General features: G+C 42.8%; 1 protein-coding gene across 1 annotated transcript; it reads right to left on the reverse strand.

Moving 5' to 3' along the window:
• Positions 1–31,623: 31,623 nt before the first annotated feature.
• Positions 31,624–37,320, reverse strand: emx2 (empty spiracles homeobox 2). The gene is made up of 3 exons (XM_078566032.1): positions 36,618–37,320; positions 35,091–35,275; positions 31,624–32,828 (listed from the first exon to the last, which is right to left on the reverse strand). The coding sequence occupies exons 1-3, from the start codon at positions 37,003–37,005 to the stop codon at positions 32,661–32,663; spliced, it is 741 nt and encodes a 246-aa protein (XP_078422158.1). The 5' UTR covers positions 37,006–37,320; the 3' UTR covers positions 31,624–32,660.
• Between the last annotated feature and the right edge of the window lie 34,769 nt (positions 37,321–72,089).

Genomic DNA, 72,089 nt, shown 5'->3' on the forward strand with positions numbered 1-72,089 from the left:
AGAGATCAGGTGAGTCAGGAAGAAAGAGCGTTGGGATTTGCTGAGATTTCCGGATTACCACAGGTGCAGGGTGCCATCGACTGCACCCACTTGACTCTAACATCTCCCTGGCAACAAGCAGTCCAGTATATGAACCGCAAAGGCCTCCACTCTCTCAATGTTCAGTTGGTCTGTGACCATAACAAATGGCTCATGCAGGTTTGTGCAAGATACCCCAGAAGCATCCACGATCCATACATCCTCAGCAGGTCTCAGATCCCTGACAACTTCCAGGGACAACACAGGGTGCAGGGTTGGCTCCTCGGGGACAAGGGCTACCTCCGCCATGGATGTTGGGGGAGCACCAAGATGTAGCGTTAGGGTTAGAAAGGTCAAGAAAATGTAGCTGCACAACATGGGCACAGGTGTTAATCACTTGTGCGTAATGTAAGTGTAATGACCATTGTAAGTACACTCTCAGCAGCTTAGAGGCTGGGTTCCGTGGCTTGCAGAGCTGGAGCAGCTGAGGTTACAGGAAGAGGGGATTCAGATGGACCAGATACACCTGGAGTCACCTGGGTGGATGGCACCAGGGTGTGCACTCGCTGATCCTCCTCCCTATGGGTGCCCAAGGGCCCCTGGCTGACTCCTTGAGAGGAATGGGCAGCTGTAGTGAGCTCGAGATTCCCCACCCCCCTCTCACATTGGCACTGATGGATGCCTGCAAGTGCCTCAGCAATGTTCTGGACCAAGATCTCAATGGCAGCTGCCATCCTACCAGTGTTGACATCGATGTGTTGGCATGCTGGCGCTATCACCTCAGCCTGAAGACGGACAGATTCCTCCATCGTGCCTTGCAATCTGAGGAGTGCAGCGGACATCCCTTCCTGGTGTTCCCGAGCTTGCCTTTGCAGCTCCAGCAACTGAGTTATGACCGAGTCCAGAGGCTTGTCATCTGACTCGGACTCAGCAACGTTCTGGCCTACAGCAGTCCTCCGAGTGCCGACAACCTGGGAAGTCCTGCTTCCACCTGCTGTGGATCAGACAGTGCAATGTGCTCACCAGATTGTGACCCTGCGGATCCTCTAGAACTAGGTCCCACCGAGGTGTGTGTCTCTGCGCTGGCGGAGGGTGCGGGTGAGCGCTGTGACGGGACTTCAATGAGGGTGTCATCAGCTTCCTCTTCTGAGGTGTCTTCGGGGCTTGAGTTGAGAACATGGCTCGAGGACTTCCCACATTCGCTTCCCAGGTGTGCCTGTGAAAGCAAGGAGAAATAATTAGTGCATGGCGGGGGCTGCAGAACAGGGGAACTGACTCACAGCCTGGTTGTCTGATGGATGTTGCTCTGCTGGATCCTGAATTGGTTGAGTGCTGCCGACCTCACCATCAGCACAGGAATGGTCCAGCTCATCGCCGGCCAGCTGGATGTCTCTATTTTCAAAGTCTGTGAGGAGTTAGATGTCAGGCATTCCTTCACCAGTCTGTGACCTCTCCTTCTTGTTATGTGCCAGCTTGTCCTGCATGAATAGAGATGGAGAAAGTGTAAGCAGGACGCCTGCCAGGCCAGATGATAAGTATGCCTGGCATGTGTGAGTGCTGAGTGATGCCATGGATGCAGGGCAGATGAAGGTGTGTGTGTGAGAGTGAATGGTGATGTCCCTTGAACTGACAGTGAGTGAGGGCCCTGTGGATGTGTGATGGGTTTGTGAGTGTGTGAGCTGAGAGTAATGAGAAGAGTGACTTACCCTGGCAGAACGGAGGAAGTCATTCATCCTCTTTTGGCACTGGGTGGCTGTCCTCTTTTGCAGGGTGTTGAAACAACCAGTGCTGCCTCCGCCTCCCATGCTGGATTGGTAACCTTGCATGCTGGTCTTCGCCCAGAGCAGGGGGTAGTGGACTTCACAGCGGGCATCCAGTAGGCGCTTGAGGGAGGCATCGCTAAATTTGTGCGCAGCATGTTTCCTCTCTTTGGCAGCCATGACTTTCCAGCAGTTTTCGATCCCTGAGAGAGTGCCAGCTCTAAGCATGGGCGCCTAGATTACTGAAGGCCTGAGGTGATGGTGGGGTGGGCAGATCAGAGGCCGCTCCACCAGCGATCCAACATGAATCCTGTGCCTCTGCATTTTGAAACAAAACGCTGCATGACATGGCAAAAAAAGCCGCATTTGCTGTTGGTGGGTCAAACACTGCTTTCCTCGCCTGACATCAGACTTTGCCGATTTCTGGGTTGACTCCATCCTTTGTGTTTACCCAAGTTTCACAAATTTTCACCATACTTTTAAGTCTTTAGTCATAACCCTCAGGTGATGAGAGAGAAACATACATTTGTTTAAAATACTCTCAAACCAGTTATCATACATCCAATTCGTTCTCTATTCACAAGATTTTATATCCAATTGGAAGAATCTTATTCTCAAGGTACAACTGAATTTAGAGTGATTTACAGATTTCAATGGTAGTGAATCCAAGAATGGCCTTTATACTGGAAGATAATACAGTTCACTCATACATTTAATGTTGTCCCAAGGCAGGAATAGATGGAAATTTTTTTTTGTAGTCCTTTCTGGTTTTTTTTAATTCCCTCTTACTGACACAATGCCCTCAGGAAATGTATGGACACAAAAAAACATGGCATTGGCTCTTGCCGAGACTTTTGTAAATCACTAGTCACTGTAACGTTGAGCACAGGGAGTCAAGACCAAATGTGGACTCAGGTGAAATGGACAGACCACACAGAAAGGACCAGGTCACATAAAGGTGATGCAATCCCCATTGTGCTCTTATTTTATATTTCTATTATTCATTGCTCTGCTTGCATTTATAATTTAACTGCTTATGTAAAGTTGTCACACCGGAATTACATTCTTCCACGAGTGATGATGCTGTTGATCTCTACTGGATGGAGAGCGTAATTACAGTGTGACAAGTTTACATAGGCAGTTATAAATGCAGAAATAACAATTGAAACAGAAAAGTTCACAGGAAATTTGTGCCCACCACCAATTTCTCATCTGAAAAATGGGTGTGAATCCAGAGGGCGGCAATTTGGACATTCAGTTGCTGTCCCAGGACTACCAAAATGTAATTTGTCAGATGGGCCTGTAAACTGGCAAGAAGCCCCGTGGTCAGTTTCCAGCAGGAAATGGTTCAGACCCTTTGCCATTGTTTTTGGGGGGACAAAGGCCTCTGAAAAGCTTAGGGATCACTTCACCAGCACAGGCAAATTCAAAATCAGCTTGAGCTCCAAGGGGAAACCCTGTATCAACTCCTGACAATGGGATCATTTGCATTACCAGCATTGGCTTATTGCACCTGCAAGGGCACTTCAATAACATCCATCCTAATGGACCACCCTGTTGAAGTGTAGTGGAATGATTCTGCTTTCAGAATAAAGTAATCAATCCCCTCTGGACAAAGTTTCGGACCTGTGGTAATCTGAGGTGCAATACACCTTTAAGATAATGTGAGCAGATTGACCACATTATGACCCAATTGCTGTATAGTGCAGGCTACAATGTTTAGAGTAGGGTCTCGTTGGAGAAGCACACATCATGTTGGTGCTCTGTCATCTGTGTAAATAAACAGCATGTGCTTCATCTTATATTGGTCTGCAGTATATTGTTGCCAACTCCCCAGCCATTAGATAGGCGTGCAACCACATTTGCGAGCAAAGCAACCCAACTATAGAACATAACAGGGCCTTTGTTAGGTTCATAATGGAGCTTAAAGCTGCTCTTAGGGAAAGCATGGAAGCTCCCTCCAACACATCACATTGATGTAGAGGGTGTAGATGGAAGATGTGCCCGTGGTCACACCTTTCAGAGTTTGAAAGGTTACAGCAAATGGGATGACATTCAGGTTGTTCGCCAAATCCCTGCTGTCCCCTCCCCATCAAGGCAGGAATTATGCTTTCTACCCTCCCTAACCCCAGAAAATTCAGAGCTATGATTTGTGATATATTCCTAATTGATATCCTGTTGGGATGCACATGATGAAGTCCCCAGGTGAAGCAGAATTAAAGGATGAAGATATTTGGATTAAGAAGTGCAGATATAATTTGCTTCCCATTTTCTGTTCTTATTGTTGCATTTCCATTATAAGCTTCTATGTCCCATCCATAATGGAAACTGCTTATGTGAAATTCCACGCTGTAATTATACACTTCCACCAGCGGTGGTGAGCAGAAAGACAAGTTTACGTAAACGTTTTCCATTATAACTGTGATAGAGAAAGTTATGATGAAAAAGGTTGACAAGAACTGCATATACAAAGGGCAGAATTTTCTGTTTGACGTGCGGGGGGTAGGCAGCCCGACATCACCAGGCACCATCACCATATTTCGCTGGGCGGGCGCGCAATGAAATTTGACGCATGCCCGCAATTAACTAACGGGCTAGTTAAGGCCCTTAATTCGTCAATCGACAGCAATTTTCAGGCACCCGTGCGATCTTCGGGTCGGCGCATGGGCGCAATGGGCAGGCGGGTAAGAGACTTTTTAATGGACTTCATCCACAGGCAGGATAAGAGGGCTCAGTGGGGTCGTCAATCTGGTCGGTGAAGTATTTATTGGAGAAAGATTTTTAAACTTGCCTGTGTGATCTGCAGCAGTTCAGAACGACTTCCAGCAGCTTTCTGTGTATTTTGATCCTTCAGATCAGCACTCTGCAGTCAGTAATCTTTATCGGGCCTGCAGCTTTCCGGAGGCCTCCCCTTAGCCTGGGTATGGGGTCTGGCATCTCCACTGGAGGCAGCTCCTCTGAGGAGGAAGGGAGGGCTAGAGTAAGGAGGAGGAGACCAGGAGCGCACATTCAGCCTCCAGGGGAGCCACCTTTGGGAGGCCAGGCGCAGGCACAAGGGGTGCAGGGCCAAGAGGTAGTCTAAGGTGGAAGGGGTCGCAGAAGACGCCACTATCCTGCTGCCAGGGTATACAGTCGGCGAAGCAGCTACCTCAATATGACTGAGGTACAGGGCTGAAGGAGGTTCCGAGTGTCAAGGGAGACAGTCAACTATATCTGTCAGATGATTGGCCCTGAGATCTCCCCTCACTGTGTGGGTGGACACCACATGCCAGTGGCTCTGAAGGTCACAACTTCTATGCCTCTGACTCCTTCCAGGGCTCGGTGGGGTGATCTTTGCGGTGTCTCCCAATCAGCTGTCCACACTTGTGTCAAGCAGGTCACAGACGCTCTGTTCAGGCATGCATTGACCTTCATCCACTACCGTTGGGACCAGGCAAGCCAGATACAGCGAGCCAGAGGCTTTGTGGCCATTGCTGGCTTCCCCCGCATCCAGGGTGCAATAGACTATACCCATGTGGCCATCAAGGCGCCAGCAGGTGAGCCCGGTGCCTTCGTCAACAGGAAGGGCTTCCACTCCATGAACGCGCAGATAGTGTGTGACCACAGGATGCAGATCCTACAAGTCTGTGCAAGGTACCCAGGCAGCTCCCACGACGCCTACATCCTCAGACACTCCCAGATGCTGAGGCTCTTCAGTGCTCTGGCTTGGCTGGATGGATGGCTGCTGGGTGACAAGGGCTATCCCCTCAGAAGGTGGCTCATGGCGCCTCTCCGCCATCCAAGAACAGAAGCTGAGCAGCGGTAAAATAGGAGCCACACCTCCACAAGGGCTGTGGTGGAGAGAGCCATTGGTCTTCTCAAGATGCACTTCCGATGCCTGGACCGCTCAGGAGGCGCATTCCAGTACCCCCCAGAGCGTGTCTCGGTGATAGTGGCTGCATGCTGCGCTCTCCACAATCTTGCGCTGGAAAGGAGGGACGTAGTGGACGGTGAAGATGACGCAGTGGATGCGGCTGCACATGATGAGTCCAGCACTGATTCTGAGGATGAGGAAGCACAGGGGAATGCTGAGGGGCTAAATGCTGACCCGGGACTACACCAAGGAGGCAGGGACACCCAGGAGACTTTAATCCAATGAACCTTAAGCTAGCTCAACACAAATGGATCAGCAGGACCAGCCTGGCCTGGCGCTGCCATACTTGGCACCTAAGTGCTAAATCTGCCAGGTCATCAGCAGGAACTAAGGGCTTTGGACATAAAATTGAATGTCCAAATAAACACTCATGACATTTATCTTAAACATACAAATGCAGAACAAAGGAGCCACCCTCAGCCATGGTAACACATCTGGTTTTTATTTTAACCATCAGAAGTTCTCACAAATCCAAAACAAAATGTTAAGCAAGCAGAAAAAAATTATAAGTACCTAATCCTGGGCCAACACAAAAGCACCAGTGAGAAACCCGTGGTGTGCCTAAGCTGCCTTATGCTTTTGTTTACGGGTGCCTACATCTTGGTGCTGCCCCATCGCTCGGAGTGGCACCTGAGCCAGCCTGCTGACTCTGCTGTCCTGTTGGCCTCGATGACCTTGGCGGTTGTCCTCTGGCCTGTGGAGCCTGTGCTGGCCCCGCCTGGGAGTTCCACAGCTGGCATCTCCCCAGTCGTCACAGCCTCACCCGATGAAGTGGTCACTGGGAGAGGGGTGGAGCAGCTGGTGCCCTCATCCGGAGCACCGTGAGAGGAATCCGCAGATACGACAGGCAGCTGTACCGCCGACGTGAGGTCGCCTCGGACCTCCCTGCTCACCGTGGATGGATGGGCAACGAGCTGGGAAGCTTGAAGCCCACACCATCTCCCACATTGGCACTGACCAGCTGTGGCCACTGGCACTGTGAGGACTTGCAGGTCCGAGCGTAACCCCAGGAAGACCTGGTTGTTCTCCTGGAGGAGCCTCTCTACGAGAGTCGCCACTCTCTCCATGGAGGAAGCATGACACTCTGACATGAGGCTCATTGCATCAGTGATGCTCTGCGTGAACTCCTCCACCACGGACACCAAGCAAAGCATAGTCTCATGCAACACTTTCAGATGCTCCTGCACACCCGGCTGCATTTCCTGCAGCTGCTGCATCGTGGACGACTCCAGAGGCACATCATCACGCCCCGACTCAGCATGTGCCTGGTCCCCTACAGTCCTCCAACCGCTGGCGCCATCAGCACTCTCTGTCTCTGCCAGCTTCTCCAGCGATTGTGAAGTGCCCTCTCCACTGTGCCCTGGGACACAAGCCGACGTTGCAATGCCCACCGCTGTGCTAATATCTGCGCTAGTGCCTGCCTTCCAGAAATGGTGTGACGCAGGTGACACTTGAGGGCCCTCAGGTGTGAGAAGGGGCATCTGCAGCTCCTCCTGCCGGCCATGCTCTGATGATGCTAAAATGAACAACAAGGGCAGTGGATCAGTTAGCGTGCACGCAGTGACACACCACCCCTCTCCCTCTGGCTCATTATGCGCTTAACCTTTCAGAACCAATGGACATGAACATTGGTGGGGTGGCAAATAGTGAGGAGGATAGCCTTACATTACAGGCTGATATAGATGGGCTGGTGAGATGGGCTGATGGGTGCCAAATGGAATGTTATGTGGATAAATGTGAGGTGATGCACTTGGGCAGGACAAACAAGGCACGGGAATACACAATGAATGGTAGGACCATGGAAAGTAAGGAGGATCAAAGGGACCTTGTGTGCACGTCGACAGGTCCCTTAAGGTAGCGGGACAGGAACATAAGGTGTTTAAGAAGGTAAATGCCATACTTGCCTTTATTAGCCAAGGCATAGAATAAAGGAGCAGGGAAGTAATGTTCCAAGTGCAGAAAACGCTGACTAGGCCACAGCTATAGTTCTGCATGCAGTTCTGAAATGCGCTTCACCGGAGAGATCTGATTGGAGTGGAGAGAGTGCAAAGATCGTTGACCAGGATGCTGACTGGGCTGAAGAGTTTGACTTATGAGGAGACATAGCGTGGCTGGGGTTATTTCCCCTGGAGCAGGGGAGATTGAGGGGTGACATTATTGAGTTTTATAACATAATGAGGGGCATAGATAGGGTCGACAGAAAGGAACTTTTCCCCTTGGCAGAGGGATCAGTAACCAGGTGGCATAGATTTAAGGTAAGGGGCATGAGATTAACAGGTGAGGTGATGAGGAACTTCTGCACACAGTAATGTGGGACGCACTAGCTGAAAGGGTGGTGGATGCAGAAACCCTCCTAACGTGTAATAAGTATTTGGATGCGCAGTTGCGATACATACAAGGCCTTGGGCATAGTGCTGGGAAATGGGATTCGTAGACTTAGGAACGTGTTTGACGTGTGCATCCTCGATGGGCCGAAGGGCCTTTTTCTATGATCCACACCTTTGACTCTATCGCTCTGTGACCGAGCAATGTTGCAACAGTAACAAATTAAACAATCATCAGTGCTATGGATGTTGGGAGGACATTGCAGATCTCACTGTTGGCCTCAAATACCTGGTCGTTCCACCCCAGCCTCACCGACACCAGTTGACCTAGGTGCATAGCGCCTCTCAAGCTCCAGGCCCTCCTGTTCGAAGCGACTTAACATCATCAGGTGAGCCTGGCCGCCTCCAGTCCGCAAACGCTCAGACACATTATGAGCGTTCTTCTGCTGAAAAACAGAGAAGACCATTCATTGCGGCTAATCGCACATGGACTCTGCACGCACACACCGCACACCAACCCCAGTGGGCCATATCAGGCCTCCAGTGCCTCCTCTCCATGCTACTGCTGATCAGTCACATAAAGATAGTACGCCTGCTCCCAACCCCTCCAACAGCCACCTTGGACACATGCTGTGTACATCACTTTAGGAAACACATGGTCTTAGCTCCCATAGCAAGGAGGCGCAACTAGGTGCAGCGTCGAGAGTAGCAGATGGTTCTTGGCCACAACACCTTGAGGCTCCCCTTCCACAATCTCATCACCATGAATAGGACATGTGTTGGAGTTCTGAGTATGTGCCTAGCTGCATCTCCTGCAGGTTGCCCCCAGACTAGTCATGTGTGACAAAGAGCAACACATGGTGCGGGGTAGAACCCATCTCCTCATGAACCACTCAGGCTGACCTAAGCATGGGCACTATCTGCTTGCCCAGTGTACGAGAAATGCCCAACATGATTCGATGCAGTCACGACAGTAAGACTTGGGGGGGGGGGCCTCAAAGGCTAAGGCTACCTGCTGGGTTAAATGCCCAACACCAACATGGTACTCACTCTTCCAGAGCGCAACAAATCATTGAAGCGCTTATGGCACTGGATCCAGGTTCGCCACACCATTTCGCAGGAGCTCACCACCTCCGCCACCTCCTCCCAGGCACGTTTCGTCATGCGGGGGGGCCTCCTCCTCCCATCCTGGGAGACCAGCACCTCCTGCCGTGCTGCCACCTCCTCGAGGAGGGCAGCAAGGCAGTCATCAGAAAAGCGAGGGGTGCATTGGCCCCCCGCTGGCCTACCCTGCAGCCTGCCCTGCTCCTGTGGCAGACCCTGCAGCCTGGCCTACTCCTCTGCCCTTCCCTCCAGCCTGGCCTGCTCAGCCTGCCCCCTGCGGTGTGACCTTGAAGTGGCCATTGTGAGCAGCCTGCAGGAGGCTGTCAGGCCTTCTTTTAAACAGGCTGCCAGGTCACCGTTGGACCCGGCAGTCTGTGCACGACCGCCGCCGCCGCCCACACACTCCCGCTATTCACGGGAGTCGGCAAATACGCTGGGCGGGCCTTAATTGGCCTGCTTGCACAAAATGGCGGCACGGACCCAATTGCGGCGCCAATTGGATCTGCGCCCACCCAAGCCCGCTCGAGCTCCACCCACCCGACAGGCAGAAAATTCTGCCCAAAGGAGAAATTTTAACTTACTCTGTCTGGCACAAAGGGGGCGGTGGTGAAATGATGAAGGGAGTAATGGACTTACCGCGTCTTTTCTGCTTTGTCATCATTTTTCAGATGATCTGTTGCTGGGTGGTCAAGGCGTCTGCCTTACTCAGGTAACAACCTCATTAATCTATCAAATAAAGGTGCCAGGGTATATATAGGGTGCCATTTTAATTGTTTATTGCACGGAGCATCTGTTGCAGAAACACTGCTTAGTAAAACCTGGCACACAGCAGAAGAGACCCAAAAATGTAAATACTAAAAGCAATGTCCTAAATGAAAACAGAAAATGCTGGAAACATTCAGCAGGTCCTGGCAGTGCCTGTGGAGAGACAAACAGAGTTAAGGGGCTGGATTTTACACTCCTGGGAGGCTGCCTTTTAGTCACTTGTCTTAATATTTCCATATATCGCTTTGGTGTCATATTTTGTTTTATAATGCTCCTGTGAAGCATCCAGGGGGATTGTATTATGTTAAAGACACTATATAAGTATAGGTTGTTGTTGAATCTCTGTGATGTCAGTTATGCCAATGCTATGCCTTTTATGCAACAAAAACATTGAAGGAATTTGACTTTAGGACAATAAAAGGTATAATGTATTAAAGTGTTCTAAATTTCTCCAATCTCTTGGATGCAACAATGGCATAACAACGTCATAGGTGCTACAAACAATAAGAAATTCAGGGCCTCTGTTTTATTCTGGTCAATCTCTTTATTTCATTGATCAAAGAGACTTTGAAATACAGGTACTCAGGTAGGAAGCTAAAATTCATAACTTGAACATTGACTTGTCATTAGATCTAATAATGCAAAATAGCTTATTAGTTCATAAGTTCAAATAAACCAGAAACTGCAGAAATTAAACAATCACTGATGCCTATTAACTGCATAGGGCCAATGATAGAATATTTCAGAACATGGATGTTTGCTTTTGATTATGCTGGAACACTTGGCAGAGAGTAATCTGTTCTATGTATTGTTTGATTGCTCTTGAGGTTCTTTTGGCTTTTTGCTACTTCTTAGACTGAAAGAAGTGTACCAGTATATGAATAATAAACATCGAGCAAGCAAATGAAGCAAATGTTGTGGCTGTGTGGCATTTGTAATGTTAATTCCATATTAAAACTTATTTGTGTTGGTTCCTTAATGTTCAGTCATAATGCTAACATTGGCTATAAAACAATAGACTATATAAACTTACATTCTTGGATTTGAAATGTCACAAATATGTTTGGGTTTAACTATATCTGCTACCATTTTGTGTAAGTTGGTCTTTTTATTGCTCAAAGACATTCAGCACAAATGCCTTACAGCCATTACATTCAGCTGCTCATTTGATGAGCATTGTGCTACCATATGACTTTTGTTATCTAAGGTGGTTCAGGGTCATCGAATATTAAATGTGCATCAGAATAAAAACTCCGAGCCTAAACAGTTTTGTTAATCTAATGGCATTATTATCCTTTAATCAGTGCTTAAAAATAAAAGTCTTGAAGCATTTCGTCGTTCTATATCTAGAATCCAAACAACCAGTGTTTTAATCATGTTTTAAGTATTCTGACAAGCAATGCAACAAAAAGAAACATTTACAGGTTTAAATTTTAGTGTGTATGTTTTCACGATAATGGGCAGAATTATTGGACCCATTCAGTCACATTGAGGAACTCTGTTCTGCACTGTTCTGTTCTGTTCTGAGTCTCCACCATGCTGCTCACATTGGCCTTTCAGCCATTGTGGTGCTTTGTATTAAAGCAGAGTACCAAAAATACAGAAAACACAAAACTTCAGATTCAGAACTTAGGTCTGAAAGTTCAAATTACATTAGACTGGGATTAATTTTAAGTAATTAAGATTAACTCGCGGTAAATGCAAGCATGATCTAAGCATAACTTAGATTCAAGAATAGACTTTTCATGTACCAAACCACTTTCCACATTGCAAGAAATCTCTGATTCATGCAAACACAAAATCATGATCACAGCATCTTCTCCAATTGTCCATTTTGTAATGGTTCCCCTACAAAATCGTGAGATCAATAATTGTAGCAGCACATTTTTAAGCCAATTGAATAAAATCTTACTTCTGAAGTCTTCCAGTTGTTTGTCATTGCATTCAATTGCAGAATGAAAGACTTAATGCATCAGAGTATAAACATGTTGTTATGATCACAATAGAGACCAGTAAAGTTTTAATTTTCTTTTGGAAATCCAAAAGCCCAGGTATTTACTAAAAGAACGAAGTTACATGGTTCACGGTTTAACTCAAAAGAATTTTCCTAAACAAAAATCAAGAACATGAATACTAATAATTACACTCTACTGTAAATAATCAGTTACCTTAAAGATATTAAAAGTACAATGATCACAGTTACTTATTCTCTAATCCATTCTTTATAACTCAAATTTCCTTCTACACCCATTTGACTTATACCCCCAAAACTCTCGTCAGATACTTATCAAAATTGGAAAATTAACCACTTGGTCCAAGTGCTGCCTAGAAGATCTGTATAAGGGTTGAGATTTCTTGGGCTTTCTGCTTGCTTCCAACAAAGTTTTCCCTTCAAATGTCCTCCAGCCATCCCACATGTGTACACTCCCAGTTCAACACCAGCATTTCTAACATCTTTAGTGTAGCCACCTAAGGCCAGAACGCTCCTTGTTTTAATATTCTTTAACTCTGGACCCTTGTATCTAAAACCTCTCTCTCTTCTTAGCTTGGCTAGCCCCAGAAATCCATCTCATTTTTAAGAGTTCTTCAGTTAACAAGTGGTTTAACACTTTTAGCCAGCAGACAGGATTTCAACTGAACGCTGCTTGAAAGAAATGTTTTTCTGCAGCAAGCTTGTCCTAAACTAAAAACAAAAACCCTGCTTGAAACCAGAGCTATAGTCACAATCTACTAACCCCGATAATTAACATTTGTTGACCCTTTTTCTATTGTTAATGTCCCAGGCAACTTGGTCACATGACCAGTTCCTGGAAGCCAGGTGCTTTACAAGTAATCTTTCAGAGAAACATATCTCTTAAAGGGATCATCACCCCAACATAAAAAATAGGATTTTTCTGCTAAAGGCACATGGGCCATGACAATGTACAAATGCTTGTTTGTTCATATGATTTTTGTGCTCATCAAGATGAGACATGTCTATGCTGGAAGGGAATATTCTCCCAACCAGTGCCAGAGCACTCAGGGCAGGTATAACATGATTAAAGATTTTTCTGCTCTGCTAGTATGATGTTTCCAGTTTTTCTGTGCCCTACGTAAAGGTGTTAATTCAGTTACAGTGCTGAGGCTCTGAATTGAAACCAGGCCCAGATCCTGGAGGTGAGAAGCACTGCACCATCCTATTCCCTGGCAATGTTTTAAATGCAATTTGTAGAAGTGCTGAGCAAACCATAACATTTCTTTGAAAAGTAATTATGCATTTATCAAATTTATTTTCCATTCAGCTTCCAAATCTAATCATATCCACACAAAGTAATGAAAACATGCAAATTGTTCCAAAATTAAGTTTCAGTAAGTTGACAAAGCAGCATAAATGTGGGACTTGTTGACTTGCCAAACACCGCCACAAAACTAGCTATGATACACTTGCTTCTTCTCAAGGTCAAACTACAGATAAATACAGATAATAAGAGCTAATGTGTGTCTGCATTAAAACGTTAACAAAAAGTAGGAAAACCAAAATAAGAATATAAAATAACTTTTCATTCTTTCACAAATATAGCCAAAGTCTCACCAGATCCACAGCCATCAGATCCATACCCATTTACATGCATTATGAAAAAGATGGACGAAAAGGCAGTCAAAGGAACTAGCCATTCTTTACGATGCAAAGAGATTCTGTGTTGGAAATTATACAAGTGATTTAATATGCATGTTTCAGGATTGAGTTTATTTGTTCTCATTATATTCCCTGTGCAAGATGGACCACAAAATATTGATTCCTCAAAGTTCCCGAGACAAAGAGATCTAATCCTGATTTCAAATATACTCCTAAATATTTGTTATGCTTGATAATATATACAAGTGGATCAAAACATTCAAGGACTAGGAAACACAGATTGAAGGTTTTGTCCAAGAGATGCAGTGGGAATATGAGGAAAAACATTTTTACATAGCAAGTGGTAATGACCTGGAACTTGCGGGCTAGATTTTAGGGGGCACTGTGGGCCCATCACACACATCCCTCCCCCTGCCACCCCACCAGCTAAGACGTTGGAATGGCCAGCAGCTCTTTAGTTCAAGTATCACCAGGCAAGAGCGGTGGCCACTACTGGTGGCCACTACAAAGTAGGTGGGGAGGATTTCACCAGGGTCAGGCTGGCAGGCTCTGGCAAGGGGTAGGGGGGTGGGTGTGAGGGGGGTGGGGGGGGGGGGGGGGGGGGGGTGATGGTCCAGGTTTGAGAGGCTGGGGCTGGAGGATAAAGGGGAAGTGTGATCTCGAGAGGGGGCATCCAAAGGGCACTGCGGGACTTCCCCCCATCTTGCCCAAAACCAGCCAGTGCAACTAAAGCTACTGGACTACCAGCTTGGCGTGGGCCTCCCCCTGCCATGGGTGAAATAGTGGCGGGGGCAGGATGAGGATCTTAATGGCCCCAAAAGGCCCAAGAGTGGATGGGCTGCCCCATCCGCGGCCCTCTTCCAGTCCCCATAAAATTTCATACAGGTCACGAGCAGGCAAGTAGGTAGTGGAAAGGCACTCTGTGGTTTATAAGCCCCCTCAGCCTTTAAACCCAGCAGCAGGAGAGCGCAAAATCTAGCCCGCTGTCCGTGAGTGTAGTGGAAACAGAAACAATTAATAATTTCAAAGGGAAACTGGATGGGCATTTGAAGGAAATAAACTTGCAGGGCTATGGAAATAGATTGGGGGAATAGGACTGAGTGGATTGCACGATGGAGAGCTGGCATAGACACGATGGGCCAAATGATGTTCTTCTGTGCTGTAAATGATTCTATGACTCTAAGTGCAGGAGGCAATAGAACCGATTTGCAAAATTAACTTCTGTATGGCATGGTATGGATTATAATAACTTACTATACAATTCAAACATCAATGATATGAGCTTTTATTTAATATCAGAAAATGTGCCTGAAATAAGAAGGGGAAAATTTGGCCACAGTTCCCAAACCTGATTGCTATTCAGTGACCATCCCCCCACCCCTGCTCGAAAATGCATGTGTGAGTTGTTGGGTAAGGATAGGATCTAACTTCACGGTAATGTCATTCACTGTTGCATGGTCTACCAGCGCTCAATGTTAAGGTTCAGTTAAGGAGAAAATGGAAGTGAAAGGGGAAGATTGCAAAAAAGGTGCAAACATTCTTACCATAAATAGTGTTTTGTCTTGTTTTCCTTACACATCTAATATTGTCTGTCAACAGCAACGAATACAGAAGCTTTGCAAGTGCTGACTGTCGTCATATGGTGCACATAAAATCTCTGATAACATGTTGGCATATGATTGCAATTAAATTAGATCTAATCAAGTATGTTTCGACATTGTATACTGTACTCACAAGGTAAAATGAGGTAATATAACGTTTATATACACTGAAACTTATAGTTTAATAGGTATGGTTTTATAAGCCCTTTAATAAGGGCTGGTTTTCTTGGGGCCCATAAAAAAGAGCACTGTGTAAGAACACAGAACTGGAATAGCATTGTGCCCAACATAATCTCTTGGGTTTATTTGCATTCTATGGGTGTTACATGGCCAGACGCTAGGGCCTCCTGTTAAGTACAATGATAAGAGCACAGGAACTTGAATTGTTTGCAGAGACCTTAAATGCTTGATAAGTAAATTTGTCAGAACGTAATTCTTATGTGCTTCTGAGAAGTGATTTTTATCAGAACATTAAAGTAGCAGTGCAAGGATGCACGATTTTGTGGTTGCAGTAAAAATCAGTAACTCACTAATGAGGGCCGGTCATCTAAGGGGATACATTTTGGTGTCAAGGGCATCAGACAACAGTTCTAGGAAGCAGCGCAGAGGGGGAACACCCTATTTCTCTGCCATGGAGGATAATTATAAAGACCATGACCCACAGAGCAAGTCTCAGGCCATCAATGGCACCATGTCAAAGATAGGAAAACAATACCAAAAGAGGTTTAGTAAGTATTGCTGAAAAAAGAGACATCTTGTTTTGTTTTGTCGAAGCTTGCACTCATCAGGACAATTCGCAAGAAAATAACAATATCAGGGGAAACAACATATTTATATTGTATGCGAAGAGGATGCTGATTGGTTGGCAAGTGGGTTCTGATAGGTAGAGGCATTGCCATGGAGAATGCACCAGTTGATGGTGACAGACAGTTAATTGCCAAGCATTGTTTGAAATTTAAAGCAGGCAGCTTAACTCTGATTGATCAAGGCACTGCCCTGGGGAATGAACCAGGGGATGGCTGTCACTTATTTTGTTTAACTGAAACTGGCACAATGTGTGTACATGTTCTTTCTGTCTGCAAAGAACAGGGCCCTGTTTATAAATATATGTGGCTTCCAGTGCACGCAAATGTGTCACACTGAGAGCACGACTAACAATCTTAAATTGGTTGCCAGTGTAATTCTTAGCACACTGAGGATTATTTAGCAAATGTCGTCCAATTGCGGAATCACACCTAATGTTTGACACTGTGTTTTGAGTTTTGCAAGCACGAGCTGGTTGGGTACAGTCTGTACCTTCCCTGTTGTGAACCGTGGAAGCGACATGCTGTTTGATACAATCTGCCAGTCTTTGGGACATACGGCCTATATACCTAGCATCACATCAGCACTGAAATTCATATACCACATTACTCATTTGTGTGATAGGCAGAATGTCTTTTTGGCTTGACGGCAGCATCCAGTTAGTGGCGAATACCACTTGTGTTGCTATTGTATAGTAGCAGCGTGAAACAGCTAGCTTCACCTGTTGCTCAAATTTTTTAGATACTTTGTACTTCCAGGGTAATGTGAAGTATACTGGGCACTTATCAGAGCCAAAAGGGATAGCCTTGGGCCCGTTCATGAGTTTGTGAGAAATACAGTACAAAATGATCTGATCAGGGTAGCCATTATCCCACAGGATGTGTTTGATGCACCCTATTTCAGCATTAAGCTTACATGGTAAGCAAATGGCTCATGCCTCATTTATGACCTTGCCACTAAGGCCAATCATATAGTGCATGGAGCTGTAAGAGTCCCAACACGTGTATTGACCAGTGAAGGTAAGCTTGCAGTAGACCATGGTAGAGAAACCCCTGGTAGTTTTCTCAACTGGTACTTCAAGGAAAGGGAGTTCATTTGCTCCATTTAAAAAGTGAATTTGAGCACAGGATGGAGCCCATTAAAACATGCAAGGAAATTATTACATGCAGCTGCGGAATCAAATATAGCAAATGTATCATCCAAAAATCGGAAATATGCAATGGATAGGAGGTTGCATGTCATTCTATCAAAGACATGTTCTTCATGTAATCCAGCAAAGATGTTTGTGAGAGCTGGACCTAGGGTGAATCCCATGGCAACAACATTTGGGGAATTTGGTGTCACTAAAAGTGAACTCAATTGCGCGAGTTGTCGAGCTCATAAGCTCAATGAATACTGATTCACGCAATGGTGGCGGGTCTAGATCGCCATGATATAGTGCTGCAGCACAAATATCTATGACTTCCTTAAGTGGAACATTGGTGAATAGGCCAGCAATGTCAAATGAGCATCTGGACACAGCATTGCTATCGATATGCAAGCCCTGTATGGTCTTCGTAAATGTGTAGGGATCCTTCACCCTGTATGTGGGAAAACTTGCTCAAAACTGGTTGGAACAATTCACGCAACCATTTGGCTAATTCATGCTGTGCAGAACCGGTCATAGATAAGATAAAGCGTAAAGGAACATCACTGTTGTGTGTCTTGGGCAGCCCATACATATGTGGAGGCAGTGAGCCAGGAGGATGAACCCTGTCATATACATCATGTGGCAACTCAGCACTCTTACACAAGTCCGGCAAGCATTTTTTTTAGACTAGCTCTCCAGCCATAAACCAACGTCCGCTGAAGATGCTGAATTCTTGAAAGTATGCCTAGCTGATCTAGTGCATGCATAATGTGGGATTCTGAATGACCTGAAGATTTTCAAATGCAGCATTGCAATGCCTTAAGACCAACCCAGGCATACACATCAGTCAACTTGACAAAGGGATGGGAATAGTGTGAATAACAAGTATGACTATATCAGCAAAATGCACACCATTCTTAATGACGCATCCAAATTCGTATCCATTGGACCTGCCACTCAACATGACCGGACAGCCTTGCTCAAAAGCAAGCCAAAAAAAAAGGCTTGTGTAAGAACAAAGAGCTGCCATGCAGATAGCACCATGGGTATACTTACACTACATGGACTGCAACGGTTCAAGAAAGCAGTTCACCGCCACCTTCTCAAAGGGCAATTAGAAATGTGCAAGCCAGCAACACCCAGCCTCCATGAAAGAATAAATTAATAAATAAATATATAATTATCTTACAAAAATAATAAGAATGCTAACATTATAAAATAAGATAGAGTTAGAAACAAGAACAGCACAAAAGCAAAATACTGCAGATGTTGGAAATCTGAATATTATTGGAGTTAGAAACTACATGGAAGAAAAATCTCTTCACTGGCCTGACCACATAAAGGGAAAGAGTCTAAAAGCTTTCATATTGTCCTAGGAACTAGAAATTAGCATGGCTTTCTCATACAGCAACGATAAAGTGGACACAGAGCACTGGATAGATAATATAAAGGGTATTTAAATGCAGTTGAAACCACCTGGTGATATATGAAAGTTCCTTTTGAAAGTTCCATATGCTGAACATTTGATTCCCTGTTATATTTTTGTTCACAATAAAAATACTGTATTATCATGATTTAAAAGATAGCATATGTTTGACTCTCCAAATATGCTGCTGACATATCAAAATTGTTTGCTAAAAGTCATAGAAGTGACTCAAACTCAGATAAGCAGTCAACTGGGCATGGTTTGCTAATTGTAACTTCACATCATGGTCTGATGTCCTTAAAGTTAATTTAATTTTAAATGTAATTTGAGAACATAGTGCATTTGTAGTTACATAAATGAATTTCCTGGGCCACTTTGTTCCTCATAAGCAACCACCATCTGCCTCCTGTCACGCAGGGTGCTGTTACAGTGCGACTTCTGTACCAACACCTAACAGTTTCCCATCTGCATGGACATGAACTGGCAGTACAACTTCAGAGTCAGAGCCAGTTGTGACTGTGAAACACTCAGGTGTGAAATCCCTTTAAGAAAGCTGCTAATGCATACCTGAAACATTTACTCCGCTGTTCTCTCCAGAAGCTGTCTGACCTTTTGAATGTTTTCAGTATTTTCTGTTTTATTTAAGGTTCCGAGCATCTGAAGTATTCTTTTTATTCAAGGCCAGTTTAAACACAGTGGTCAGTTGTCCACTGGATCTCTAAGACAGTTTAGACCTAAAGGAGAGGCTTCATTAAAGTGTTGAGAAAACAGTGGCTTTCATCTCATTTTGCATTTTCTATATGTAGGCATCACTCGCAAGGCTGTCATTTATTGCTTGTCCTTAGAAAAGGGGTGATAACCTTTTCTTTCAACTAGTGCAGTGTGGCGGATGTTCTGTAACAATGCTCTGATGTATGGTGTTCCAGCATGGATGTAGGAGTGATGTGTGTCTAAGCCACATTGTTGTGGGACTTGGAGAATAACTCAGAGGTGGCAGTCTTCCCATGCACCTGCTCTCTTGTGCTGTTGGTAATTGAGATTTCAGGTTCAGGAGACGCTGCTGAAGAATGAGTGGCTGCAGTGCAACCTGTAGATAGTGCACACTGCAGCTATGGTGCACTCGAGCTGGAGGGGTTAGACATTTAGACAAGCGGGTGAGGGGCCAGCCTAGTGGATTTTTTGTGCTGAGCATTGTTGTACCTGGTCAGGCATGTGGAGAGTATTCCACCATAACCCTGACTTGTGACATGTCGATCTGGAGATTTTCGAAAGTCAGGAAGTGAGCCGCTTGCTGCAAAATACATAGCCGATGGCCTCTAGTTGTGACAATGGTGACACCCAGAATGTTAAAAGTGGAGGATTCAGTGATGGTAATGCCAATGAGTCACTGGGAGATGATTAGACTCTCTCATGCTGGACATAATCATTATCTGGCACATCTGGGACATGAATGTTATCCATCATTTCTAAACTCAAGCCTCAGATTGCTGGGATCTTGTTGGATGCTGAGGAATTGTGAATGGAGCACTGTGCAATCATAGTGAACAACACCACTTCTAAAAGGAGTGACCATCATTGGTGAAACAGCTTAAGACAGCTGATCCTAGCACACTACCCTAAAGAATTTCTATTGTGCTCCAGTGGAGCTGAGGTGATTGGCTCCAATAACCACAATCACCTTCCTTTCAAGTGATTTCCCCTGATCATATGGACTTCAGTGTTACTAGGGGCTCCCTGATGCCACATTGGGTTGAATGTTGCCTTGATGCCAAGGGTAGCCACTCTCACCTCTGGCATTTAGCATTTGTGTCCATGTTGGGGCCAAGGCTGTGATGAGGTCTGGAGCCCAGTGACCTTGGCCAAAGCCACATGAGCATCGGTAATCAGTTTTTTGGTGAGTTTGTGTCGCTAGGTAGAATACTGTGAGCATATCCGCTCATTTTGATGATTGGGAATACACTGATAAAATGGTTATCTGCCGGATTGGATTTGTCAATTGCCAAAAGGGCAATGCACCTGGTTCTAAACCAGATTGAACCAGACAATGTAACAATGTCCAGCTGAGCCGCTACGCTTCGTGCTGCAGGTCTGAGACAAGTAGCGCTGTATAACCATGTCTGCTTTGTCTTTCATTTGCTGCCTTAATTCTCTTCAATCACACGCACGTGCTTCTGCAATGATACAAATAGACAAACAATGCCGTGCAAAGGCGCCAGCTGTAATAAGGTTCGCATTCCCATGCTAATACCTAGTTAAATGTGGAGTCACTCCAACCACCTATTCAAATTCGGACGTAGGGGAGTGGGGGTGGGAGAACAGAATCTAAACGTCAGGCAGGTAGGAACGCCGATAGGGGAAAAAAAACTGGCAGCAGTGAAAATGGGAAACATTTTCAACTTTCTGGTGAGCACTGGGGATGCTGCTTTGTTCGGTCAGTGGGGATTACTCGATGTCCCAGTTTCCCATTAGGTGCAAACCTTCCTTAAACACGCCTTTCACCCAGACCCGCGTAGAGTTGTCTTTTTTTATATAATGGGAAGAATGGTTTCAGGGTCTGCCACACATTCCGTGCTGTGTGGACTGCATATGGAGTCACTGGACGCTTTTGGCTTGGGGAACATGTGTTGTCCCCACTGACAGGTGTAACAGTAAGGACATCTAACCATAATACAGTGCACTCCCCGAAAGTAGGAATCATTTAGTCATTAATTGCTCCCAGAATGAAAAGGCACGAATAATTCCTGTCAGAGAAGTTGGCTGCTCATTCCCGTCCAGCTAAGCCCTTTTATAATCGAAAAATATTCATGTTGTTGCCGCCGAGGAAGACAGCAGATGCCGAACGCAGCTCACCTGTACGTCTTCTCCATTCTGTTTTCTGCTTGTCTGGGCTGACGTGTCATCTGCAAGCATGACTGGTGAAGCCTGCAATGGACACCGGGTCCTTGTTACAAAAGATGTGGTGGGTTACACATCTCGGGATAAAACTGCGAACGATCTTGCTTCAAACCACTTCGAAATAAAATGACATTGTTCAGGGGTGTAGCATTTGCAGCCGCGGTTATCGATTGCAATTATCACTTTGTTTTGTAAAAGCGTATTTACTCTCATGCACATTACGGGGTGGGGAAGAAAATCACAGGTAAAGCGTTCTGGGTATTTTCTTGCAATTGCACTGTCTGGCTCCAAACTTACGGACGTTGCTGCTGTATTTTAAACACAGGAATGTCACTTCTGCAACGACATTCCGGTAATCAGCAACTCGAAATCCTTCTATTCCACATCGGATTCTGCACTTTCCACCCCCACTCCCAGTTCAAGTCGTTCACTTCTTCAGGGTTTATGTCGCTGCTACTCTATATATAGCTACAGTTCTGCTTTGGCCAAACTTGCTTTTTCAATAATTGGTATATTGTACGGCAGCAATAAGTGAAATATTTATCGCCCTGTCTGAATGTTTGCAAATATTTCTCACTTAGTGAGCAGAAACCCGCCATTAGCGTTTTTCAATCTATTTATTTAAACAGGCAGTATCTATCTGGTTGAATGTGCAGAATTGCAATCGGCCCTCACAATCATTACAGAGCAACATTCTGATATTTTAAGAAGGGGTTTAGACAAACAATGGAAGACTGTGATGTGCCATAATCAGCTTTTATCTTTAATGGAGCCCGTAAAATTACACTGGGGCACCCAGAAAGCAAGTTCACAAGACCTTGCTAGCAAATGTAATATACGACCACGAATGTGAGAAATCAATCCTGGCAAAGAGAAAATGGAGCTCCTTGCTCAATATCCTGGCCATTTGCATTACTGGGAATCATGATTGTTTGTTAACGTTTCTCATTTGAAAATTTAAGCAGACTATCGGGAGTCGGCACATTCCAAAGCTGAGGTGAAATCCTGGAACGATCTGTGCTACACGCTGTCTGTACCTTCAGCCCAACATACACGTTCACACACAAATATCCACACGCACGCTTACGTAGGCACACGTCTACATACACATCTACATAGGTATACCAAGCATATAAACACAGACACCCACACATCACACATACATACACACATCACACATTCAGACACATACACGTATCAGGCATATCAAAATGAGATACTAGAGCAATTATTTTCTGGGTTTTTTTTACCCCAGTGGCATTGCAGGATCTAATCTCTTTTTAATTACATGTAGAAGGTATGCGAATAATGTATAGTTTTAAGTCTAAAAAATGTCCGAGATTTTGAGCATTTTCATTGAGAAAGGCTCGAATACGTAGGGGATGTCAGTGAAGTTTGTTACACCTGGAATATATTGAATCTTGTTTGCCAGAAAATTATGAACCGAAGGAATGAATACGGAACGGTTTGAAAAGTAATTCTGTTCTCAAGCATGTAAAGTCAACTATAATTTCCTGTTTGTGCAGCATGTCAACGTGAGGTAAAGTGGGCAGGTCAGAATGGAAGAGGACGAAAAGCCATTTTCTACTTAAAGTTTTATAATATGCGCGTTGCGTTTGACTCCTGGTTCAAAGACAGAGATTGCGTGTAAAGACTTAGAAGTGTAATAGGCATACATCTTCCAGGGTAACACATGAAATGGACACACATACACACACGTTTTGGAAATACTGCAATTTACCAAGCTTGGTTAATGTACATCTCACTGCAGATCAAAGATATACAACGACTACTTAAAAGTTTAACAGGCTATTTCATAATGAGATTAGAAGAAAGGTCATTTTATGTAAAAGAAAAAATAAATAGTGCCAAGCCGGTCAATGTTTACTGTACAATATTCAAGAAAACACTGACACTGTAGGTGCTGTGTTGCCATATAGCGAGCCAGTAATGTGCTGGTCTCGGGTAAGGTATGGACAGTGTACAGATACTGTCTTGGATATTTAATTAGGTAGTTAATTCTAAGATATTTTTGGATTTAAGCGATAAGTAAATGCTTAATGTGTTGCGCCAAACCCATATTAATGCGCTCTGCAGGGACTGTGCTTCCATTTCAATAGTTTTGAATGGCTCACTCTTCCTGGCGCCATTGATTAATAGCTCAAAAAATTAATGCGAGTTGAAATATATTACATCTCCCACCACACACGCGCGAATCTGATAAATAAACGAAACTACCGTCAGACGTTCGCTCTTTTAACTTGTGGTTGTGGTATTTAAGATATACAATTTAACATCAAGGTTTTAGTCCAATGCTTTCTGATAGATAATATGATCACTTTTTTATTGCGATATGTTTAGTTTTTAGTTACCAAGAGTGAAACGATGCTATCAGACCTGAGAAAAGGCTCAGCCACGCACAATACAGCAATGTTTATTTATAAAGATGCTTCTGAGAGACATAACTCAGTCTAATAACTCACTCTAATCCACCACCTTCTTAGTAGTCAAATCATATTTGTTTCCTACTAGTAATGTGTCTCTTACATAACTCATTGGTATAACCAGATACCTAACTATCTGTCTCAATTCAAGATAAAATTTTATAAAAATCCAATGCACAAACTATGATGCTCTGGAACTAAACACATACACAGCACCAGGTCACACATACACATACACAGCACCAGGTCACACATACACAGCACCAGGTCACACATACACATACACAGCACCAGGTCACACATACACATACACAGCACCAGGTCACACATACACATACACAGCACCAGGTCACACATACACATACACAGCACCAGGTCACACATACACAGCACCAGGTCACACATACACATACACAGCACCAGGTCACACATACACATACACAGCACCAGGTCACACATACACATACACAGCACCAGGTCACACATACACATACACAGCACCAGGTCACACATACACATACACAGCACCAGGTCACACATACACATACACAGCACCAGGTCACACATACACATACACAGCACCAGGTCACACATACACATACACAGCACCAGGTCACACATACACATACACAGCACCAGGTCACACATACACAGCACCAGGTCACACATACACATACACAGCACCAGGTCACACATACACATACACAGCACCAGGTCACACATACACATACACAGCACCAGGTCACACATACACAGCACCGGGTCACACATACACATACACAGCACCAGGTCACACATACACATACACAGCACCGGGTCACACATACACATACACAGCACCGGGTCACACATACACATACACAGCACCAGGTCACACATACACATACACAGCACCAGGTCACACATACACATACACAGCACCGGGTCACACATAAACATACACAGCACCGGGTCACACATACACATACACAGCACCGGGTCACACATACACATACACAGCACCGGGTCACACATACACATACACAGCACCGGGTCACACATACACATACACAGCACCGGGTCACACATACACATACACAGCACCGGGTCACACATACACATACACAGCACCGGGTCACACATACACATACACAGCACCGGGTCACACATACACATACACAGCACCGGGTCACACATACACATACACAGCACCGGGTCACACATACACATACACAGCACCGGGTCACACATACACATACACAGCACCAGGTCACACATACACAGCACCAGGTCACACATACACATACACAGCACCAGGTCACACATACACATACACAGCACCAGGTCACACATACACATACACAGCACCAGGTCACACATACACATACACAGCACCAGGTCACACATACACATACACAGTACCAGGTCACACATACACATACACAGCACCAGGTCACACATACACATACACAGCACCAGGTCACACATACACATACACAGCACCAGGTCACACATACACATACACAGCACCAGGTCACACATACACATACACAGCACCGGGTCACACATACACATACACAGCACCGGGTCACACATACACATACACAGCACCGGGTCACACATACACATACACAGCACCGGGTCACACATACACATACACAGCACCGGGTCACACATACACATACACAGCACCGGGTCACACATACACATACACAGCACCGGGTCACACATACACATACACAGCACCGGGTCACACATACACATACACAGCACCGGGTCACACATACACATACACAGCACCAGGTCACACATACACAGCACCAGGTCACACATACACAGCACCAGGTCACACATACACATACACAGCACCAGGTCACACATACACATACACAGCACCAGGTCACACATACACAGCACCAGGTCACACATACACATACACAGCACCAGGTCACACATACACATACACAGCACCAGGTCACACATACACATACACAGCACCAGGTCACACATACACATACACAGCACCAGGTCACACATACACAGCACCAGGTCACACATACACATACACAGCACCAGGTCACACATACACATACACAGCACCAGGTCACACATACACATACACAGCACCAGGTCACACATACACATACACAGCACCAGGTCACACATACACATACACAGCACCAGGTCACACATACACAGCACCAGGTCACACATACACATACACAGCACCGGGTCACACATACACATACACAGCACCGGGTCACACATACACATACACAGCACCGGGTCACACATACACATACACAGCACCGGGTCACACATACACATATACAGCACCGGGTCACACATACACATACACAGCACCGGGTCACACATACACATACACAGCACCGGGTCACACATACACATACACAGCACCGGGTCACCTATACACATACAGAGCACCGGGTCACATACACCGCATCGGGTCACACATACACAGCACCGGGTCACAGAGTTTATACATTTGGTGGAAGCTGAAGTCACAAAGTGAAATTTGTCCATTTCTTCCAAATGTGCAGTGTCCACCGAACAAGACTGGCCCTAAAGAATTCTGAGAATCAGGAACCTGTATTAACCTGCTCATGCAGCGAGTTGCTGCAATGCCGGTTAAAACAATCTGCTCAAACCATTTTTACGACACAAGATCTATACGAGCTCTGTCACGTATCCGGCTGTTCTCTGGCTTTATAAAATATGGCTCACTGCAGCCATTAATTGAGCAGCTTTCAGAAACTTCTTTAATAATTAAGCCCCTGACCATACATTATACGCTATCCTGTGCCTGTCTGGTCCACATTTCACATGTCCGGTGCTGTTGTGCACTATTCGGTTGATTAAAAATATGCTTCAAAGATGACAATAGGAACTTCAAATACACAACCGTTTCCTGTCATCAATATGACTTGTGACACAGCCTGATTATGCCTGTTGAACCTGAATTGATGAAAGAGCAAAAGAACAATGCAGAACGGAGATAAGCATGTGCAAGAGTTAGTCCTTTATTATACCGTTATTGTCTGATATGCTTACCCCTACAAGGCCATTTTATCAGAATGCTTATGTCAAAATGACCGTTCTTTCGTTTTAGAGATGATGTAAGTACCAGAGACAACGGTGCCTGCGCTGTAAAAAAAAAGATCACTAACCTTTTAATCTTAGCGTGTAATCGCCAGGATTTAGAATCAGAAACATGTTTATTGAGAAATAAAATTTGATACATCATTCGTCTAATGACGAAATTCGAATAATTTAAAATAAAAATAGTAATAAGGAGAAACTACTGAAGTAAAAAAAACAATCAAAATATAATAGAAACATGACTTGGGGTTGCGCCTTTCTGATTCAATGCGTACAGTGAATCTTGGGCGTTCATTAGCCGTTGTTAACGGTGTTATGAAAAAAACAGCTTTAATATGAAAGAAAAACATGACAATGCCTTCCAATTAATTTAGAGGCAGACACACAGTAACTCCATGGCTCCAGAAAACCAGTACCTCTTTTGCCAAATGAAAACCCATACAATTGAATTTATAATAGCACTCCGATCAGAAAAGTCCCTATATAATTCGATATTTTTGTGCTTTCAGTGGCCAGCCTTCGTAAATAATATACAAAGTAAGGAAACATAATCCAGCAGGCTGGAATGTTTAATTCATCATTATGCAAGCTAATTGGAAGGTGATTATATGGTAATTGCTCATTAGCGGTGTATATTTATCGCTGTACCTTATGTCAAGGCCATGGGAATTGTGTAGAACGTGTACTCTCATTTCAAGGATCAGTTTCAGAGGCAATTCGTGAAACTCGATGGATCAAATTCTTCCTGACGTCAAGTCCATCAAAAGCAATAGATGCCTTGGTATAAATAATAGCTGTAGAGTGCGCACGAAAGTTTAGCTTTGCTTTTTAGCTAGTGGAAGAGAGGGAATGCGGAAAGGGCTGAAGATGGGCAATGAGATATTTGGGTTGAATCTGAAAGTTAAATTGGTGCAGCAACAGGGTTACTGAACTAACACAACGCCGTTGTTGAGAAACTGCTTGATTGTGCCTGCACTATGGGTGCTGCTCCGTGCATTGTACAAGTGCGTGTTGCGGCTGAAAGGAACGGGTGGTGATCTGAAGTCGAGCGCACGTTAACACCAAACAAAACGATGTAGACTGTGTATGTTAGAGAAAATGGGAAAACGGCGAGAATGATTGTGAAATTATTTTTTCTGGTGTGAGTAAAGTATGGGTATCATGAATAAATGCATTAATGCTGGATTAGTAATATAACTAGGTCAGTAATTTACAAAGCCATCGAGCGGTTAGGTATAGTGGTGAGACTCAGTTTTATACATTAAACCTTGCTGCTAAATTTGGAAATCATGCTGGGGTTTTTTCTTCCGAAAATTGTCATTTTTGCGAGATTAAGAAGTGAATGAATGGATATTCTTCAAGTCAGGTTTCTGCTATCTTAATGACTCACTCTGGTGGATTGCTGGGATAATTACAGCCGATCGATTAAATGAGAAAAGATTGATTTATTGCCCTTTTTTGTTGGCGCTTGAAACCGTGACATTAAAATGTTTTAACTCTTCGCCTGTCCCACCACGACCAGGTATCACACGGATTAGGGTTAGTGCTTGGGTCACTAGGTTCTCAAAACTCCCACTTCCAAATCGCAGCGGGCTCGTTTTCTTAAAGGAAATCAATTGATATATGAGGTCTAAGTAGTTCCTAAAGACTGATACTGATCACAGGATACAACAGTGGTGTCGAGTCAGGTTTGGGTTTCTGACTGAAGGCAGAGGGGACATCAAACTGACGCCCGTATATCAGGGAAATGACTTTCTAATGAGCCACTCCTCACGGGCAAGTTTCACAATGAGTTTACTTTGTTTATAATCGCGTTGCTAATTTCCGTGTGCGGTACGGATATAAATTAAGTTTGAAACGCTTGAATAAAATGAACAAAGGAAATGAGAAGACGGGGCGTCAGGAAATTGAAAATTGAATCGTAAATCAAATCTTCCTTTCTTAAAAAAATGTTGAAGTCACCAAATAATTGGCACTCTATCCACATGTCCATCCATATATCGAGAAGCATGAGAAAGAATTTGAGAAGAGGCATCTTGCTTTACATTCCCATTAGCGGCGATTATATTTTCACCAACAATATATACAATATGGTGAAATATAAGTCATAAATAATATTGATGTAACCTTTATCTTAGTGCTATTTAGCCCACATTGACACGGTACATGTGAAATACATCTACATGTGCACACAGGCAATTTCAGGTGCTCTGTGATGCGCCTAAAGGAAATTACAGCAGGCTGGAGCCCACTCGCTTCCATTCTTAAACCAGCATTTAGCACTGAAGAAACTTTGGATCAGAGACAAAATGACCCATTTTGGGGACCAGGTACAATATTAATACAGGAGAGCTGTCAACAATAATGGCAGTGCATAGCCCAAAAAAAGTAGTTCTTGTGTCCCCACACCCCAACTATCATCAAAATTCAGGATAATCCCGCTATTAACTAACGCAACCAGTCCGATCACTTTGATATTTTAATGGAAATATTAATCCTATGTCTCCACAATAGGAGATGATTTTGACACAGAAACACACAATAAACAGCGCCACTGGGGATTACGAATTACGGGCTTTTATTATTGAGTTTTTTTTTCTGTGCGACGAAATTTGGAGCTCGGAATACATTAAAGGGAACACAATATTCAGGAAATCTATATGTATAATGGTAATTTTTTTTTTAAATTAGAGCATAATTAATACACAGCATTTGTTTTTTTATTTAAAAATAACTAAATGGAATCAGCGGGACAAGATACAGGAACTTCTAATGAGATAACTGTCCTGTCACTGTTTGATGCTTAGAAAAAGTGCGCCGAATTTGGTTCAAGGGATCAAGGCGAGCCGCCTTTCCTCCAGTTATTTATCTTAATTCCGACTTGAAAAGATATAATTATCTAGTTTGAACAGACCTGGTATAAAATCCTTCTTTAGTCGGTCAGGGAAAAGCTCATGTGTATTCAGCGGCAGACGGGTCCTCAGCGCCGCTTGGTGTATGCTGAGATAGTGAGTAATGAAGTTGTGTAGTCCTGTGATACAAAGGGCATTAACCTCATTAGCATGAAACCTTTTCTTCTAAGTATTGTGGAACCTTTTCAGCCTCCTAATCCCCTATTTTCAAAGCTCGGTTTGTAATAAAGCTTTTAGGTTTTTCAAAGCTAATGGTATTCTCAAAAGATTTATTGCTGTTACTGCGCAGGACGCTTTAAGTTCTTCCTGCTAAGTATATGTATAGCACAAGACGAAGCTCTTTTCCTGATCTAGATGGGAAACCATTTAGGAAAATGACCACGCTGTTCTTAAGTGCAAAGCTTTATAATCAAGAACTATGGGCTCGCTTGCATATTGTTAATCAAATACCCCCAACCATAAAGCAACACCCCAGCGATTGAACACGTTACAGCACCGGGTTAAAACTCAGCATCAAAAACAAAATGGAAAATTCTGGGAGGCAAATGTGAGAAAGCAAATTGTGAATACATATTTCTCAATTCGCCAAGGACTCCGAGCAAGGGAAAACGGCGGCAAAAAGAAAAACGACCTATTCCAATGAGTAAACTTTCAGCCGCCGACAGACTTGGCGTTTTGCCCATAATGTAAAAAAAAATCTTATTTCATATACATCAACCTCCGCCGTTAGTGCATTTGATTAAGGTCCCCAGGATACTGGAGGACCCTCGGTTTCTCCAAACTTTGTTTCCCCATTGCGAATACGCGTGTGCACAGCAATTAATTGCACAATTTAAAGACACGAGTTAAAACAAAGCGCTTATTTTTCCTGTACTTTGTAACTGCACCGTATCACAGTGTGACGACTGGTGAGATTGTCCTGAGTTATGTCAAACTATTCCCTCTATTCACGGATTAAGAGATTAAACGAACCAGTAGCGCTGCCTCCGCTTTCCTCATATTCCTGGTATGATAATTGCTTAAACTGATTTGCACTTTCACAAAAGATTTCAGGACTCTTTGTAGCTATACAGAGCAGACGAGGTTTCTGTCAATGGAAATAAAACTGATTAATGCAGTCTATCAGGATGAAAAGTAAATGAACCATGAAAAACATTGCCTGGCTCCGAAACCCGTTTTGTAGTCAAGAGCTGGTTACAAACAGTTCAAATGCTACAGTTTTAATTACGATTTCAATTAAAATAATAAAAAATCTATATCGTTCTGTGAGGTGAAGTTTTGCCACATGTCAAACACCAACGAAATTAATTTTATTTGTTCACCTTTACTGTCTTTCCTTTTATATGGAATACAAAAATAATGACATGAAAAATAAAATTGCCAAACAAAGATTTGGATTCCCCCCAAGATATGTAGGTAATGATGTAATAATTTAATTAAGGGCGTATTTTCGATTAAAACACGATTCCAGTTTTTAAAAAAAAAACACAAATAAACAAGATTGATAAATAGCTATTCCGGCATTGGTCTCCTTCTTCCGACTTCTTAATATAATATTTTACAATATATTACATGCTAGCAGTTACAACATTGGTGGATGTTAAGCGATGAAGGGAAATGTTTGCGTTCTCCTGCAACGTTGCCATAGAATCCAGCCTTCAAAGGGTTAACAGGTTCAGTAATGTCAAACGGGTTAAACCGAAGATAAAAAAAGAGATCAGGTTGATATTATGGGATAGGGATGGGTCATTTTGAGGTTTTTTTTTTCAAATTTTAAAAACGATCCATACATGCCTCACTGCCTTAATCACTCTGAGCAGCAAATGGATAAATCTTTATTGACAAAAATGACAATGGCATACTTCTTGGAAGTATCATGTGTTAGAATTGCAACAAACTCAACAAAGACAAGTATCTACATTCGATAGAAGACATTACAGAAACATCTTTAACTTTAGTGTCGCTATAAACACGTATTTAAGAAGCTCAGTGCGTCGTTGAAACAGAGATGGCCACTGCTTCTTTTCATTTGCTGATAGTCTTTTCTGGTGGCGACTCGCGATCAAGTCGTGCCAAACAAATGCCACCTCACGGAAATTTTGTTTTCGCTTCAGGTCGATGCAGAAGGAATATCCGGAATACTCTTTACTGTTTTATTCCCCAAAAAAAGTTTTCTTATTTTAAATAAAGGACCGAAATTGTGGTCAAAACGTTATTTTTTTTTAAAAAAAAGTCTAACTTTTTTTTATTGGTTTTGTAGAACACTAAAAACGCAGCACTTCTACTTCATATAGCTGTATCACAATCACGTCGACGGTATTATTATTTAACAGGAGTTTTTTTTTTAAACAGCAATTTTTTTGTCTGTAAAAAGAAGCACACATCTGACAGAACTTCTCTCAAAGCAAATAAGAAAAAGATTAAAAAATAAGTCCCGCCTTTAGTTTTTAAATAATAATCCATCTTTTCATGAACGGCTCACATGCAATTCAAGTTGCTGAAACAGATGTGGATTTTGGTTTTCCCATTCAGTTTTTTTTTTAATATTTGAATTCAGAAGTGCAAAAAGTCCGGAATTGGATTAGAAGGTACGCGTGAAGGCGAACTGCATACAATATGAACAAGTCCGCTTGTCAATCTCTTGCCCCCGGAGTTGATTGATCGCTGCCTCTGGATAGTTTACGGTACGTGCAGTGCCACCTCTTGGACCTCTTCTTACCCCAGCTGCCTCGTCACAGGAATTGCATTTGGTTGAAGTGTGTATTTTCCCCCATTTTTTTTTCTACATCAGCGACTCTGCTGCTTTAAAGTTAACACTATAGTTTGACACGATTTTCTTTCTTTTCAGTCCTAATCGTCCGAGGTGACATCGATCTCCTCAGGACTCGCCTGTTTGGTCGCAAGCCTCCATCTATTGACATGATGGGTCCCTTTTTTCTTCTGCTGGGCGTCTGTTCCTTCCTCTTCCAATTTCTGCCGTTTAAATTTCGTCCTTCTGTTCTGAAACCAAACTTTTACCTGAAAAGTATCAGAAGTTGCAATGAATTCGACGGCAGCGTGCAAACTCTTGCCCCCTCCCACCCCTCCCGATGCTACCATCCGCTTTGAGTAGTTCATGCATTTGATTAAATGGGCTCTGCCTTCTCAGGGTTTATCAGTTGAACGTTGAAACACTTGCTCGGTTTCACCAGAAAATAATTGGACTATTACTGATTTACTTGGTATTTCACAGGGCCTATTAGTACTTGCTCGGGGTATTCCCTGCTTTCACCATTAATCGATTTAAGAAACGTGTGTCATGCCCAAAATATGATAAGTGTACTGAAATGTAATTTAAATGAAAGCAAATATAAGCGCAGGTAATTTCTACGCAAAATACTAAAATGGTGGCTGCAATATTAGTCTGCACAAGACAGTCCGCTCTATTATTACCACTAAAATCAGAGGAAGAGGGTTAGATTTATTGTATTTTTAAAAAATGCATCAGGCACTGAAATATAAAGGCTAAAAGTACTAGACTCTCCCAATGAAATCGTCTGTTTATCCCCCTCCGCTCGAACTGTGAACTTTCTCTCCTGACCTCCCACCCTTGCTCTTAAGAATCTCCCCCCCCCCCACCCTGCCCACCCCACCCCCATTCACTTGTCCTTCCATACCACCAGAAAATTGGAACAAATTCGCATTCATTTTTGCAGTCACGCGTCACCGATTGTCGGGCAGGTTTTAGGCCGAAACTCACTGAATAGATAAATGAAAATAGCTTGCCAGTAGAGTTTTAATTTCCCCGTTCTCTGAAGAGAATGAACCGATTGATTGACTGGGATATTTGCAAGTTCTCGCTGGGAGCAAGTGTCATGGAGAGAAGGAGGCTAGTCTCCGCATTCAACAATTTAACCAAAATGTCAAGTCCCCAAAATGCTGCTTCCGCTTTGAAACTGCTTCGTATAACCTTCATCACAAAATCTGAAATTCTCCCCAAATGTAAATTCGAACTGGATTTATTCCTTTTAGAAGCGGCGATGGTCAGTTACAGATATATGAGAAAGAACGATTCAAATTGTCCTTTAATCTTGTGAATGCACAAGTAACATTAATCCGGTTTTTTTTTAAATTAAAAATGAAGTTTGTAGTAAATAGAGAAAACAGCATCCGGACATCTGAGTCCGCTTAAATAAAACCCACATTTGTCTTGTAAGCTTTTTTATTCCCCCGTTAGCCACCGAATGAAAATAAACCTGCTCTCTCTTTCCTAATTGAGGGGGAGGCTGCTGATTTCCAAAGGGATCCCGTTTGTTAAGGCCAAGCCTGACACCCAGACAAAAGCACCCAGCCAGCATCGATTCGCAATCACACAAAGGCACCTTAAAAACCACATTAACTAGGAAATTAAGCCTGACCACTCCCTTGTTCGACAGGCATATGAAGGAGGCGATTCATTTGTTCCTCCTCAATGTTTTGCCCGATACGATTTTGGAAAATACAAAGCGTTAACAGGGCGCTTGTCCACGGGCCGCTGCAGGGCTGTCCGCCTGTGTGCACGCTATTTCCTACACAATTCGCTTTCACTTTTACCTGTACACAGTCTACTTTTGAATTGTCATTAAGATTTCGCGAATACCACCAGCTTGTTGACAGAAATGGGCTGGTACAAATATTCAATGGGACGTGGAATGTCAGATGTCATCAGTACTTCTTGCGTGACTCCTTCAACTAAGTGGCTGCACTGAAAATCCCAAACATCATTCGCACCTAACAAACCCAAGGGCTAAAATAAACAACCCCTAATATTGGCGAGGACAATTCGGTTACAGCGCCGGCTACGGCCAACTGAATCGTACAACTTTAAACTGTTACCTATTATCACTGAGTTAATTGTTTGTGATTAATGTCGTGTAAAATTGCATAATTTCAGCTCATTATTTTGATCCATCTTAAGGTGCACAGAAAGACAATTTGAAATCAACAAAGGCTGTAATTGAATAGTTCTCTCCCTGTAGACATTGACTTCACGAACAAACCTCTCTTAATGTAACAGCAGCATTTGCAATTTTGCAACTTCCAATCGTATTTTACAACTGTCCGTTACAAAAGCATCACATTACGTCGAGGGCTCACTGGCCTCAATACTTAAAAAGCGAATTTACAAAAAAAAAATTGTGAAACCTCTCTTTAGCAAAAAAAAAGTTATTTTACAATGACAAATAATTTAACAACAGGCGCGAGAGAGAAAAAGAACACAGCCTCAAAAGCGAATTTGTTTTAAGAAGAGCGCTCTCTCACCTGAGTTTCTGTTAAACTGAGACTGTGGGCCAGTTGCTTCCTTTCGGCTCCCACCACATAGTGATTTTTCTCGAAAGCGTGCTCCAGTCTCAGGAGCTGAGACGGGGAGAATGCCGTTCGGATGCGTTTGGGCTTTCGGGCCAGTGCATTGTGCAATAGAAAGCTTTCGGGGCTCGCCTCGTTGCCTGAGAATCACACAAGAAAGCAACAGAAAGGATTCAGGGCTAGCTTGTAACAGGACCAAATCCCGCCATTTAATGTCGATGTGCCTCGGCGCTTTTAAAATTAATCTTCAGTTGCCCAGAAAGCAATTTCGCATTGAAGTTACTCAAACTGCAGTGAACGCTTTCAAGCTGGAAATGGCCAGGCGCTAACTTCTCAAGATCTTAGTAAGCATTTAATATCGATTTGACTTAATAGAATTCGTTGAATATGTTATCCCCTAATTGCATTAAAATAAACACATCGAGCGCGCATTGTACACGGCTGCCTGTTAACTCTGAACGAATCGAGATAATCCGAGCTGTGAGGTTGTTTGGTTTAGTACAGAGCCCAGGCTGCCTGGGCCGTTACAACTCAACACAACAGCAGGGAACGAGCGTCATTTTATTAACTGTACTCGTTAATAACAAGACCATTTTAACCGTTTAATGAAGGGTAAAATGTACCCGGCATCATAGACAAGTGAAGTTAATTAGTTAGCTCTCAAAACGATTAAAAGTGCTCAATGTGCACAAGTACAAAAACAGCGGTTCGTTTATCTTCTAATTGCACACATACTTATCTCTAAGTATATTTCATATATATATATATACACACACACATCTCCACACATCTTAATCTACTTTAATAGAATAAATTAGCAGAGTGTGTTTAAAAAAAATATTCGCTTCCATACGCAGTCACTTTCCGAGATAAACTGCAAGCAAGCCCGTGTTATGGAATTCGGATATTTTCCTGAATTAAGCACTGAGCAAAACTCGTCCTCAATGTCCAGCCCCCTTTGTATTCAGTAACTGACCCAGAAAGGAAAATGAAAAAAAAACACCGACTCCAAATGTGCTTCTTGACACGGTGCGAATCGCCTCCGAGGCCGCATTCCCAGTGTGTGCGCGCTGGTGGGGTAACCGATTCGATACAAGAGGCAGCTAACTCCAGCCTCTGTCCCGAGCTTGCCGCTCCTCTGACCGCCTCGCCCTTAGCCCCGCAACCCCCTTTTGAAGGATCGGCGTCTCTCCCAGCTCCCCGTCCCGGTACCGGGCAGATTCCGGGCAGGCTTCTTCACCCAAGCTCCGGCAACGAGGGCCCACAACAAACGACTACTTTAAACTTTGGCTCGACACTGAAGAGGGAGAGAAGTTAGCGGCGGCCGATGCGATGAAGCCGTGAATAGAGAGACCTGTCACGGCGCGTTAGAGTGAAGTGATGATGAGTTGGAAATTACTCTAAAATGAATAGCAGAAAATAGAGAGAAAACAGGCGGGAGGGGAGGGGGGCGGAAATCAGTGCATTTAAACATGGACGTACCTTGAAACCTGTGTCCCAGATATCTGTACCTGTGTATTAGCCATGGATAGAAACTCGAAGCGTCTCTTTGTTGCGATGTAAATAAGGGATGCGGAGAATGGGAAGACTGCAGAGGGTGACCAGCTAAAGCGTGTGGAGGGACTGGGTGAACCGGCACAGCAGTGTTGGTTTGGTGCGAGACCGCGTCAGCGAACACCAGGTCCGGGTTGGAGTAGATAGCCCTGCCGCCGGTATGAAAGCCGTTCAGGAATGGATTCACTGAACTAGAGTTTGCATAGCTGAGGGCGGCCGGCCTTATAGGTTCCTCTGATCTCGAAGCAGGCAGTGGGCTATCCTTAGCTACCAGAGATTCAATGGTGAAACACCGTTTAGGTGTTGGCTGGAACATGGTTTACCAGTCAGTATATCCTCAGTGCGGGAGAGAGAGAGAGAGAAAAAGGGCGGCTGTGCAACACTCCCCCCTCCCCAGAAAAAAGTATTACTGCTGAGATTGGAGAGAGAGTACATTAAAAGTTGGTCCGAGAACACTTTAGTAGCGATGTGTCCACATAGTCCAGAGACAATCCATCTATGCGGTCACTTTATCACACGGCTGAAAAGTTGTGCAAACGACTTGTTAGTTCATGAGCTAATTAGTGCTGATATCACATAAACAGCTTCCACTGAAGCCCTGTAATGGCTTGATGATTGGTCGCTATTACTCGCCTTGAGGTTGAGGGAAGACTCTTAAGTGCGTCAATTGATGTTTAAACCCGGAGAGGCGGACTCCATCCATACGGAATGGATCAAAGCACCAGACAACCCCCCTCCCCCCCCACCCCCCCTCCCAAAAAAACCCCTCCTCGATAACCAGTCATAACTCAACCACTTAACAAAAACGACTCGGCTTTTCGGTGTCTGAAACAGAACCCGAATACAACCTGACAGCGGTCGCGATAAGTAAATACCTTTTTAATGCAGAATCAAGGAACACTTTAATGGAGGGAAAGCTGCAGGGCACGAATTTTCAATCTGTCCCTTGAATTTCCTCCAGCTCACGTCGTAACGCTCTTTAAGTTTACACCGCATCTCACAATATTCAACACTAACACGGGATTAGAAGGTGGGTTTAGAAATGATTCCTAAAACAACAAATCTAAATCTCCATGAGATGAAGAGAGCGCAGTCTCCCGTACTTTCGTATCGCTCCCTGTTTTGGTTGCCGCCTCGTGTCCAGGGACCTTGTTCGGACTGAATTCTCTATATTTCCATTGGTCAGGTAGGGGAATTATGCTATTAGATAATTATATCGACTCTGCGCAGTCTGTGTGGTTCCTGGGTCCGTTAATGCTCCCTTCTCTTTGCTACATGTTAATAATTCGGGCTGTATTAAGTAAACAAAAAAAAAAACCCTGCATGTATCACTCCCCTGCGCTTAATTGCAACCACTCCAGAGAGTCCCGTAAACAGGTATTTCCCGGATTCACTAAGGGCAGAAAATTAAATATTGAAGCATTTTGTTAATCAGTCATTTTATTTTGTTCTTCCCACTGTATACGAGGAGGTTGTCTGTTCTAGGTGTAAGGAGGCTCCTCCATATGATCAGCCCTATAGCGCTCTGCATGCACGCTACCCGTCCAATTGGACGTTCAATCACAGCTGTTTTCCTGTAAGGTGTCATCTGAAATATTGAATTTAGACTTTGTCTATGTGTGCATCTTTTTATTGGTATATGAAGGTAAATGGCTCAGTATTGCAGTGGTGTCCCGCTTTTCTGGGTACGGTGCGATTTTGCACTGTAGCAGGCAGCAGTTCGAAGAGGGAAGTGTCCGATTGCGCCTTTTTACTGTATCCCATTGTCGCTCATTTTTAATTATTGCCATGACACACCAGCTCCTGCTGTTGTTCAAGCTGCGGCTATTAAAGCCTCTTTAGTTTTAAATACCGCGCCGCTTTATTGTTGTGTTATTATCAAAACAACAGTGACGTCAAGAACATTGTTTCCATATTGTTATTAATATTGGCTATTATAATGAATTCAATACTGGCTCCGTGCACAGACGTGAGCCTTTGGAACTTCAAATGTTTTAGCATAATTATCTTCCTGACGAATTACAAAACGCCTTTGCTGCTTCATGTTAACAAGGAACTGGGAATAAATACATAACACAAAAATGAATATTGTTTCCCCTAAATGTGGGACTAGTATCAAAATCACCACAACAGAGAGCGCCTATAAAACCTTATCTAGGGGTATGATGCATACAGTCTATATGAATGGGCCTTTTTAACATTGGCACAATGGAATGCACTGTTAAATGGTTAAATATTATTATTCGAGGCAGCGACTTACTTAACCTTATCTTTCAATTCCATCACAGAGAGAAAATATTTCTCTTATTTTTAAGGGTCAGAACTTCAGTTATTACTTACTGTTTAGTAATAGCGACCGGGTCGACACATCAAAGAACGTTCTAGATCCATGATGAAGTTTGATCTGAAGTTCTAGGGTACTATGAAACCATCTAGTACCATGCTAATCCCACAGCGGAGTTGCAATTGTCAAAATAAACAGCTCCAGCTTTGTAGTTTGGTGAGGCTTGAGCGCTAGGAAAATTATATTTTATTTCATCCCAAACAAAGCACCTAATATGGGTCACAGTGAATTATTTTGAATTATTCATGTATTGTCATTGACCTCAGCCATGTTTCGAATTGAAGTACAGCATTAATAGCATGGAAAACAATTTCCTTCCTAATCACTACATCATGTAATATGTTCGGAAAATAATGCAAATGGGTTTAGATGTATATTCAGAAACCAATGACAGGCTATGTCCTCGGTAGTGCAAAAGCTATTTGTATGAACACTCTTTCGCCCATCACCCGATCAGTGTTACACTTCATTTAGGGATCAGGAATGGAAACAGAAAATAATTCAAACCTAAAAGAATACGCTGCTCGCACTCTATTGCATTTACAACCCTGTTCTGCATTTGCAAATAATAAGTGCAGTTTAGACCAGCAATTCTACCAATAATAAGCTCCACAATTAAACAAACAGTAGATTTGCAGTTTATTCGTGTTGCACTTTCTGCAGTACAGGGGAATGTCCACACATGTTCAGGCTATCCGATTTTGGCAAAACTTGGAATAAAAGCGGTGCTAATTATTTTTAAACACTTGCAGCACTGGTCTATTACATAATTACATCTTTAAAGCTTCCCAGTTATGCTATAACATTACTATGACATTAATTATAAATTTTCTATAAAGGTTGCAATGGACTAGACTGGAAATTACTATTTTGGTCTCCCAGAAACATTGGAAGGAATTATGATATGCCGGCACACCATGAGCTCCATTTTTAAAAAATCATCAAAACGAACCCTAAATGATTAAACTAGTACTGACTCAGATAAATAAAAATCAATTTTCAAAGCATAATTAAGAAAAAAAAAAGAATACATTTACGCATCAGACAAACCGCGGTTCCTTATGGTTCGATGGCTTGTTTGCTTTTTGACTTCAAGCTGGCTATATGCATTTTGGCAGAACTAAACTTCCTTTTAAATCCATAGCTAACTTACCTCCAACTATTTTTTTAAAAAGTAAGGTTTATTTAGCGGAGATGGTGGTGCATTTGGAGAAGGGAAGTTTTACTGGAAAGGAATATTGATGTTGTCAGTACCTGTATTTTTGATAAGTCAAGGTGGCCATAATAACATCTACTCTCGAATTGAATGTGAAATATTATTTAAGATATCCTCGCTGGCTGGTCCTTGGGTGTTTATTTATTTCAGCGGCTCCGTGGTGTGTGAACTGTATAACTGTATATCGAAAGGGTCTTAGAAGTGTTATGGCGAACTATGTCAAGTCACATATCAAACATGTCCGCACTGCTATGAATTAAAAAAAACACAGAATAACAGATAGTGAGCCGAACAACTGCGATCATTTACTCTCCTGTATTTCATCCCTCCCATTCCCCCATTTCACCACCACCTTCTTCGCTGCAGACTGGGCTTCACGGTAAATTCTGGTTAAGGTGAGTTAACGCGAATGTATATAAAATAACGCATCAGCTGCGTTATCTTCTACTGCTATACTCAATCTCTTAGGTCAACTTTTGTTGTTCATTGTTTAATGAAGACTTGATCGTGTGTGAGTGTGCTTGGGTCGGTTGAAGAGAAGAACTTTCACTAAGCAGTTTACTTTTAAAACAATAGGTAAATAAAGACCTCCAAAGCGATTGTGCAACCTCAGTAGTTTTGTGGATAATGTTAACGACATTATTCAAAAATAATAGTCAGGGAAGTCAGTTAATAAGTATTCATAGTGACCTCAGTCAAGAATTTGATTGTTGTTCTCATAAATCACGAATGCAGCTTCATTTGAAGGCGCCGGTAGTATTTTATGTTCTTAATTCCTTCAAATTGCCATCAGCTTGGAACTACTGAAAAAGTCACCGTTAAGTAAATCAATCTTTTTTCCACCATGGGTCAAACCAGTTTTGCTGAACTTGCTTGGTAATGAGAGATAATGTTCTTGCTTCGCCCTGTTTACCTTGGTTAGGCCTCAACCAGGCAAATAAAAAATGATATAAAAAGTTTACTTTAATAGAACACAAATTAGTGGCTTTTGGGGTGCAAATAGATGTCTGAACGTACCATTTAATGACGTACCAGAGCACTAAATAATGACAAATGGATATTAGTGTGCAGTGAAAAACGCTCAGGAGCCCTTTCTCTCCAATCAGTGGATGTTTAATTCATGGCATCAGACTATAATCCATTCAAAATGCAACACGTGCCATGGTTTACGGGTTTGTGACGTTTTCTTGAATAAAATTGGAACTTTAGTTATAAAATAGGAGCGCTTTGTGCGTGAGAACCTGAAGCCACATCCAATGTTAAATCACCCAGACATTTCAAAATATCAGCTATAGTAAGCAAGTCAGCTAATTCAGCATAATGATATGCCCATTCAATACAATTTCAATGTAGCCGATTGAATTGTTCACAATTGAGCCTTCTGATGTGAAATGGAAGCATTCGCAGTCTTAATATAAACTAGTTCACACGGATAAAATATCTATATGTTAATGTATGAAGTCAGATGTGTGACACACACAGTGATGGATAATTTCTATATTTTCATGAAGGTAGATATACCCCCAACTAGCAGAATATCAGCCAATTTGCCACCGATGAGATAAAGACAGCAATAAACCAAACGAGCTTTAAAATACACAAGAAAAAAATCCTTTGCGCAGGATGAACAGTGTTAACAGTTGGTTGGACACACATTTTTCACTTTCGTATTGGCTGGCATTACCTATAGCTTGTTCTTTCTTGTTATGTGGCTGACACGTCAATAACACTGATTTTCAGTCCATCTAAGGGCAAGGTGAACCTACCTTTGCAATCTCTCGCACTAAAGGATTATTATTTTTTAATTATTAAAATGATAAAAGCCATCACGGCTTACTTTCCAAACCCGAAAATTCATAACGTCAACTATGATATATTTTAAGTTTTACATCGTAATTAAAAACAGAGGAATCGTTAAATGAAATGTTGGAGTCTAAGTTATTCTGATGGTGCTAATACTAACGCAGATTGAATTAAAATGTTCATGTCACCTCGTTGGCCCTTTAAGCATTATTATAGTTAACAGTTTAAATGTGGATCTGTATCTATCCCACTATATTCTTTTATGCATAATACACTTGTTTGTGGAAAATGAATAATATACTTGATTTAAAGGAGACTGTATCTCCAATAGAATAAATTCACACGAAATCTGTAAAAAACAACTTTGAGACCATGACAGGCGAATACCTTTTTTTCTTAATGTAGAAGTTGCATAAAGTGCGATTTTAAAAAATCCCGGCTAGGAAAGTTATACTTCCTACTTTTGACATTAGAGGCAATCGTTTATTTAAATGTTACGTTTCTCCCTTAAACATTATATTAAATTGAAAACGAAGCCACTGTTTTTATGTATTTTTTTTCCGAATAGAAAGGCATCGCCTTCAATGCTGTCAACGAATTGAGTTCATGTGATAAGATGGGATCTTTGCTATTATTTGTGTTGAGGGGGACCACAGCTCCGAACCACATTCTATCTTAAATGCTCAATTATTGCAAATTTCTTTTTTTTAAGCAACATGTTTTATATTGTAAGTAAATCTTCAGTTTTTAGCCTGAGGTTAAAATAATGAAGCACTTTTTTATATACCTAAGGTGTTGTCTAGCTTCCTTATCTAATATATTTGCGTATAGCGCCACTCAGTGGTTTATTTTATAACGTCCCGGCAGAAATGATTAGCCAATAGTACATTCGATAAAGTTAGCGTCTCACAGAATCATAAAAAAGAGAAACAAAACTGCATTAATGACTAATGTATCAAGTATAAGTATTGTTACACCATCACAAGTAATTATGCATGCGCACATTTAACACGTCGTTATTTATTAATGTAACCTTACATTGCCCTGGAAGTTCAGCACATATCCCTCTGTCTTTCGTCTGCAGTTAGCACATACAGACACCAACATAAAACACCTACATCTTCATTATTTCAATCATTGGTCAATCACAGTGCTGACACTTCAAAAACCTATTGGAAAAAAAAAACTGTCGGTCGATCTATTATAAAATATTTCCTTTTATCCGTCACTCACTCTTCTAGCGTCGATTTTAACTCAAATATCATCTAGATCCAATACGCTATCAGCCATTATAAGCCAGTTGTCTTTCTCTGGAGCTCCAGGCAGTTAGAATTCCTGCGCCGACGTGATCTTAATGTGATCAAATGCCTGATCATCTTTCCTATTTTTATTTTGTGCTGATTATCATAACCCTGGTGCAGAAATCAACATATTAAATTTGAACTTGAAATACTGATCAAAGACGATGTAAAGAAAGTTTTATCAAGATTGATCGCGGATTTGAAGCCAGGCCCTAAATTCAGTTTATTGTCCTGGATTTGCATAGTACCTGAATTCCAATTAATTTGTTAATCAACTTAATTATTATGTTATACTAATACTTGGAGAAAATATTTTAAATGTTGGATTCGTTTAAAAAAAACCAAATCTGCCTTCTTAAAGTGCCAATAACTTTATTCTTGTTTGGCTGACGAATTGAAAGCTGTTGCAGGTGCAGTGTGCGAAAACATAGAGTTTGTCATCTTCTGTTTTTGATTATAACGCAATCCCGACGTGCTAAAAGAAACATTTTAGAATGCTAACTGCAATCGACTTACTGACCTATTCCATTGCGAGATGTTTAAAGTTTAGTCATTTCAATTACAGAGATAAAAGTACTGTTCTGCTCTAAATTAATGATTACCAGGCAGCGATACTAATTTACATGCTAATGTAAGGTGCAGAAGAAATATTTTCACTTGGAACCTGTGGTATTCTGGTCTTTGATTAACTACTTCTGGCGAGTCCAGTAGCAGACAAGCAATAGGTCCAAATGCTTCCATTAGTTCGCAAGAAAGTGCTGGCGACGAAAGTAGTATCAAAAGTCCACAATTTCAGTGCACGTGGACGCCAAATGTGATCATACTCACTAAAACTAATGTGTGCGTGTGTGTGTGTGTGTTGCTGGAATTGACATCGCACGAACTTGGCTTTCAACATATTCGATTCATCGAAACACATGTGCAGCACTTCTTGGAGAGTCAGCAGAAAGAGCCGTGGTGGGTTTAGAACCCGCAGCAACGAGCACAAAACGCAAGGGCAAGGTTTAGATGGTGTTCATTTCATCACGTCATAAACACACCACCTTGAATGGGAGCAGGTTGGTTTAGGCTTGGCGCGATAAAGCTTTCAATTTTAACACTTTGAACCAGTTTCACAGAACTTTCGCGGCAGTCGGGAAAAAAAACTCGTCCAGTTCCACTTGGTATGTCAGTGTGGAGGATAAGGCAATCCATGCTCAAAACCATCTTCTTACAAGCAGTCCTTACAGCGTACATTTCTATCATTCCTGTTGCACAGCCAGTTCTCCAGAAACATAGGTGTTACGCAGCTGAACATTTTGATTGACAGTGCAGCATAACAATACTGCAAGGGTGTGCATTGCTGCGACTGAATTAAACTTGACACATGGTTAACCAAACACATGTTGGTGGAACCCGTAGAATATAATGCTGAAATGTGGCACATATATTGTAAGCGCATGCTCATTCAACATTGTATCAACTAACTAACTGCATGAATAGGTGCAGGATAACGCAAAGCGTTCAATTTAATTCAAAATAATGCTTTCAGAAATTGTGACACTCATAGGTACATGAAACTATTAAAAATGCGATTAATCTGTTCAACTCTGTAAAAGCGTACAGATATTAATTTCTAAAATTTTTGAGTCAATCACGTTGTTATAAAGCATTATTTTCATTTCAACACAAATCCCCCTCTCTGTGACTCAATTTAACCCTAATTAATAAAACATGCTTTATTTTAGTTGTATTTTAGTGGGACGGTGTCATTCATGTGATCGTTTGTGAACGACACTTAGTTGGGAACCGGGCCTTTGATCTCTTCCCAGCTCCAGGGTCCTGTCCTTTCTTGAACAGACCCATGAACGTACTTTGTTAAGAGGGCTCTGTGACTGGGGTTCATTTCTTAAGCAGAAACGCGAAAATCTTTTTTATTTTAACTTTGCTCCCTCTCAAACAGAAATGTTGGGAGAGCCAATAGACACTGGTTTTAGCGAGGCAGTACAGAAGCGATTAATCGAGTTCCCTGCAGCTCCTGTTTGTTGTGCAGGGCAGTGTGTATATGGTCTCGATTCCTTAGCATGTCAATGCCTTCCACGAGCAGGTTTTATAAGGGTAGTGGGCACATACGCTTCTCGCGGTGAGCCTATACAGTAATGTATTCTTTAAAGGTGAACTTATCATTTGGCAATAATTACTGGTGTTTAGAACTTGGTTGGTGGTACCCTTTTAAGGCAGGGCCTCTTTTTTATTGAACACTGAAAGATAGGTCGGGCTAAGGTACAAGCTAACAGCTTCGATCCCAGGAAGTCAATTTCCAGCACTCCTGAGCCTGGAGAGGAGGAGGCGTCGTTTTAAATGTAAATATTTCACACTGTCTCAGTACATGCAATAAATTTGGTTTCAGTGTGGAGACAGGACCAACCAGTTCCATTTCTTGCAGTCATTCAGCTAATATCTGTAATCTAAACCGTACGTGCAACAATTAATAAAAGATGCAGGCTTCTGGGGGAGACCTGTGCTATTACTTCCTAGTTCTTGGAATGAATCTTTGAAAAGTAATTGCCTTGTTCTTTCGAAATAAAATATAACTTTTTTTTTAGTAGATCATTAATTAGTCTAGTCCAATCATTGGCCTGATTGCCTTGCGAAGGATGTCCAATTGGCTGGTTCTCGTGCAATGCCTCCTGGTGTCATTTCTTGATACAATCATATTCCAAGACTGAGTGTAATCTCACCAAACCTGCACGCACTCACCCATATCAATATTTTCTCAGCACTGTTAAGATCTTACTTGAAATAGTTTAAACATGGGTTCCGCAGCAAGAAGACGCAAAATGCAATTTAATTTATTTTGCAGAAAAATACTCGCATTTACATTGTGCCTTTCACAGCCTCAAGATGGCCCAGAGCTCTTTACAGCTCATTGATAACTTTTCAACTGTTGTCATGTCATCTAGGAATGTAGAACTAGCATTCAATTCTTTTAGTTTCGTTTAATTATCGGTACTTGCCTCCTTTTGTATGATTTATAATTTCTACTTCCAGCAGGTAAGATCATATCTTATTCTAGTAGCTGTAGGGTATTTAGTAAGTGGAATTGATTCACCCAGTACAGGTGACCAGTGCCTCCTTATATTGTCTTTCCTCCCATTCCTTACCCTGGGCATCTGGAGAAAGATTTCCACAAATCATTTTAGGTACACTGAAAGTAACCTGTTGAGATGCTCCAGGGTGTTCACATACCATTTCCCACAGATTTATACCATCATAATTTACAATATTACGATATTTGGGTGTTAATGTAGTTAAACGGAAACATCAGCAGAAGGGGAAATGGATGAGTAGTCTCAAAGTAAAATTCCAGTACCATCACCTCCTCCACCCATCCCCACCACCCTCGTCGGCAGAGTAGACAAAAAAATATCATTTGCATCTGCCTTTATTGGATTGTTTCTTTCGTCATAGAATTTGGGTAAATCGTCTTCAGACTGACTCGAATCTGTTTGTGGGTGAAGCACCATTGTACCCGCATGTTATTTTCAACGCACAAGAAGGTTAACCAGCCTTTTCCTGTCTTACCACATGAAAAAGACAATGAAGCCTAATGTCCTAATGTCGTGTGGAGAGCCGCCCAAGTGCCCTACAGATAGCTGTAAGAATCTTACTTCGATCCTTTGCAGAATTATTGCCGGAACTGCAATGTTGCTAGACTATTGCACTATAAGCAGAACTTTTTTTTTTACCAGTAGGACTTGATATCATGGATGTGATGACTCCTGGAGATGTTATTTAAGGTAAAATAAAAACAAAATACTGCGGATGTTGTAAATCCGAAATAAAAACAGAAAATGCTGGAAAAACGCAGCAGGTCTGACAGCATCAGTGGAGAGAGAAACAGAGTTAACGTTTCGAGTCCGTATGACTCTTCCATTTTTACTATGACATTTAAGGTGTTGTGTTTATGCCATGCTATTTGAGTATTTCCCAGAATAGTCCGACAAAATATCCCCAGCACAATATTCCTTCCCTCTGCCTTTCGACCTCTCCCTTAAGACCCTCCTTAAAACCTACTACGTTGGCCAAGCTTTTGGTCAATCGTCCATGGCTCAGTATCAATTTTTGCTTCAAAATATTCCTGTGAAGCGCCCCGGGATATTTTGTAAAAATACAAGCTGCTGTTTTTATTGTCTTAATCTTATTACTCCAATCCCTACTTTTGAAAATATTCAAATTATAAGTCATAATAAGCACGGATCTTTCATAACATATTGCAGGAGTCTTTGCTGAATTAAAGTTTGCTTTTGGTATTGGTGTAAATGAAAGTGAAATAGTTCCTGCCTTGTTTTAAAACATAAATATATTCTTTTCCACTCTTGTACAGTGACTTCTCATCGTCTTTCTTGGCCCTTAATATGGCGAATTGGATATTTTGTTTAGTTTAACCTTAAGACGCCTAAATGTTAACAATATCTTGAAGCCTCGAGGTCGAAAGCTCTATATGTTCCGGGACAGAAAGAAACATTTCTTCTGATTATGTTTGTTGCTTGTTTGATGTAGTTCCTGTATTTACACTTGCAGAAAAGCACTTTCTTCGTTCTCAATTTGAAAACTCTAGAGCACAAAAGCTTCTGTTACACATGTTGCCTCTTCAAGTCAATGTCTCAATAATGTCCTGTTGGCAGCATGCTGTTCTGAAAATAATAGCTTCCAATTTTTCTACTAATTCTTGATAACAGTGATTAGATGGGAAGGCCAGCGTTACCTAATTACCCATGGATTCAATCGAACTGCAAGTCCCAACACAAAGAGGCATAGCAACATACCCCTGCTTGCTAAATGGAAATAAAAATTAGTAAATGAATGAGAATTTTCCATTAAACATATCGTGGGCAAAGTGTATATGAAACAAATATATGTTTTAAACGATGGAACAAGTAATCATTTGTTTCCTCGGCGTTGTATTTTTTAGGATAGGTCTGCAGGGTCTTGTGTGTGTGGGGGGGGGGGGGGGTGGGTGTGGGGGTGTGGGGTGTGTTTGTATAAGTGTGTCTGGGGAGTGTGTGTGGGGTGTGTTTGTGTAAGTGTGTGTGGGGGTGGGTGTGTGTGTGTGGGGTGTGTTTGTGTAAGTGTGTCTGGGGAGTGTGTGTGGGGTGTGTTTGTGTAAGTGTGTGTGTGGGGGTGGGTGTGTGTGTGGGGTGTGTTTGTGTAAGTGTGTGTGGGGAGTGTGTGGGGGCGGGTGTATCTGTGTCTGTGGGAGTAGGGGTGTGTGTGTGTGGGGTGTGTTTGTGTAAGCGTGTGTGTGAGGTGTGTGTGTGGGGGGGGGGTGTCTGTGTCTGTGGGGGTAGGGGTGTGTGTGTGGGGTGTGTTTGTGTAAGCTGTGTGTGGGGTGTGTGTGGAGGGCTGTCTGTGTAAGTGTGTGTGGGGGGGTGTAAGTGTTTGTGTAAGTGTGGGTGCGGGTGTGTGTGTGTTTGTAAGCGTGTGTGTGTATGTGTGACTGGGTGGGCCCGTGTGTGTGTGTGTGTGTGTGTAAGTGCAGTAACCGATATCTGCGAGTGCGTTAGTGTGTATATGACTGTCATCTGTCTGTATAAGGTATGGGACAATAGTTCAGTGTATGTGATGCTGTGTTCGTGTGACTGACTGATGTCTGTGTGTGACCAAATGTGTAGGTCCATGAGGTTCATGTGTGTGTCCTTCACGTGTACATAATCTATGTGTGAAACACACCTCTGCAGTTGTATCAATATATGTCCGATATTTGTGACTGTTTTTGCGTCTGATTGATTTGTGTGTATAAGGGAGAGGGAGATTCTCTCTGCCTTTTTATGCGTTGTATGCGCGTGAACCTTTCTGCATAACACTGTAGATAAAATCGTTTGTTTGAATCTATCGGCCACGTTTTCCGGGATTTTAAGAAGATTATTGCATTCTTCATTTTAGACCAAAAATGTGTTCATTAATCGTTAATTAGTGAGTCCCGTTTCCGCACTCCTTATATTGATGTGTGCATCGTGCAGAATAACATGAAAAGGCACGGTTGCAATGTAGTTAATTAAAATACATCGTAAAATGTTACCTCTGCGATCTTGCCTTTTAAATCGAGGTTTTGCTTAAAATTAACACATTTTATGCCAGCAGATTAACCTTGAAACATATACAATATATTAAGAATTGAGTACACTTAAATCCGGAGAATCCAGCAATAATGGCGAGGAGCTGAATATTTCACCATCAACAGTAAAAGGATGTCTAGATAGTTAAAACAGCAGTTGAATTCTGAGCGTTTTTTGATTAATTATTCATTTTACAATTTTAACAGTGGAGTGCAAACTGCAGTTGGTTGTGAGTGCAACTTTGCTTTTTAGATTATCATTATTTTGTCAGTCAGGGTGTGTGAGGGAAAAAGTATGGGATTGAAGCGGCAATAACAAAAGAGTTAGCCCTTGCCGCCAAAACCTCTACAGTCGTGCATTTTGGATGCATTTAGTAGTTTATCAGGGCCGTGCGAAATTATTCTCCGGACACCCGATCACTTTCATTCCAACACTTCGTCAATGTTACCGATCAGTCAGGCTGCCACCAATGTCTTCGCCTGTCAGCATTACAATAGAAACCATCAATTGTTAGTTATCGATGAAATGACAGGTAAATAGTTTCCAGTGAAAACATTGGCGTGAATAAATGTGTTCAGCAAGTAAAAGGATCATTTCGGTTTTATATCTAATATATTTAAATAGCTAAGGAGGTATTCTGAAAAAGCGACAGCTGGATGCAAGGACCTTGCATGCGACTTTGCATCACATAACAGTCATGTGGAACTTCTCAAACTTGAAGAGGAATGCTGTCCGGAGAAGTAAAAAAGGAGACAACAGCATTCATATAAAGTTAACTTTCATGAATAACACACGTCTTACTTGCCACACTCTATCGTTAAACAATAGCTTCAGTAGCACTTTATGGTCTTTTGCTCTGATGCAGATTCGATTCGCCACAGCCCAATGGTTTCCCCCATGTCTCTCCCATGAACTCTGCAGCAGTATTTGGTAAGTTATCACGACACAACACCAAAAAATAGAGTAGCCAACCCTCAGAGAATAATCCCAGTCCTGTTGTTTAGCACTGTACTCAGTCCCCATTATGCTGACGGCACCATGTGCCAACAACGTCATACGGGTTCCTTCCTGACCCGACTCCAAACCTCTCGGGAGCTTTCAGATGTCAACGCAGGCTCCACTGGTGTGTGCGGTATGTATGAGGACACGTCCATGGTGTTATCCCCTGTCGTCGTTTCCATACTGCGGTCTATATTTAACTTTGCCGTTTTGACTTCAATATATCAACGTTGTAAATGATTTTGACCTGGGAATGTGTTTACGCCTCAATATCTGTCACTTGGTCCCAATAAATGTCACTGATACTGACTAACCCTTGTTATCTGTCTTTTCCAGTGTCGCTTCCTCACAACCTCCACTGGACAATACGCTGCACTAACATTAGCTGGTCTGATGGAGGGGGAGCTACATTTAACCGCACAAATGGTGAGAAGCTGGATACCTCATTAGGGATTCCTGCGGCGGAGATTCCCACCACACACACTAAAAAGTTGCCTAGTAGGTCAAGGTGCCTTTAACAGTGTTCAATTATAAATCCCGACTCTTAGATGTCCAAGAGGGAATATCTACTCGCTACTGATCTTGCTACCAGGAAAGCAGAATGAACTTTAATCTACATATGAACGGGTTCGAATTCTTTACATTAAACCCTTGCACCCTTGATTCTGTTTGTCTCGTTCCTTCAGATTTGCGCATTTCTTTCTGTACAATGAAGCAGGTTTTACTCTGCACAATCCGTGTTGTGTCACTGGCATATAGCCCTCTCCACTTTTTGACATGTATTGTAATCATTAACATATGTACTGAATCATCCTTGTCTATATTTGGAAAGGCACCACACCATGAACAGCGTTCCTTTTTACCCCATGGCTACACTTCCTGTTCATTGTATTTGCTCTGACCCGCATGTGCTTCATTTAACATTCAATCTGCAGTAACTGACGTTTATTTCAAACAGTGGTGTCCTAAGGATACACATCAAACCTTTTATTTTCGCAAATATAGGACAATGTCACTAAATGTACGATTTACGTTTAAACCGACCCTCAGCATGTTCGTTTTCTGTGGAAGTATTCCAGGACATGCTTACGGAATGCTGGTGAATGTTGTTTAGATATATTTTAAAGTCCCTGCGGCATTTTACTGTGACTCTGTGGGTCTAATGGGTGTCAGCCAGTGATCTCGCTGCACTTCGCAATTACATTCCAACCAACCCGAGGTTTTGCTTCGGACCCCATTCCATTTCCTTCCGTTTCCACCCCCCACCACCCCAGATCCAGAATGGAGAAAAACTCGAAGGTGCCTTCAGAGAACAAGGGGCAGTTCTGCGGTACCTGTCACTTTGATACGATTGAACTGCACCGCTCTGATTCTGTAAGATAGAAATAAGACACCATAATCCTTACAGGAAACTTACTGTTGGCGTTAGCAATGGCTCATCGCTCGATAACCAAACTGGACTTTTTAAGTTTATCAGTCGCGTAATTGGTCCTTGGTTGGAATTCAGAAGTCAGGCAAGTGCCCTTTCACTGACATGGGAGGTTTCAGTCGGAACAACTGTAGGCTTCTGTTTTAGGAACACATGCCTCTAGGTATTCCTGTCTGAGTAAAAAGGAGAATGTGCAATTGTGTGTAGCAGAGAAGATTGTGAAAATGATCCTGTGTGTAAGTGCCACTGCGCAAGAAAGTACATGACAAGGTATATGCTTGTTGGTAAGTCTGGGTGTGTGTGATTCTGTTACACATGCTGTACGTAGGGAGGTGGATTGTAAAGTGTATGAGCCAGTAAGAGGGAGCTCGCATGCGCGATACGAGAGTGTGAAAGAACCAGAGCGTTCACACTACAGCTGGAATGGCGTTTGCCTCTCTACATTCACAACTCAAATACAGTTTAAATCCTGATTCAGGAGCCAAACTCAGTGAGACTCCCTTGAAATCGAATCAAGTCTGATTTTAACTCCCCTGCTTAGCATCCACACTGTTGTAACTCTTTCGAGTACATTCACAATTCTTGACTTTTTTTTTCCGGAAGTGGGACATGAATCCACACTGTTGTAAGTGCACCCGGTTTCTGTGTTTGAGAACGAGCGGGTGAACATATACCATGAAGTGAGTGTGTGTATCTCTTAGCGTGCCTGTGTGAATGAGTCAGAGTGGGTCTGCTGTAGTGTTGAGTGTGAGTGCGTGTGGAAGTGTGTCCCTCTGCAGTTTAGTTCTCCCGACACAACCAGCGACTCTTTAGCAGCATGTGGGAGAACATTAAAAAGGCGGCGATAGCACTGACCAGTTTGAAATCCTATTTGACAAAATAATGTTTAAAAATGGCGCGGAAACCTGGTATAACTGAAACTTTCGTTGAATAGTAAATAAAATTCATGTCGTCGTAGAAAAATAATCTCTGTATTAAATCACACAGCACTAGCAGGGACTGTCCATCCAAATCTTCAACTGAAGCGGAAACGATAAATAATCCTAGGCTTGTTCAAGTCAAAACTGTGGATGTTTTATTTGCCTGGTGATTTCTACTCTACAATTAACACGTTTCTTTCCCATTGTCAGCGCTCTGTCGGTCGCAAGCTGCTGGCTGAAAACCTCTGAATTTCTCCGCAAAAACACGCTCTGATTCAGGTTTGGGACAATTCGTATCACTTTAATAAATAGCTCTTATTCTGGGGAATAATTTGCCCTAAAATGAGTAACTGGATCCTCGCGGCATGAGGGTGTATTTTTCACATGGCAAATACAGTGAATAAGAGGGTAGAGAAGATCGAACATCAGAAATTCGTGTTTTTATCTAAAAATAAATTACTCAGAAACAAAGCGCATGTCATGATCTGAAGAATCAGCTTGGTATTATTTAATCGCCTTCTCTAATCTTCACGCGCACTTTATCTTCGTATCAATTATTGCAAGAATTCATTTTGAATCAGCTAAAGGCATTGAGCCAAAAAAGAACACACTAGGGCGTTGAAAAGTTTGACACATTTTCACTTGAATTTCCTAACTAGAACATACAGATTTCTGCGGCGGTGCAGATGTCAGCCTCTCCCCAGCTTTGCTCTCTGCACCTCTCACCAGGAGCACAGCACTGCGCTGGGGTGGCTGGAGGGCGAGAAAACACATTTTCCTGAAAGTCACCTTTGAGTGAGAATCGTTGCAGAAACGGAGCCGGTGCGGTGTTGTTGCAGAAACGGTGATTTGCATTTTGCCACATGAGCTATGCCTGCAATCGCCCCGCACTGTTATACACAATAATTATCTCGCTCCGGCTCAAGTTCTTCCGCAGCCCAGTTTAATTCCGCTCCTGAGCTCCGGCCTCTGGGACAGAGTTTTGGGACATCTCTTTCCACTTGGTAACGCGCCCAGATAAGAAAACGCGCTCCACTTGATCCTTTTTAACTTCCCATCCAACCAACGGAAACATCAGGCATGTAAAGTTTAAGAAACTAGGGTGTGCAAACTAACATGGCTGATTTCTTCTGAAAGAAACCTCCCAAAAAAGTTCTGTGAGGAACAGTTTTTAAAAAATGTGCAAGCGTAAGAATTTTTGTCTATCAAATTAACCTGGTTTTTGACATATAGGTGATACAAGGCATGCATACCTCACTCCACATTGACATATATAATTAGACACACTGCTCCTTTTTATGATACATGAGGGAGACTTTGTTCAGCAATAATATATAATTAAATTTCCCGTTTCATATGATCGATTAGGGAACTGTTCTGCTGCCGTGTGGGGTGTAGATTCACGAGCTTTGCGCATATTGGTACCTTCCCAAGTTAATTAAAAGCAAAATGGAAATTAGTAAGAACCGGGTTCCACTCCAGAACTTTCGGAACGGCTGGAAAGGCGCTTCAGCAGACAGCTAGTTACTTCTACATGGTCCGGACAGGAAGCTTCTTGCTGGCGAGAGCACTGTTATTGACTGAAACACAGGTGAGACTTGCTGGCAACTGAGCATGTAGAGCACTCTAGATATCGACTGGCCCATTCAGTTAACCATTCTCACGTCGTAAGGTCACAAGAATCATTTTTTGGTGCCAAATGTACCTTTTTATCGTGTTTTTTTTTAAATCTAAGAAACATGTTTCGCCTTTATTCAGGTTAAAGTGTGACTTTCGGAACCTACGAATCAAACGAAAAATCACACAAACTGGAAAGGGCCATCGGAGGTTTCCACAGGAGGCTATCACCTTCGCTGTCCCTCTCGCCAATGCTGCACATTTATGGAGGGATTTACGAGGATAAGGACGAGCAGGGACTATGTGCAGCATAAATAACATTCTCCCGAGTGACGATCTCTTAAACATGGGAACAAATTTTTTTGTTGTTGTTCGGTCAACATGTGCTGATCAAGCGTCTGCACTCTAGAAACGATTTTAAATCAGTAAACAGCGCATCTTCGTTCATTTACCGTGGTTATTAGAGTAATAAAAGCTCGCCCCATTTTTAAAGGGAGCGTTGAAGTAACCGAAAACCTTGCAATGGAGATTTCTGTTTTTTTTTTAAAAATCCGGATTTGTTGATTGCGAACTGCACTATATCCAGTTGGTTGCCTTGAGGTTTATACTGGGAAGTGGATGAACTCCATCATTCAAGAGGTTCAGAGTTGTGATTGGACCGCTCCTCCACTTTTCAGACCAATCTATCAAGGTTTAGGATGCAACAACACCGGCATCCAGTCCCGGTGGACATTTTCATGTTTGTCCTTTATACTCACAGCAATCTTTATATTGTTTTGATCAGTGAAATAGTTACATTTCTCTTTCTTATTATGTCCAATGTTGTTACTCACTGCATGTGTTCCAAAGTACGGAGTTTGTTTCTTTAGTGTATTTGATTTTACCATTGCCCCAGCTACCTCCTCGGTAAATGCATTGTGACCTATTCTGACAGAAGCGAGCCGTGACGTCAAGTATTAATATTCACGCTTAGGGCGTCAGAGATGGACAAAATACATCTCAGTTACGAGTAATTGATCAGTCAGTCAAAAAAAACATCTGGTCAATGACTGCAGGTTGTCAGGCTGTATTTACATTTCAGAACACAGCTGTAATGGGCAATTCCAACTCTCAGAATAACAATTCTCAGCGGGAGAGCAAGTACAATTCTGAAAAGTATTGAGCATAGTTCATTTGAATTGCGTAGCAGTGAACTACAATGATTCGCGCGTCTTATGCAGGGAGTTGCTACAAATCCATTTATTAACTCTTTCACTTTAAATACAAATATATTGGGAGGGAACAGCCAATAATTCGAAGCTGCAAAGACCGCTGGATGATAGACGGTTACAAGCGTTTTATAAAATGACCAAGTTATTAAATACTAGATCAGTTTTATCAGTAGTGGCAGACAGTGGCTGTATATTTTTTAGAGTATAAATTTCGATGCGACTTTTGGCTACACTCTTCTTGACAAAATACTAGCACATTCCCACCAACCTTATCATGGAATGTTTCTAATAAACTTTTAACGTATTCTGCCAAACATCAGACGTATATTTTCATTGCTTGGCGAGATTTATTACGGCCTTTTTCATAAACTAATTTCAAATATGTTTCCTTGTCTTTATGTCTCATTAGTTAATCTTATCTCAAATAGTCCTTATTTAAAAATAGGTAAAGTAAATAAACTCTCATTGGTCGAACTCTAATTTGTCGCTCTTGGCCTCCTAATGAAGAATTGGATTTCGAGTTTCCATTTGCTTACTAAAATTAAATGGCAGATCAGGTAATTAGGGTTTCAATTTTTTTTCGAGTTTCAGGTTATATTCGTTATGCAAATTGTTACTTTAAAAAAAAGGTCGAAGGGCTGTGCAGATAAAGCGGATTATCACAATGTAATGGAAACGGTAAAAGGTTAACCAGCATTAAAACGGCTGGCGTTCAGCTGTTTGCCTTTCCCATTGCGGCAACACTTATCTTCCTGTGTTAAGATAATCTACTTCTAAAAATCATTTCTATAATTCTTATGACACATCTCATAATTCTGATTTATGGGCTGTGTTCCTTAAAGTTATTTTGTTATCGTAACAGTACCTAATCTTAAAGTAACCAAAAAAAATCTAGTGGAGTAACAGGGACATGGTACGATATCCATTGTGGACGCCAATGTAACTGCTCAACATATAACCTGAAGCTCATTAATTGTTAACAGGGGTTTGTCTCACATCGATGAAGGCTGATCCAGAAACTGGTTTAAAACGTAAAGGGGCAAACACCTGGAACATAGACAAAACTAATCGAGCCGAAATATTAATGTTTTACAAATTCATGGGTGTTTTTAAACTGCATTTTTTTAAAAAATGACTCGTGTCGTCAGTGTCCACGCTAAATTTATGAATGTATTTATTGGGTAGGGAGGGGATAGGTTGATGACATTTAAACTTGCAACATCTTTACTGCGAGGTGAACGTTACCACCCCACTCGGATTGTTGCTGCCCTTTAACAGTAGTTGATGGTTGTTTTTATTTTAGATCGTGCGAAACAAACTGGAAGTTTAATTGCTAACTCAGAAACACGCACTGAGTCTAACCAACTGAAACGACGAAGTTTCAACGTGCACGATTCGAAGATTAGGTCATTGTAAAGAGGGCAAGGCTTCTTCTTAAGGGCGAGGGCACCGGTCGGAGCTTTTGGTGCAGTAGAACTTGCTGTGGATTGAGAGGTGGTCTGAAATAGCAAATGTGTAGACGGGAGGATTCCAAGAACAGCCCCTTCCAAATAAAATAGCATTACTTTTCATATTGGAGAATGACCTGATGCCAGCGAGATTGGCCACTCAGCTACAGACCAGTTTATTTCCACCATCTCAGCACCACGGCTGAATTATATTCACGGATCTATAGTACGGTATAGTCATTTTCAAGAAAGGCTAATATTCTGAAGCAACATGTTTGTGGCCATGGCGTTGTGGTGGATTAGAAACTCAAACAGGATTTCACTGAGAATGCAGGTGGGGAAGGGACGAGTTAGAAGTTTATGCATCAGCTCTGCCGGCACAATGTAACAACAGCGGATGGTTTCGACTAAGGCCCAAGCACCACAGAATCTGTGCAGAGTTGTGGCAACGTTTGAAAAAGCATTTGGTAAGAATTATAATTGCCACCAGATTACCACGTTTCAGTCGCCATGAGCCCAGCTAAGAGAAGCCACAATACTGCGGAGCTGTAATTATTATTTATAAGCTACTAGTATTCAGAATTTCCACTTCAATAGCAGCAACACTTCATCATTCGGGTAGAAAATCTTCCCTTAATATTAAGAAACTCAAAAATGTTGACTCAAAATTGACCACAATTTCACAGGGTTATTTGCATCACCGCATTTACAGCGAGCACCATTTAACTGATAACACTTAATTTATGAAATTTGATTTCCGATACATATTGGAGTTTTGAGTTAGCATCGCTCTCTTGTCAGGTGAAAATAATTATATTAGAGATTGGGGCAAACGCTCATATTTCTGCTGGTTCTTAGTTCGAACCATTGGCTATAATTAATTCAAACCAGGGCTAGAAGTGGAAGAAAGGTGCCACTCAAAAAGAGATCATAATTTAAGAAAAAGGCAAAATACTGCGGATGCTGGAAATCTGAAACAAAAACAAAAAATGGTGGAAAAACTCAGCAGGTCTGACAGCATCTGTGGAAAGAAAGACAAGGTTAACGTCTCGAGTCCGTATGACTCTTCTTCGGCTGAACTTAAGAAGTTTTATTAGAAATGTCCAATTTAGAAATCAGTTACTCACAAAGGATACTTAAAAAGGAAAAGGTCTTGTAATTGTATAGTGCTTTTCACAACCTTCCGACGTCCCAAAGCGCTCTACAGCCAATGAATATTTTTGAAGTCTGGTCACTGCTGTAATGCAGGGGACACAGAAGCCAACTTGCACACAGCCAGTTCCGACATTCAGCAATGTGACAACGACCAGATAGTCCATTTTTGTGCTGTTTATAGTGGGATGAATATTAGGCAAGACACCAGGGTTACCTCCACTGCTCTTCTTCAAACAGTGCCGAAGGACCTTTTATATCCATCTGCCCTCGGCTTAACAATATATCTGAAAGACTGAACCTCCAGTAGCGCAGCGCTCCCTTCATACTGCACTGGGGTGTCAGCCTTGATTTTCAAGCTCGAGCCCTGGAATGGGCCTGGAACCTAGAAGCTTGTGGCCCAGGTGAGAGTGGCGCAGCTGACAACGTATCAGATCCTGTTCGGTACAAAAGGTTTTTCAAAGGATTGGATACATTGACACTATATTCATGGCAAACAAAAATGTTTAGCAAACATATTTCGATTTTTCTCCAAAACACTGGATGTATTATTACATGACTGGCATATGATTTCATTACAGTAACATCGCACATAACACTTTTGGGCTCTACTCCCTCCACAGCTCAAAAAAAAAGTTTGCCAAACACAATTTCATCAGGACAATTCCTTTTTAAAGACCATTGGCTGCTGATTAGAATCGGGTCCACTGATCTAGAGAAACCATACAGAGAGATTGTAAGATCATGTGGTGAACACATGTTTTATGGCCAAACAGTTTTTTGATCTAATTGTTTACAGCTAAGGAAAGATTTATCACAGTGTCTGGCACGTAGCAATTGATAATATCTCTATAATCTATATCATTAAATAAATTACCTTGTATACCTACAGTATTGGAAATTGCCTCTCTGTGCACAATTTCTTCATGCAAAGCTCGATTTGATTAAGCTGTGTGAAGAAGGCTGTTTTTAAATTCATACTAAACACGCTATTGTTTTGAATTAACCTCAACCGACCTATCTGAGAATCATGCATTGCAAGTTAGGAAGCATTTATTGTACCCACAAAGTGCTGGGTTTAAAATAAGATCATTCTGTCTTCAGATGTAGCTTCAGTTCTGCCTTTGGAGATTTTCTGAATAAAGCCAACATAAAGCAGGAGAAGTTTAAAATGTTGCAAAAAATGGTTAATTATATAAAACAAATAAAGTGTATAAATCATAAAAATAATAAAATTGTGCAGCATGGCAGCAAATTTCTGTTGCAGGGAACCAGTTGAATAGGCAAAGTAGTTCTGGGAATCGGTAAAACAAACAATCCAATGTGCTGAGGCAATAGTACCTGTTAAAGCAGCTGTCATCAAGAGGATGTTTCAATTTCAGATTCAAAATTAGTTGCATTTTCTCAGGTACTGGGCTAAAATATGAATACTGTACAAATTAATCAACTCAGAAAACATCTACACAAACCTCCTTCAGCATTTGCTGGGACAAAATCTAGAACACTCGTCGCATTGCACCACACACCTTGAGAAATGTGTACAACATTTAGCAGACCACATGACCAGGGATTGTTATTATGAGGTCATAACAACACAATGCTTGTCAGTAATCTAGGAACATCAACAAAGAGCTTTGTTTCTGATCTGAGGGGGCCTCACCATGAATGACATTGTTTTATAAATTTTGCTCCCATCTTGTATATTAGTGTTATGTTGTTTCAAATTTTGGTTAACTCACAAACCATTGCAAAACATTGGAGGGGCTGGCTATTGATACATGTACATAATCTTTCCACAAACTAAAACAAATATTTTAAAGTTCAGTTATTTTGCCATGTTATCCTGCTTGAAGTCTCTCTGATGTGAGTTGAGAGAGATTCTTGTTACCTCTGCCACATTTCACCGAGTAGTACATTATCGATTTACAAAGTGTGGAGGCAAGGACCCAAGATTAAATTGTCCATTTCCATGAGTATGGTATGAAGGAAGTCAAAGATTTTTTAAAACTCAAACACATTTTTCCTTAACTGCCTGTAACATTTAAAATAGCTGGAATGAAGAGATGGCAATGTGGGGGAAGGGAGGGTTCAGCTCTGTTTAATCAATAAAACAGTGATGACTGATTATGGAAAATTTCTCCCAAATAGCCACAACACGTAAGGTTAAGGAAAACCTATAAGAACAGATAATCATTATTGAAACACATTCTTGCAATTGAAAAATGAAACAGGAAATTTAAAAAACTCATCATAAAATGTAGTTGTTAAATTGTGCCTTCTAAGATCCTAAAAGCAAACATTGGCATGAGAATCAGTTGTAGCACAGTATTTTATCAACTTAATGGTGCAGCTTCCTTTTACAGCTACAGTGGATACACTGCACTACAGCTAGTAAACTACTTTGGATACCCAAGCAGATCTTGGAACTCATGTTTAAATTTTTACTTTCTAATTAATAATGGGATAATTTGGCAAAGAAATTTGTTGATAGCAGCAGTTTTAGAAAAAAAGTAATTACAGTTATTACACCAGCTTTCTTTTTTTATTAATTCATGGGATGTGGGCTTCGCTGACTGGGCCAGCATTTATTGCCCATCCCTAATTGCCCTTGTGAAGGTGGTGGTGAGCTGCCTTCTTGAACCGCTGCAGTCCATGTGGTGTAGCCACACTCACAGTGCTGTTAGGAAGGGAGTTCCAGGGTTTTGACCCAGCGACAGTGAAGAAATGGCGATATATTTCCAAGTCAGGATGGTGAGTGACTTGGAGGGGAACTTCCAGGCGATGGTGTTCCCATGTAGCTGCTGCCCTTGTCCTCCTAGATGGTAGTGGTCATGGGTTTGGAAGGTGTTGTCGAAGGAGCCTTGGTGAATTCCTGCAGTGCATCTTGTAGATAGTACACACTGCTGCTACTGTGCATTGGTGGTGGAGGGAGTGAATGTTTGTGGATGGGGTGCCAGTCAAGCGGGCTGCTTTGTCCTGGACGGTGTCAAGCTTCTTGAGCGTTGTGGGAGCTGCACTCATCCAGGCAAGTGGGGAATATTCCATCACACTCCTGACTTGTGCTTTGTAGATGGTGGACAGGCTTTGCTGGCACAAGAGCATATTACAACATCAATTACTGATAACTGTTGCCCTGATAGAATTCCTATTGCTGTTAATAAATGTGTATTTTTAAAGCAATAGAAACATAATCTTGAGTCTGTTGTAGTGTTCTAGGAAGATTTTTTAATTTCATGAGAAAATCACCATTTGCATAATAGGTTTGAAAAATTACAGGAATTTGTCACCAGATCTTACACTATCACACACCAGTAATCTTCACCATAAAAGAGGTTTTTCCTTTTGGATTTTTCCAAATACATGTTTTTTGAAGGTTTTACATTGGCTGCAATTGTGCCAAAACTGATGTATGTCATTACTCGGGCAAAGTCATTAGTTTTCATGTAAAATTTCTGACTTTCTTAACAAATAATGACATTCAAACCAGACAACATGGAAGATTTTATGAAACTCCACTCCCAACACAGAGTTTTACACGCCGTAAGCATATATGAGGAATTCAGGTGCAGAGTTCACCAAGCCCACAGAATGTACATACTCTGCCTAATATAATGAATGGGTGGAAAATCCTATGGGCCTGTTGATCCTTAAGTGTCCATTTTATGATGTATGTTCCTGCAGTGGATGGTTGGTTGAGTGAGGTGAGGTGTAGGATGGTGAGGGAGTTCCATGCCACGAGTGCGAAGTCTCAGTGGTGAAAAATTGTTAAACGTAGAAGAAAAGGTTACAGATTAGAAGTATGATGGAGTACCTTCCACTTGCCTGGATGAGTACAGTTCCAACAACTCTCAAGAAGCTTGACACCGTCCAGGACAAAGCAGCCTGCAGGATCAGCACCCTATCCACATCCTTAAACATTCACTACCTCCATCACCAGTGCACAATGGCAGCAGTGTACCATATATAAGATGCACTGCTGCAACTCTCTAAGGATCCTTTGACAGCGCCTTCCAAACCTGAACCTCTACCACCTAGAAGGCCAAGGGCAGCAGACGTATGGGAACACCATCACCTGCAAGTTCCTCTCCAAGCCACATATCATCCTGACTTGGAACTATATCACTGTTCCTGTCACTGGATCAAAATCCTGGAATTCCCTTCCTAACAGCATTGTGTGTGTATGTACACTAGATGGATTGTAACAGTTCAAGAAGGCAGCTCATCACCATCTTCTCAAGGGCAATTAGGGATGAGCAACAAATGCTGGTCTCGCTAGAGTGCTCACATCCCATGAAAGAATGACAAAAAAGCACAACTTTTCCACAAAGTGGTTTTTCTGTTGATTTGATTTCCATTGACAAGAAGTAGTGCTATGTTGCTTCCCATATTTGAAAGGAGCTAGGTGAATATCTAACAAGAAATGGATTGATAGGGATAAGATAAAGATGATTGAATACTCAACACTGAATATTCTGTATCCAGTACCATTGAGACAGAGTGAATGTAACTTTTGTAATGTGTAGTTTAGCAATGTTAATTTTAATTTTAGATTGATAACTTGTAGCTTTTCATTGACCAATTCTGGGAATCAAGCAGAAATTTCCTCTTTTTTCTAATTTTTATCTATGGCTAATTACTTCCCTCTGGCAAATGTTGGGCAGATTAGGTGACCAAGTGGTTCCAAACCAATAGTTAATCTGAGGTACATCATGGCAAAGAGATTACTTATTCATGAAATTCATTACAATGACATTGTCCATGCTGAAGCATACCAGTTGCTTGTGTAGTTAAAGTCCACAAAATCTTGAACGTCTATCAGGTTTATTCAGCATTTGAAGTTTAAGCTGCCTAGATCTTCCAGTCCGCGGCAATGTCATGGAATTGCTGCCGGCCACGAAGATTTTCCCAACCTGACACTACTGCCCATTTCTTCCAGGATCTTCTGATCCTGGCTGACAAAGTAATGGGCAGCCCAGCACCTCCTGTCTAACTCTAGCAAGAGGAGGTGTATCAGGACAGAGAGGACACACCCCCTTTTTACAGCAGTCGCTGCTGTATTCTGGTAAGCTTTTAAAGGTTCAGTCTTTTAACAAATGAGTGTAGGTTAGTGAATGGATAAGTGAATGGGTGAGTGGAGAAATGAGTGAACGGGTGAGGTGGGTGAATGGGTAAGGTGGGTAGGTGGGCAAGAGGGTGAGGTGGGAAGGTGGGTGAGTGGGTAGGTGAGTAGGTAGGTGAGGTGGGTGAGTAGGTAGTTGGGAAGGAAGGTTAGTGTGTGGATAAGTGGGTGAGTGAGTAGGTGGATGAGTTGGGTGAGTTGGGTAAGTGGGTGAGTGGATGAGGTGGGGTAGACGGGTATGTGAATGAGTGGGTAGAGAGGTTGGGGAGCAATCAGGTGGTCAGGAGGATCGTTGGATCTGGTCGGAGGGGATAGTCATCCTCTTGGAGTAGTTGGGTGGTTAGGGGGGTGTTAGTTGGGTCGGGGGGGCTAGTTGGATAGGATTGGGGATTAGTCAAGTCGGGTCAGGGAGGTAGTCAGGTAGTTGATGCGGTAGTTGAATGGTCAGGATGGTAGTTGTGTGGGGGTAGTTGGGTGATCAGGGGTATGATTGGGGGGCTTGGTTGTGGAGTTAACCAACTGTTAGACCAGTTTTTAAATTGTCTACATTTCCAGGGGAAGTGCACAGGTAAGTCCCATGTATCTAGCCCAGATCTTCAACTGTAGTTCAGAGTCAGAGACATTTATGGAGGGCTCTGGGCAGCAGAGAACCAGCCCATCAGATGTTTAAACTTCCTGGGCAATTTCCACATCAGGGCTTCCGCACATCTTCTGTCATATGTCTGCTCTCGAAGATCTGGAGGCCAGGAAACATGGGCTAATATATGAGTCATTTGGACTCCCTGGAATGGTCAAGGTCAGTGAATTCAATTTCAAATACCATGGGTGGGATTTTACATGGGCTAGGAGCCTGGGGGCTGGGGGTGGGGGTGGGTAAAACTGGGAGGCACGACAGGAGTGTGTCCCTGATGCCTACCCATCACCGCTAGTATTTCACTAGCAGCAGGAAAGGCATCAGGCAGATGGGCTGGTCTTGGGGGCCAATTGAGGCCTTTACATGGCCAATTAATGGTCACTTAAGAACTTCCTCCTGCCACCGCTGGTATTTTATCAGTGGCTGGGGGGATTGTCAAGTGAACCATGGTGGCCGTGTTATGGGGATTGAAGGGAGGGAGGGGGGGTCCCTCCAGATTGGGCACCCTGTGCTCAAAGGAATGACCACCTCATGTCTTCTGATCCCAGTACCCCCCTTGCTGGGGCCTGCCAGCCTGGTTCTGGTCAAATTCCCCCACCCACTTTCTAATCTGGCTCCAGTGACAATCGCCACTGGGGATTGCCCGCTGCTCCAGTGACAATCGCCACTGGGGATTGCCCGCTGCTCCAGTGACAATCGCCACTGGGGATTGCCCACTGCTCCAGTGACAATCGCCACTGGGGATTGCCCGCTGCTCCAGTGACAATCGCCACTGGGGATTGCCCGCTGCTCCAGTGACAATCGCCACTGGGGATTGCCCGCTGCTCCAGTGACAATCGCCACTGGGGATTGCCCGCTGTTCCAGTGACAATCGCCACTGGGGGTTGCCCGCTGCTCCAGTGACAATCGCCACTGGGGATCGCCCGCTGCTCCAGTGACAATCGCCACTGGGGATTGCCCGCTGCTCCAGTGACAATCGCCACTGGGGATCGCCCGCTGCTCCAGTGACAATCGCCACTGGGGATTGCCTGCTGCTCCAGTGACAATCACCACTGGAGATTGCCTGCTGCTCCTGGTGGTGCTGCTGGGACTGGACAGCTGCCAGCCATTTGATTAGCTGGCAGTTCTCGGTGGTGGGACTCACTCTTAGATGGGAACAGAAGTCTCGCCCTGAGCCAATTATCAACGCAACAGCCATAAAACCCGTTCCAGGCTTCCCAGTCCCCTCTCCACCAAGTGCAGTTTCCAACACTGGCAGGACAAAGGAGCCGCAGTGGAGAGAAGCTGGGGGTGCCAGGGCAATTTAGAGGAGTTGGGGAGCCAATAGTGTAGCTGGGTGTCCTGGGAGGGGTTGCCAGGTTTGTGAAAGGTGATGGAGGGGTGTGATAGAGGTTGGAGAGTGCTGGCTGGATGTGCTGGGCGTGGGTGAGAAGCTGGGGGGTTCCAGGAGGGTTGCTAGGCATGGGGCAGGTGCTGGGGTGGGAGGGGTTTGCTGGGTGCTGAGGGCGGTGAGGAAGGAGGGCTTGGGGAGCTAGTGAGGGAAGGAGCTGCAGTTAAAAGTACATCAAATAAAACACTGAAAATCATTAAAAACCGCTTATACCTGTCATTGAGCTGAATACAGATCTCAAGGGGTGTGTCTTCAGCTTGTGACATCACAGGGGGTGTGGCTTCACCAGCAATGTGCCATAGCCCTGTGCCTCTGTGGTCAGTTTGTTGTTGGACCCACACTGCAGACAGGAGAGCACGTTCCTGCTGCAGACTACGAGAAAGGTAAGATCATAGTTTTTCACACATCCAGCAGCAAATGCATCTACTTCACCGCTGTCCACAAGATCCAGGCCATTGGAGCTGCAGATGGTGTCAATATGCACCTCTTACCTTCCCCCCTGCCACCCTCCCCACCCCCATCACTACAACATCACCTTTGTTCTTTTCTCCTTTCAGATACTCAAGGCCTCACAATGACAAAACACAATCCCTCAATCTCACATTCACAGCCATCAGCTCAGGCAGTGGTACTGCCGCACTTTAGAGAATGGAATAGAGGAGGGATCTGCACTTGTTGAGACTCTGGGTATGAGTGGGCTGTGACCAGGGCAAAAGGACAGCATGGATGCCAGCTCCTCAAGGGTGAGGTCAAACCTGAACTCTGCTGCGGAAGGCCAAGATGAGGGGGCAGCATACAGAGGCTGTCTGGAATGCACAATGAAATGCTTGGTGCACTGGCATGCTTGCCAAAAAGCCTGCTGTCACTATCTAGGAGCATGTGGGGAATCACTCCAGCATGGCATAGGGCTTTGCAGAGAGCTTGGAACCCGTCCTTTCCAGCATGGAAGCGATGGCTAACGCCATGAGAACACTTATGGACCCAATCATGATGCAACGCCTGATGGCTGATGTCTCAGCTTCCATTGGATCACATGTAGAAGCTACCCAACACCTGAGTGTTGCAGTGGGAGCTCAGCCTGAGCTCATGATATCTCAGCTTGTTGCAATCAGGCTCAGACTGCCGTCATCATGTGGGTTTTCAGAGTCTCACAGCAGCCCTGCAATCTGTGCCCCTACAAATCACATGGATTTATTTGGTGTCACACTGTGGAAGTAGCAGTGGAGCATGAATGTGCTGGTCTCTCTCAGGTTGACAGCATTCATGCTCCCAACACTATCAATCCATCAATACCCTTTACTGTTGCCTGTCAATCAGCTCCTCTTCTTTTACCTATAGCGTGTGGTCTGAAACCAAGACTTCTAAGCCCAGAGCTGCTCAACAATGCACTACACGGCCTTTGCTATGTCCTCCAGTGAAAGTCAGCAGTATTCCACCAGCCTTGCTGAAGCTACTAGGGTGGCACTGTGTAGGAGCACTAGCCCAGGCAAAGGCATCTGCAGGACAGGCACTAAGGGAATTTACAAGAGTGACTAGTTGAGGTCTGTATGGATTATTGGATGGTTTGTTGATGAAGCTGGTAAGAAATGGTTGTTTTGTGACAGCTTTTATTTCATCAATGTGGCCAAGAGAACACTGTGCTAGCCTGAAACAGAGAGATCGTATGGTGTGGGCCTGTTGTACAATGGGGATATGTGGGTTATGTTCACATATGGAGTTATGTTCATGGGAACTGGAGTCAAATGAGGCGATCGCGGACAGCCTGGCTGGAACATGTGCATGCTCAATTCCTTCCCTCTTCTTCCTGTTCCTCTTTGTCCTGAGGTATTCTCCCTGTCTCTGGTGGTTGTGCCATCATGGTGGCCAGGTTGTAGAGGATACAGCAGGTCACCACAAACTAAGATATTCACTGAGAGCTGGAGATTTCCCGAGGCAGTGGAACCGTTGCTTTGCTCGATGATGTTTTGCATGGCAGAACAGTGCTCTTTGTATGCATGCTAGCCGTGCATGGTTGTGTTAGTGACATGAGCCAAAAGCAGATGGCCCTTCTAGCAGACACCCTATAATTTGATGCACTGGCTCAAATCCTGAGGGAATAGTGTTAGGAAATAGAGATAGTCTAAGTAAGTTATATTTGCATTTGTGGGTATTAGGAATGAGCTTTAGCTTCAATGTTTAAGTTTGATTTGCATTTCTGTATCTGTGTGTTAAGAAAAGGTCAAATTAAGTTTTAGTTTCACTTTAAAATGTGCCTGCATTTCTAATGAGAGTTTTACAACTGTTGCAGCTAAGTTAAACAAATAAGAGTACAGAAACTGGGCTGTTGCCTAGCAACAGGGGTCCAGAGAGGCAGGTCCCCCCACAGACACAGACAGAAGAAACTAGAAACAGCAGTTTGATTTGGAAGCTGGTTGAGTACAGTTGGGTTTTGAAATTAGTTGCAGAGACTGGAGCAAAGGGGACAGATAGCAGGTTCCAAGCTAAAAAACAGACCCCCAAATCCAGGGAAGTGGAACAGGAGAAAGTCCCAAGCAGACCTTCTAGTCAAAGGAAGGACAGAAACCAGAAAAAGGTCCTGTTCTTTGGAAGTGAAAGTAAGGAGCAGAAAGGAAGACACCAAGCTTCAAGCTTAAAGGAAGAAGATTTAAAACGAGAAGCGAGAAGTTTCAAAGAGACAGCTGAAGGTCTGTAACTCTTTGCTATGGCCATGTGAAGCAGTGATGTACTGTTGACGGCTGAGTCAGTGAGAGAGAGAGTGCATGGAAGACAGCTTGCATGCATGCGGTGACCCAGGGAAGAGGAACATTAGAAGGAGAGTTTGAATCCCTGGTGGTGAACCGTTGGGGAAGGCACCTGAGAGAAAGCGTCGGTTTGTGAGAAGATTCCAAGCCAAGTTCTTGGAGAGTGGAGATTGGAAACCTTCGTGTGAAAGACGGAGTTCAGTGAGACTGTTGGCTCATGGTGTAACAAGCATCTTGGGGGAGTTGAGGAGAGATCCATAGCATCTGTCTGGGATGGCATCTGGCATTTGACCACAGGTTGCCAATTGGTTTACATGGACTGTGCTTACTGTGAACATTAGAGTATAAGGTAGCTTTTGTAACTTGTGTTATCCTTACAAATCTGTATATGTATGTGAAGGTATAGTTGAGGGTGAAGGAGTATTTTAATATAGTTAATCTTTTCTTGTTAAATAAATGCTTTATTATTTTTTTTAAAGTTCATTAGCTGACTCCGGTAACTGTTCAGTAGCCACTCTCCACGTATTTAAACAAACAATAAAAGTTAGGATCTATCAAGCTGGGTTCCACCCTGGGATCAGGCTTGTCCAGTGGTAATCTCAGCGGGGATCATAACAACAGCAAACCGGGATAAAATAAGGGCATCATCACTGCTGCCAGGATATGGGCATTCAGCTGCATGATATGCTGAATATGGTCACGTAACAACTGCACATTCAGCGAGTGATAATATTTGCAGTTGCAAATCTCTGAATTTATTTACAGTGCCCACAAGGTCACTTGTGCCATCAGTGGTACCCTGCATGAGGGAAAGCCCAATATAATGGCGAAGCCATGAGCACGCTTCACTTGCTTCTCTCTGTTCATGGAGAACATAATGAACTCTTCTTGGCATAAAAACATCAGGCACGACTGAACCCAATTTTGTGACCTTAATATTTTAACAAAGGCATCAAAAAAGCAAACAAAAAGTAATAATAAGCCAATAAAAGTAACAAAGATATTCTGAAAAAAGAATTCTAAAAGCATTGTAATAACAAGAGAGGAAGGGCCGTGACAGGCAATGATGCAAAAGACACAGACAATAAAAAATGCATACAACTCAAGGGAGGTGCCCTGTATGGTGCAGAAAAGAATATGATATCGTCCCAACATCATTTACATCAGATATATGTTATTGTGCATCTTTGTGATTATCCACATAGACAATCTGGTCAACAGTACGTGGTGCATTCTAAGTGAAGAAGGTTGACACTGCTATATTTTATCTGTGTTAAAGTGTGTCTGTTTGAAATAGTGGATGGAACATTGTAAAGGCCCTTTAACTGATCAGATTGCAGATCTAGAGATCAACATTCTACAACCAACCACACCCCAGACTTTGATCATTCAGATCCCAACTGGAGCAGCACTTACACACCTTTCCATTGTTCCATCTTCATTAGCTATCTTTTGTACTTGTATAAGAAAAATAATGCACAACAGAGCGTTCCTTGATCCCATACCTGTGGGAACCAGGGGCTATCATCCTTACTCTCCTCAGTCTTTGGCCCTGAATGATCCACTGAGTACTTACATCTTCTCTGCTGTCAGGCCTCGACTCTTAGCTCTCTCCCTCCATCAGTGTCTTGGACCCCCTGCTCTGATGAACTCACCAACTCAACTCCACACCCTAGATCCACTTTTGCTCCATTTCAGGCTCAGGATCAGCTTCTGTTCCACTGTCCAGACAAAAGTTCTTCTTCTGAAGCGCTGGCTGGGTTTCTTTCTATTCACACGTCCACCCTCTGCTGATCTTGCTCTACTCTCATTTTTTCCGAATGGCAGGCAGTGACTAGTGGAGTACCGCAGGGATCGGTGCTGGGACCCCAGCTATTCACAATATATATTAATGATTTAGATGAGGGAACTAAATATAATATCTCCAAATCCAGATTATACAAAGCTGGGTGGGAGGGTGAGCTGTGAGGAGGATGCAGAGATGCTTCAGTGTGATTTGGACAAGCTGAGTGAGTGGGCAAATGCATGGCAGATGCAGTATAATGTGGATAAATGTGAGGTTATCCACTTTGGTAGGAAAAACAGGAAGGCAGGTTATTATCTGAATGGCTATAAATTAAGAGAGGGGAATGTGCAACAATGGGTGTCCTCGTACACCAGTTGCTGAAGGTAAGCATGCAGGTGCAGCAGGCGGTAAAGAAGGCAAATGGTATGTTGGCCTTCATAGCAAGCGGTAAAGAAGGCAAATGGTATGTTGGCCTTCATAGCAAGCGGTAAAGAAGGCAAATGGTATGTTGGCCTTCATAGCAAGAGGATTTGAGTACAGGAGCAGGGATGTCTTTCTGCAATTATACAGGGCCTTAGTGAGACCACACCTGGAACATTGTGTGCAGTTTTGGTCTCCTTATCTGAGGAAGGATGTTCTTGCTATAGAAGGAGTGCAGCGAAGGTTAACCAGACTGATTCCTGGGATGGTGGGACTGACATATGAGGAGAGATTGAGTTGGTTAGGATTATATTCACTAGAGTTCAGAAGAATGAGGGGGGATCTCATAGAAATCTATAAAATTCTAACAGGAGTAGACAGGGTAGATGAGGGAAGGATGTTCCCAATGGTGGGGGAGTCCAGAACCAGGGGTCATAGTCTAAGGATACGGGGTAGACTATTTAGGACTGAGATGAGGAGAAATTTCTTCACCCAGAGAGTGGTGAGCCTGTGGAATTCGCTACCACAGAAAGTAGTTGAGGCCAAAACATTGTATGTTTTCAAGAAGGATTTAGATATAGCTCTTGCGACGAAAGGCATCAAAGGATATGGGGAGAGAGCGGGAGCAGGCCATTGAGTTGGATGATCAGCCATGATCATGATGAATGACGGGCAGGCTCGAAGGGCTGCTCCTATTTTCTATGTTTCTGTTCATTCTCTCCCAGACAGTTTTCATTTTTAATACTGAACTCATGAATCAATTGAGCATTTTTATTGCAATATACAATTTATTGGGTATTCATGCAATAATTTATTATGGCTTAGATTTTGCAGTCAGCGGCAAAGAAATAGCAAACGTCGCTGACCTTGACAAAAGCTGCCAACGAAAGAGTTAATGGGCTCAAGAGTTTCAATTTCCTCTATTCTGATGTGACTTTGAACCTGGCACCATCTATGGCACCTAGCAACTCAGGCAGCAAGCAGGTTGATCAACCATTATAGTTTTGACAAAAGGTCATTGGCCTGAAATGTTAATTCTCTTCCTCTCTTCACAGATGCTGCCTGACCTGCTGAATATTTCCACTATTTTCTGCTTTTATTTCAGATTTCAGCATCCACAGCATCTTGCTTTTGTAATTGAACTCGATACACCAATCAGATTGAAGAATTCTTGCAGACAAAGTAGGAAGTAATTTGTTTGGATTATAATTCGCAATTTAGGTTATACGAACTTACGAAATAGGAACAGAAGTAGGCCATTTGGTCCCTTGAGCCTGCTCTGCCATTAAATAAGATCATCGCTGATATGTTTGTGTTTCGAACTCCACATTCCCATCTACCCCCGATAATGTCTGATTCCCTTGCCTAACAAGAATCTATCTACCTCCGCCTTAAAACCATTCAATGACCACACCTCCGCCGTCTTCAGAAGCAGAGAGTTCCAAAGCCCCGCAACCCTCCGAGAGAAAATATTTCTCCTCATCTCTGTCCTAATAGGGCAACCCCTAATTTTAAAACAATGCCCCCTAGTTCTGGGCTCACCCACAAGAGGAAACATCCTTTCCATGTCCGTTTGTCAAGACCGTTTAGGATCTTATATACTTTAACCAAGTCACCCCTCACTCTTCTAAAGTCCAGTTGAAACAAGCCCGGTCTGTCTAGCCTTTCCTCATAAGACAATCCGCTAATTTAGGTAGCAAATTAGTAAACCTCCTCTGAACCACCTCCAATGTATTTACATCCTTCCTTAAATAAGGAGACCAAAACTGCAC

The sequence above is a fragment of the Cetorhinus maximus genome, chromosome 20, assembly GCF_964194155.1.
Source record: "Cetorhinus maximus chromosome 20, sCetMax3.hap1.1, whole genome shotgun sequence".
Taxonomy (NCBI): Eukaryota; Metazoa; Chordata; class Chondrichthyes; order Lamniformes; family Cetorhinidae; genus Cetorhinus; species Cetorhinus maximus.

Coding starts and splice junctions, on each gene's coding strand:
- emx2 (XM_078566032.1), bottom strand. CDS start 37,005: ATGTTCCAGCCAACACCTAAACGGTGTTTCACCATTGAATCTCTGGTA. Junction 35,276..36,617: donor TCTGGGACACAGGTTTCAAG/GTACGTCCATGT, acceptor TGTGATTCTCAG/GCAACGAGGCGAGCCCCGAA. Junction 32,829..35,090: donor TCAGTTTAACAGAAACTCAG/GTGAGAGAGCGC, acceptor GATACTTTTCAG/GTAAAAGTTTGGTTTCAGAA.